The 70,682-nt window shown below is 45.1% G+C and overlaps 3 protein-coding genes and 1 non-coding gene across 10 annotated transcripts in view; 3 read left to right on the plus strand and 1 right to left on the minus strand.

Annotated features, from left to right (window-relative positions):
• Window positions 1–14,840: 14,840 nt before the first annotated feature.
• On the plus strand, window positions 14,841–21,713 carry Dusp26 (dual specificity phosphatase 26). 2 transcript variants are annotated; one of them, XM_034521014.2, is made up of 4 exons: window positions 14,841–15,626; window positions 17,103–17,398; window positions 18,351–18,565; window positions 20,877–21,713. In XM_034521014.2, the coding sequence occupies exons 2-4, from the start codon at window positions 17,178–17,180 to the stop codon at window positions 21,074–21,076; spliced, it is 636 nt and encodes a 211-aa protein (XP_034376905.1). In that variant the 5' UTR covers window positions 14,841–15,626; window positions 17,103–17,177; the 3' UTR covers window positions 21,077–21,713. The 2 variants fall into 2 exon arrangements, with proteins under 2 accessions (XP_034376905.1, XP_034376904.1); XM_034521013.2 differs by having other exon boundaries at window positions 14,902–15,217.
• An 8,022-nt stretch (window positions 21,714–29,735) lies between these two features.
• Rnf122 (ring finger protein 122) lies at window positions 29,736–51,796 on the plus strand. 5 transcript variants are annotated; one of them, XM_076913986.1, is made up of 6 exons: window positions 29,736–29,879; window positions 40,351–40,507; window positions 47,052–47,097; window positions 47,359–47,400; window positions 50,848–50,930; window positions 51,174–51,796. In XM_076913986.1, exons 2-6 carry the CDS (start codon window positions 40,398–40,400, stop codon window positions 51,286–51,288), a joined length of 396 nt encoding a protein of 131 aa, XP_076770101.1. In that variant the 5' UTR covers window positions 29,736–29,879; window positions 40,351–40,397; the 3' UTR covers window positions 51,289–51,796. The 5 variants fall into 5 exon arrangements, with proteins under 5 accessions (XP_076770101.1, XP_034375716.1, XP_034375715.1 ...); XM_034519825.2 differs by lacking the exon at window positions 29,736–29,879 and adding an exon at window positions 33,810–34,194 and having other exon boundaries at window positions 50,851–50,930; XM_034519824.2 differs by lacking the exon at window positions 29,736–29,879 and adding an exon at window positions 33,811–34,194.
• A 17,960-nt stretch (window positions 51,797–69,756) lies between these two features.
• On the minus strand, window positions 69,757–69,861 carry LOC117722098 (small nucleolar RNA U13). The gene has a single exon (XR_004608497.1). It is a non-coding gene; the product is annotated as a small nucleolar RNA U13 (small nucleolar RNA).
• A 340-nt stretch (window positions 69,862–70,201) lies between these two features.
• Tti2 (TELO2 interacting protein 2) overlaps window positions 70,202–70,682 on the plus strand; it is a 10,588-nt gene continuing 10,107 nt past the window's right edge. Inside the window, exon 1 of one of the 2 annotated variants that reach the window (XM_034520346.2) lies at window positions 70,202–70,682. This exon is cut by the window's right edge and continues 520 nt beyond it. In XM_034520346.2, the coding sequence (XP_034376237.1) occupies window positions 70,556–70,682 (127 nt within the window). In that variant the 5' untranslated portion in view covers window positions 70,202–70,555. The other variant, XM_034520347.2, reaches the window with a different exon arrangement.

Consider the following 70,682-nt stretch of genomic DNA (forward strand, 5'->3'; position numbering starts at 1 on the left):
CAGCAGGCACATAACACACATGAAGATGCAGTGGACTCTACAATACTCCCTGTATGAAAGCAACCTTCCACCAGGTGGTGGAAAGTCGGGAAAGCCTGCAGAAGACACGCTGATGATTTATTTATAGGTATTCTTTTCATATTTATTTAGTAGCCTATCTCTCCACATGATCATATTGCTCTTTCTTGATTCTTTATTTTTAGACACCTTATTCTGAGCTTTAGAAACAAGGATAGGGACTGGAGGGATGGCTCAGTGGCTAAAAGCACTTACTGCTTTTGTAGTGGGCAGTTCAGTTGCCAGTACTCAGCATCTATGAATCAGGACACCCTGCATGTCCAGCACCAGGTAATCCTTCTCCTAGCTTCCATAGGCACATACATGCACATGGACATACATACATACATACATATGTACATACATACATACATACATACACAAAAAAATGAAAATAAACCCTTTTAAAAGATAAAACCTTGAGAATTTGCTTTTGTTTTGTATGCAAGCGGGGCCAGGCAGATGACTAAGTGAGTAAAAGCACTTGTAAGCAAGCCTGACTATGTGAGTTTGATCCTTGTGAAAGGAGAAAAGTGAGACCACAGACATCCTCCAGCCTCCACTTATGCACTGTGGCACAGTTGTACATGTTACAGACACACACACACACACACACACACACACACCATCATCATCATCATCATAATTTTCAAATATTTTTATTTTATACATGTAGGTGTTTTGTCTGCATGTATGTCTCTACACCACATGCATATAATGCTCACAGAGGTCAGAAGAGATATAATATAGTCAGGCTTGCTTGCCAGAAGAGTGAGTCATATCCTCTGGAGATACCGACTATCAAGGGTTGGTAGCTGCCTTTTAGTGTTGTGAACCAAGCCCAGGTCTTCTGTAAGAGCAGCAAGTGCTTTTAATTGCTGAGTCTCCTCTCCGGCCCAAATAAACTAAAATTTGAAAATAAGTGCAAGCAGGACCTGTGAACTGATGTCTCCGAATCACCAAGCTGGAATGAATCTTTCCCATCCCAAGTTGTTTATGCAGGTAGTTGCTCACAGCAGTGGGAAAGTCTGACTAATGAGTTCTATTTTTAGAATGGCACGAAGTACTCAAATATCCCCAGCCTTGCCGGACTCAAGATGTCCTCTTCCGAGGAGGTGATGGTGTGGGAAGAACCAGTGTTGATGGGAGGATTGGGCACTTAACTTGAGCTGACTTCCAGTCAGGTCTGTGTCTTTCGTTCATTCTCCTGCCTCTTCTCATAAGTCTCTTGGACTGCCGTTTCTCTGGCCTTTTGGATGTTGTGTGGAGAAAATCAAATTGCCAATATGTCCAAATCGACTTATCTCCTGCTTTTTAGTATCCAACAGTTTTTTGTTACTATTAAAAGTATTTCCTGTACTGCTCATCGGGCAAGTCTTAGGTTTTATTATTTTTCCATCTAGTCTCATTTTTGTAGAGTTTTGGAAAGAAGTAGCATTAAAATGCTTATTTTTAATCTACTATCATTGAGCATGCCAGCTGGTTTTAAAAAAAAATAAAAAACATATGAAAGTGATTGCTACTCTAATTTTTTACACTCAATATTTATTTAAACTTACCAGCATCTTTAAACAATCTTTTTGCATGCTGCTGCTTCTTTATTCTTTTAGGTCCCTCTGAGTTATTTTTTTTTCCTTATTTAGTACTTTTTTTTTTGGAAGAGACTATTGGTAGAAAATTTCTAAGTGTCTCAGTGTCTTTAAAAAAATTATAATTTTCCTTGACTTGTAAATGACATTTTGCCTGAGTTTAGAAATTTGGGTTCCCAATTATGTTACTTCAGCACATGAAAGATATCACTTCATTGTCTTTTAGCATTGATTTTTGCTGATGAGGGTTTTTTTTTCCACTTTCCAATTTATTTATTTATTTTTTATGATGAAATCTGCTTTCTTTCTTCCTTGGCTTAACACGTTCTTCTTAGTTCTTGCAGAATTCTGCCTCCCAGATGTCAACAGAAAAAAAAAAAAATGTCATGAAGCCAGAATGCTCAGTTTATTCCTCACCACAGAGAGAGCAAACACTAACATAACTAACAGTGTGCCCAAAAAGGCAGTCAGGGCCTGACATACCGAGACTCTCAAATTTGGTTCAAGTGAATGGATGCAAGGACTTGATTAGAATCCAGAGGCCTTCATGATATAATAGTGTACATTTTGTGGAAAGGCAAAGTAAGGATATGGAAATGAGACAGTCAAAGAGACACAAGCTGTGAAGTGATGCTTTGGAGAGTGGCTGGGTCTTTGCTGAGTTCCTAAAATAAACAGTGAAGCTATGGGGAATCAAACCTTTCTGGACAAGTCTCTGGGTTGTGAAGTCATGTCATGCTACAGGAGATGGACGGTGGCATGGTAAGATGTGTCAATGCACAGGAAGCTGAGAAGAGAAATCGGCTTTAGGCTCTGTTGTTCCCAACCTGTCTTAGTCAGGGTTTCTATTCCTACACAAAACATCATGATCAAGAAGCAAGTTGGAGAGAAAAGGGTTAATTCAGCTTACACTTCCACATTGGTGTTCATCACCAAAGGAAGTCAGGACTGGAACCCAATCATGTCAGGAAGCAGGAGCTGATACAGAGGCCATGGAGGGATGTTACTTACTGGCTTGCTTCCCCTGGCTTGCTCAGCTTGCTTTCTTATAGAACCCAAGACTACCAGCCCAGGGATGGCACCACCCACAATGAGCCCGCCCACCCTTGATCACTAATTGAGAAAATGCCTTACAGCTGGATCTCATGGAGGCATTTCCTCAAGGGAGGCTCCTTTCTCTGTGACAACTCCAGCTTGTGTTAAGTTGACACACAAAACCAGCCAGTCCACTATCTGATCATTTTTTTACCTGAACCAAGGACAAACAATATTCGGGTCATTATACATCCAGATCTGAGCTATCACCGTCATTTACCAAGTTCCCAGAGCCTGGCCTGTGGGCACAAACTTGCAATGCCAACTACACAGGTGGCTGAGGCGAGTTCAAGGCTGCCTTAGCTACCAAGTAAGTTTGAGCCCAGTATGGGCAATTTCCTTAGCCCCAGGCTCAAAAGTAAGCATTTTTAAAAACCAAAGGAGAGGCTAGGGATATAGCTCGTGGTAGAGCACGTGTCTAGCATACACAAGCCCCACACTGAGGCACCTGTCTAGACCCTACTGCTGGAGTTATGTGCTTTTACACTTAACAGTCTAGAGATCACCCATCTAAACATGGAAACACAGACAAACACTGAAAGAAGAAAGATGTTTCTGGTTATGGTCCACCTCTTACACAGAAATCAAGTACACTGAAATTCAATCAAAGCCTAGGTTGGCTTGCTAATCTGAACAGCCTACAAAACCAAACGTTTTCTAGCCAAGTTACCTAATTTTCTGTCTTTATCTGCCTCTCAGATCTCCTTTGCTTTCTAGAGGTCTGCCAGAATGTGATGTCACATACTTTTCTTTTAAAATTATCTCTTCAGAAGGAGAGGACATTAGATCCAAGGCATTGCATGTTGTAGCATTCCTTGTCCAAGCCCTTGCACCACCCTGTGGAGAGTCCCACAGCCTGTGGGCATGAGCTAACTGGGCTGTTGCACCCTAGGGTTTCTTTACCTTCCAGAACTCTTACAAACCATTTAAAGAAGAAATAAAGAAAGCCATAATTCTCAAGTGAGTAAGATAGAGATTTTTTTGTTGTTGTTTGGGGTTTCTTTGTTTGTTTTTGGTTTTGGTTTTTTTGGTTTTTGAGACAGAGTTTCTTTGTGTACTTTGTGTACTGTCTACTTCTGCCTCCACCTCCCAAGTGCTGGGATTAAATAAAGCCCTTAGCCACCATCTGAGTAAGGTAAAGATTTTAAAACAGAGTCAAGGCTCACTTTTTCTTGTACTTGACTTAAGTCATCCAGTGATCTCTTTTCCATAGCAGAGAAAGCAAGAGGCCAAAATTAACCCTGGTACCAGCAGAGTGTAGGAAGCCACGCGGTTAGCGGTGATACATTCCCCAGATGTTCCGAGCCCCTCCGTGTCCCCTCCGCCCGCAAAAAGAGACACATGAGGCAATGTTCGGGTAGTTACTACAAAGAGGCTTTACTTCTTGTATAAGCAGAAGCGGAAAGATGCAAAGACCGGAAAAGGCACTGTTTAAATACACCCTAGAGTGACATGTTCACTTCTGAGTGGCTGTTCACTCATTACCCATAATATGCCCCGGGATGGGCAGTGACTTTTGGCGAGCTTTTTGCCTTTTGCACCTGCGCAGTCAGCTGTTTACTTGTGGGAGGACAGGATGCCCATGCCATCTTGGAATGGCAGAATGTATCACCGCTAACCGAGGCTTCCTACAGCAGAGACTCTTCTGGAAGATGCCACAGATTATATACATAGCATACTTAAGTTCAGGTTAAGGGGAATGATCACTAATTTTTTGTTTTTGGGTTTTTTTTTCTTTTGTATCACAAATTCAATAAATCCAATGACTATGGAGAAACTAAGAAACCAGTAGTTGATCAATAGATGAAGCTGGATGATGCTGAAGGCCTAGAGGATTCCTAGGGGCCACCTCTCTTCAGTCCACATGGGAAGGCTATACAGTCTGGGTTGTGATGTCAGGAAAAGATGACAGCAGCAGGAAGGGGGAGGGTGGTGGTGGCAGCAGGAACAAGGTAGATGCACTCACCAGGAAGACTCAAAGGCTAGCCTGTTGCAGCCCGTACTGCCCGTTCTGGTCCGAGGGTCAGTGTCTAGCGAGAGAGAGAGAGAGTGGGGATAAAGGGGAAGAGACGCGAAGAATGGAGACAAGACAGAGATTCTGATCAAGTCTCGTTTATTGAAGGGAATTCTGAGCTATTTATAGGCTTTTGCCAGGTGCCTTGTAGGCGCGTGGATACCACGTGCCTTGCAGGTGTTGATATGACGTAAGCCTTACAGGCGTCTATAGCGTGGACAGCACGTGCACCGCAATGCCTTGCAGGCGTGGATAGCACGTGCGCCTTATAAGCATGTATGGCGTAGATAGCACGTGGACAGCACGTGAACTGCAATGCCTTGCAGGCATGGCCACCACGTGCACCTTGCAGCTGGGGCCAGTAAACAGCAACACAAAATATGTGGGATATCAGAGTGTGCTTCAGCTGTTGTAGGCTATTGAAAACCAAATCTTTCGTCGGGGTATATGGTTCCAGATGGCTGCAAAGTTGATCTAGCCGCTTTCTGCTAAAGTCAGCTCCCAACACTAGCCAATAAAAACCAAAACTGTTTCCTGTGCAGCTTCCCAATGGCTGGGCTGAAGCAGGATGGTGGAGTTCACATTTAGGGTGGGTCTTCCCATTTCAATTAATGTAATCAAGAAAATTTCTCACAGACATGCCCAGGGGCTAACCTGATCTAGGCCATCTCTCACAGCTGTGCCCATGGGCTTGCTTCTTGTCAAACTGACAATCAGTATTAACCATCACATCTGCCTTTACAGTTTCACTGTGGCGCTAATTTGTTTCCTGTACTTAAAGAGTCTTGTCCATCACAGCTCTATCATGCTGCTACTTCTGAAAGAACTGGTTTCCAGAACAGGTTTTAAACTGTACAGTTGTTGTTTATAAAGATCCTGAAGAAAGGTTACTCTTACCTCCTTCTGAAAGACTGGGTATATATCCCAGGAGTCTGGTAAAACATTTGACCTTGTCTTCTCATAATAAAAGAGGAAAGCCTAGACTTGGAGGTGGTGTTTCTAGACCTGTGTGCCAGCCAGTTATTAACTCATGCTCCAAGTCAGTAAGCCACAGAAGTAGTTATCTTATTATTAAAACCAATACCATGGGTCATAGAAGCTAGAGTCAAAGAATTTCACTGCTTTGAATTTCATATTTCTGAATATTAGACACTGAGTATCTAAGTATTTCAGGCTTTGAAAAGATCTTTAATACCAGTCCCAGTAAAAATGAGTGTCCCTGACACTGGAAAGATGGGTTGTAATTTCCCACATTAGAAACGCCATTTCAAACAGGTTTCTTTTTCCTCTGCAAATTTCTCTCTCTCCTGTGTAGATTCTCTAAAGCTTTTGACACCAGCTCTCCGCTAAGAGTGAGATAAGAGCTTAAAGTCAACTATAAGGACTTTTCCTGACTGAAGGAGCTGTTTGACTTTAAGAGCAATTGATCTTTAAGGGTTTCTGTCAATGTCGGAGGGAAAGAGAACAGACTAAAGAGATAGGGACACGTGAAAGTTGAGGAACACCAGGTGCAGGGCAATGATAGTAAAATAACGGCGGTCCAGTTTGTGGTTGGGGTTTGGGGATACATAAAAGATGTGTGTGTGCCAGGACCACCCTCTGCTTGAAGAGGGGTTCTGAGAGAAAGGGTGTCTGGGAGCAGCAAAAACAAATGACTCAAAGTCAAATCATGGGTTCAAGATGGCGGCCTATGTTCTGCTCGAGACCCATTTCCGGACTGCTTTCTCTCTGCTCTGCTCTGCTCTGCTCTGCTCTCTCTGGAGATCTCCAGACAGCTCTTTTTAGTTTCTGCTCGAGACAGTTCTCCAAGCAGTTTTCTCTTGCTATTCTAAAAAATTCCCTGGACCGCTCATCTCTTGCAAGCCATACGCCCAGTCTTTATTTTTGCATGTCAACCCAGTCACTTACACTTACTCTAAGTTTCTTATTGATTGTCCTATGAATCGGCTTCCCTTGACCCAGCCCTTTGATTCTTAGGAGACAGCAAGCACTTTTTTTTTTTTTTAACATTGCAAAAGAAATCAGAGGTCAGCCTGGCTCTGTTATACACAGATGTATTGCTGTTATACACAGGTGCTAGCTTGGTGGGCCCCACCCACCCACCCCATGCCCTGAAATTACCATTTCTACAAGGCCTGAGCCTAAGCTTGCTCTGTCCCTGGCCAACCCTGAACTCAGGAATGACTGCCTTTGTAAGCATAAAAATCTTAGCTAGGAGAGATCTCCTGTGATCATCACTCCCTAAATCTCTTTATCTCCTTTCTTAATATCTTTTGGACAAGCGGGCTCACAATGCAGCTGCCTCTGTTCCTTTAGATCTGTGAAGCTCCTTGTATAGTTCACACTGCAGCCTTATATTTTGCATAGTTGAGAAACTATATATTTTTTGAACCAGTGTTTTTAGAGTTCTTTTCCACAGTCCTAAAAGCTGTCCTGAAGGCCCCATCATTTGCCATTTTGCTGAGACCTTCCCTCCCAGACTCATGCTGTCTCTCATTATCATGGAGTCACTAACGTTAACAGAGAGGATGTCCCTTGTGGGAGGAACATAAAGATATGTACATTATTATATAAACAAGTCTTAAACCCACAGCAGCCATCGACACTCATGAAGGCCTTGGTGGGGGAGGAGTGACATGGTTTCTGCCCCAGAGACAGGGGCAGCAGACTTGCCTTTGTAGAGCCCAGGGTGTAGCTCTTTGGTCAAGTGCTTGTTTTGCAAGTAGAAAAAGGCCCAGTGTGATGACATAGGCTTGTAATCACAGGCAAAGAACCCTAGGGAGGCAGAGACCGGAGGATCCCTGGGGCTCTTTGGCCACCTAACCGAGGCTATTTGGCAAGATCAAGTCCAATAAAGGGCCCCATCTCAAAAATAACCCTGAAGAATACCACCTAAGTTTGTCCCCTGGCCCTACCACATGCATGCACACAGACACACAGACACACATTCACATACACACACACACACACACACACACACACACACACACACTTTAAAAAATGAGAGATTTGTTTTGTGTTTTTTTACTTTCTCGAACTTGGGCTTGATGAAAAGATTTTGGAATATGGATTTCTTCTAACAGCTTTTTGTGCACCTGTGGAACAACTTAGAACATTGAGGGCTACACATGTTCGCTGTCGTGTGTATGTCTTATGTGCTTTCATATCGACTAGCCACAAAGTACAGTGTTTTTTTTTTTTTAAATTATCTTTCTCAAAATTATGCCATTTAAAAAGACAGGCATCCAAATTTGAGTTGCAACAAAACGTTATGGAAGCAACAGGAATCTGGCGTAAAGGAACCTCACTCAAGCGTAGGGAAGCACAGTCCCAAATGTCACTTTGCCTCTTAGATACAGGGACTCTGTCCTTCTGGCTAACAAGGCCAGTTCTACCCCTGACAAGGTTTCTGGTGTCAGGAGGAAAAAAAAAAATCAGTGGAAAAAAAAAATGTTTCTAGATCTAGATTCTCAGAAGATAAATGAAGGGCATTCTTAAATTAAGGTTTCATAAGTGACTTGAAACAAAAATTGTCCCCCCAGACTCTTCATCTGGGAAGAAATCTAAACACTTCAGCCTCCTGGGTTAGTGTGGGTTTACTTTGGAACCCATAGTTTTTCCCCAGTGAACTTATCTGTAAAAGTTGTATGAGGATAGGAAGAGGAACAGACCAGGACATACCTGTGTTACATTACTGCTGATAAAGCCAACTGCCATCAGAACTAAGGTTTGTTTTTACAATCTAATTCTAAGTCTGACTCAGTGGTTAAGAGCACTGACTGTTCTTCTTTCCCCACTGATTGACAATTATCATTGTCATCATCATCATTGTCATCATCCAGTTCCAGTTCCAGGGAATCCACACATGGCAGTTCCACACCTGTGTGGAATCCACACTTGGTGGCCTTATCATCACTTCTTAGAGGCCCGACCTCTGAATACCATGTGGAACTAAGTTTTCTCTCTCTTCTGTTAACATAAAACTTTGGGACTAGAACTGGTCTCTGAGTTGGAAAGAGGATCAAGGTTATTTTAGTCATAGCACAAGGTAAGATCTCTCATGAAGAACAATCAGGTCGCATTTGTTAAACTGGAAGCTTCATGTAAGATGGGTTCACTCTGTGTGCATCCTTGATCTGATTGAGAAGGCCGAGATACAAGTTAAGGATCTGGGCACATAACCAGGTAGGAATTTTGAAATGATGAACTCAAAGGGTCTCAGGTAATCTCTAACTTGCTGCTTTCTAGTAAGTATTGCCGGGTCATTCAGTGTGTTCTTAACATGAAAATCAAAATGATTTGGGGCTTTTACCTTCTTCTGTGTGCATCTCCTGGAATGGAAATGTTATGCTTACTACGACAGTGGGCTACGTGGATGGATGGTGAGGTTCTCAGTGGATAAACCCCCTGGAAGGAGACTGTTCAGTTTCTCATCTTTGCTGTCCTGTAGTCTTATGAAGAAGCATCTGGTCATGATCTGATAAAGGTCTTTGTGACTGTCGTGATAGCAAAGCCAGCTTTCCCTAGAGAGAGGGGAGAAAGAGAGAGACCCAAAATGAAGTGTAAATTACCTTTGTAATCTAATATTTAAGAGTCCATGCTGTTACTTCTTTGAAATTTCTTCCATTAACAAAACAAATAACTCATGTGAATTTCATGTATCTAATACGGCTTAGTTCTGACAGGGAACTAAAGATTAGACAGACAGACGGGGGAAGAGGCCATAGATAACAAAACTGGCCAATGCCCAGCTTCTTCTTCAACCTTCTTACCTGAGACAAAGGCCTGCAAGAGTTATTCTCCCAACACTAGGTTTCCCCCTTTATAGCTGGTCTAAGTTCAGGGTGGTACTGAACATGTTTATCTAAAGCTGTGGCCCAAGTCAATTTTCCTTTCCATCTTTAAGTTGGCCAACCGAAAAGGAATAGAGGGAGACCTAGCCCAGGCCACCCAAAACACTTAAAAGCCCTGGGACCTGGGGGTGGGGGTGGGAGTGGGGGTAGGGGATAGATGTATCTCCTCTCTGCTTTGCTGTGTATTTCTCTCTCTCTCTCTCTCTCTCTCTCTCTCTCTCTCTCTCTCTCTCTCTCTCTCTCTCTCTCTCTTCCCCCCCCCCAGTGGTTCTCAACCTTCCTAATGCTGCAACCCTTTAATACAGTTTCTCCTCCTGTTGTGGTAACCTCCAACTATAAAATGATTTTGTTGCTACTTCATAACTGTAATTTTGCTACTGTTATGAATCATAATGTAGATATCTGATATTTCTGACGGTCTTAGGTGACCCCTGTGAAAGGGTTGGTTCATTCCCAAAGGGGTCACAACCCACAGGTTGAGAACTGCTGCTGGCTTATTCCCTGCTGCTATTTTGCTGTGTCTGAGATATTTCCTTGTCTTTTGATTATTTAATTGGCAGAGAAAGCCAAGACCTCCAGGTGGTAAACCTCATTCAAACAAAAATAAAAAGATTCATAGTATTTTTGATTCTTACATAGAAGTGAGATATGATAGAAATCCAAAATTCAATTATATTTTATGTGTATATACACACATATTCTTTTCAAGCATGTATGACTCGTTTATTGAAACTGGTTACACATGAAGCTATAAGACAGTCTCAAGCAACTTTATAACACTGACAATTAAAACTGACTACAAAATGCAGACTAAACTTTGGGATTGTAGTTCAAAGAAATAGATAAGATTAATTTTGTAGCTCTATTCTCGCTACACTTTAGCTCTTTCTATATTTAACACATTTCCTTTCCATATTTTCCAAAATATTCATTGCACATGTTTTTTTTTTTTTTTTTCTTCATGCTGAGGTAAGTTTACTTCATAGCCTTTCACGCTGTTCTATAATCCTGGTTGATTTTTGCTAGAGACTCGGGAGTCTTTTTTTACAAATGTATGCATGCTAACAGGAGAATGCTCTTTGCACTAGTGTATTTACAAAGTTAATATCCGTGGTGGTAAGGTGTGTTCTACATTATGGAGATCAGCCGAGAGGAAAGGAATGCTCTAGAGAGACAGAAAGAGGGGGATACAAAACCAGCTTTGACTTTTAAGTGAAAGTGTTCTTTAAACCTTCGATCATTTCCAGCTTCACCCTAAAAAAGACGGGTGGGGTGCACTTAGGGCGTGGCTAGGAGAGTGGCTGGGCTGAGAACTAAAGAGACTAAGGAGGCTTCTCCATCTATGTTCTTCAGATCCCACCCTTGGGAGCCACACCTTAATGGACTAGACTGGAAACTGGAGAGTGATTGAAAACCTCAAACTTGTTTTTGTTTTGTTTTTTTTTTTAATTTATTCTTTCATACATTACATCCTGACCACATTCTCCCCTCCTTCCCCCTGCCATGCATCTCCTCCATTCCCTCAACATCCTCCCTCCTCATCCACTCCTGTTCTGTATCCCTTCAGAAGAAAATCTCCAACGTCTTAAGAGAAATTCAAAGTTTGCTGAAAGCATGACACAGCACTGCCCGACACAGTTAACTGTTGCTGTTCTGTTTTCTATTACTACAATGATTTGAGGCCAACTTTAGTTTAAAAATGGCCCTGGGTTTATTAAGTCCGTACTCAAATCCCCTTCAGCTCACGACTTTCAGAGTAGATTTATGACCAACCACAGGTTAGGAACAGTTTCTTCAACTGTAAGACAGAACTAATACCATTTAAGAGATAAAATTAGCTAGTTCATGTTAAGACACCTGTAGTCAAACAATTGCAGCAATAATTACTACTTAACATATATTTGATCATGTGCCTTCTTTGTGTGTGTGTGTGTCTGTGTGTGTGTGTGTGTGTGTGTGTGTGTGTGTGTGTGTGTGTGTGTTTATAACAGTCTACTCTTATGGAACTTCTACTATATATAATATTTAAGTATGCAGACAGGAGGATCAATTTATTCTAAGACCCTTTTAAAAATATTTTCTTTATTAATTTAACTATTCCAGTACTGGGGATTTTTTTGAACACAGAGTCTCATTGTCCAAGCTAGCATAGACTCACTATGGATGTAAGCCAAGAATGATCTTGAACTCTGTCTTAGGGTTTTACTGCTGTGAAGAGATACCATGACCAAAGCAACTCTTATAAGGGCAACATTTAATTAGCGCTGGCTTACAGGTTCAGAGGTTCAGTCCATTATCAGGAACATGGCAGCATCCAGGCAGGCATGCTGCAGGAGGAGCTGAGAGTTCTATATCTTTATTTGAAGGCTGCTACCAGAATCCCAGGCAGCTAAGATGAGTCTTAAAGCCCACACCCACAGTGACACACCTACTCCAACAAGGCCACACCTCCAAATAGTGCCACTCCCTGGGCCAAGCATATTCAAACCATGACAAACTTCTAAGCCTCTTGATTCCACTTTTCAGGTGTGTGCCTCCACTCCTGGCTGAGCCAACACCAGCCCCTACCTACCCACCCCACTTTCAATAGTCTCATTTTCACTTCTCTTCTGTTTGTAGACCCATTCATAGTGTCCACTACAAGGAACAGGGGTTTAGGCACATTAAACCTAGGTCCTTTAGTAGAAACGTATAGGAACCAAGGAAGTCAAGGAAGTCATGAATACAGCTGATCCAGAAAAGCGTTACCCTCCCCCCCCCCCCCCCCCACACACACACACATTGATTCTTCTGTCTAATACCAAACAGTAGCTTTGAGTAAGATGGTTGTAGTTTTGAACCTGTGTGCCGGCCCCAAGTATCTGTGAATGGGTTACCTAGTACAGTAAATGTCAGTCTCCTGGAGTGTTCACTGGGGATTAAACAATCTTAAAATGGGATGGGATGAACGGAGCTGATGCATGTGGAGCCCGAAGAGCTGGCAGATGACTCATGCCCTTTCTCTTCCCTAATCCTATCTTCTCCATTGTCTTTCCTTGCTAACGCCCCCACCCCACCCCATTTCCTTTCTCCTCTCCACTCTCTGTATAGTTTGGTGTTAACTCCGAGCATCACAGACTGTCTAATTAGACAACCATCAACCCATCTGGGTTGACTCATGAAAATGAGTCATGGACCAGAGACGCCAGTCCATGAAGAGCTTCTCTAGTGAGTTAGAACCTCAGGTCCCAGTTTACCCACGATGTGCTTTAAAGCATATTTCAGAGAAAAGTGCAATGCATCGTTAAAACAGAGAAATAAAAAATGGCTGGGGGGAGAGGGAGGATCAGAGGGAGCTGGGCATGGTGGTACACACCTATAATCCCAGTACTTAGAAGAATGGGACTGGAAGGTTAAGATTCAAAGGCACCCTAAGCTACAAAGCAAGAGTCTGTATCAAAACAAACAATAGCAACAAAGTTGAGAACAGCTTTATCTGCAACATTGTCTCTGCCTGCTAGCTGTTAACTTCCTATGGAGCTAAAAACAGCTGATCCTACTGAATGCTTGGATTTACGTGTGCACCGGCCAAACAGTCTACTACAAGAGCTACATCCCTAGGCCATCTTTTTTTTCAAAGGCAAGGTCTCATGTAGCTCAGGCTGATGTCAAAAATCACAATGTGACTGATCTTCTTGTCTCCACCTGCCAAACAAAGTGTTCTTTCACAACTTCTTTCATGGTAACTGTTGGAAGGTTTTCCTAGATAATCAAAATCTCAGACGTCTTAGGTCAATTATTTCAGACGATGAGGAATTTATCTCTAGCTGAAGTACCATGTGAGAAGGGGACAAGATGTGAGATGGAGGACGTTGGAATGGAAGCCTGCTTCTTTAGAGAAGAAAAGACCAGTAGATAAACTGGCTGCTGGGTCAGACAGGCAGCCTATCGAGGTGCCTGACAGTCTTCGACACTGAGGCAGTTGGTACTGTGGCTGATGATGCCTCCCTTGACCCATAGATACACTCAACTGTTCTCAGAGCTCAGATGTCCCAGCTCCCAAGTTCAACCACAGTAGACACCACCTTCACATCCTAAGACACACCTTCATACCCTGCTTCTGTTAACCTGACTCCCTCCCTCCCTCCTTTCTTCCTTCTTCCTTCTTTCCTTCCTTCCTTCCTTCCTTCCTTCCTTCCTTCCTTCCTTCCTTCCTGTCTGTAGCTGGGGTTCTGCCTGCTTCTCAACAGCACCATCTGATCATATTCATTCAGATTCCCCATCCTGGGTCTCTCCACGAACTGTGCTGGGTGGTTTTGAGTCAACTTGACACAGGCTAAAGTCATCTGAAAAGAGGGACCCTCAACTGAGAAGATGCCTCCATGAGGTCAGGCTGTAGAGAAGCCTGTAGAGCATTTTCTTAATTCATGATTGATGGGGGAAAGCCCAGCCCATTGTGGATGGTGCCATCCCTGGGCTGGTGGTTCAGGGTTCTATAAGAAAGCAGGCTGAGCAAGCCATGAGAAGCAAGCCAGTAAGCAGCACCTCTCCTTGGCATCTGCATCATCCCATCTCCAGGTTCATGTCTCCGGTTGAGTTCCTGTCCTGACTTTCTTCTATGATGAACAGTAATATGGAAGTGTAAGCTAAATGAAAACCCTTTCCTCCCCAACTTTTTTTTTTTTGTCATAATGTATCATCATAGCAATAGAAACCTTAACAAAGACAAGCAATGAAAGAGACACTTAGGAAAAACAACTGCTGACCTTGACTCTTGATTCTGACTACTTAAGATCTTGACGCTGACCATAGAGACGCAGGTGATAGCAAACACCACTAAACGACAGCATGTGAGAAAGAAATAATTCATTTCTTCGTGGGTGGGTGGCGTGTACGGCTGAAGATGCAGAAATGACTTTCTGAATGAAGCAAGGTGCATACTTCCTTGTATGGGAAGCAGGGTTGGGAGAGTCATAGCAAGAACTATATATAGTCTCGCTATCATCTTCTGAAGCTTGGCTCTATCAATACCTAGCTGGTGACCTGGGCTTAGCCTCTCTGTACTTCAGTATCTTCCCTTCACAAAATGCAGATGAAGATGCCTGTCTTATACACCTCAGATGAGTATAAAACTCCCCAAGACAGGTGAAGTGCCTAGCATATGGTAAACGCTATTAATAGCAAGGGTGTCTGAGGATTGTTCTCTGGAGTGTAGAGAAGAGTGGAGCAGGCCGTCTGTAATTCATTAATTCTGTCTGGGAAGAGCGAGCAGTGTGAAGACCCTGTCTGGAAAGTCTTGCAACAAGGCTTCGCCATTGGTCCGCGGGGCAGCAGCCCTGGCGTGCACGCGAGGCGGGGCTGCGGGCCTGCGCGGGGGCTGTAAACAGGGGCGGGCCGTGTCGCTGCGGTGTGGCGGCTCCCACCGCTGCGTGACACGGTGTCCCTGGGTGTCACCATCGCGCACACCGAGAGCAACCTGCTTCGATGTGCGTGTCATGGCTTAAAAATAGCTGCGATCCACCTGCGCGCCAGGGCGGCGGCGCAGCGGCGGGGGCCGCGAAGGAGCCATGGGCACCGGACTGCAGGAGCCCGCAGGCCACCTCGGGATCTGAGACCCTTGCGACCAGGAGGTAGAGACATGTGGGCGCGGGGACAGGAGTCGAAGCCCGGGCAGGAGCACAGGGGCATCGCCGCGCGCCTCGCTGCTCCCTGCTTCCCCGCTGCGCCAGGCTGTCTGGGTTGGCACAGGGCTAAGGCGACAGCCACGAACCTGTTACTACCGCGACAGCAGTCGTAGGGAGGGGGGCAGTGGCCAGGGCCTCTGGTGGCGGGTTAATGGGATTGGAAAAGGCCCAGGGGTGTATTCCTGCCTGAGCTGGGATCCTCTACACCAAGAGGAACAGTCCCGAGGACAGCGGCTAGCTGCTTCTGCTCTCCTGTCAGCCCGGTGCCTTTCCCCATCACTTAGGCAGCAGAATCTATTCTGAGAGAGGTTGTTGCTGGGGGAAAAGGATGGGGCTTTGAGCCCCAGGAGTTGAGGTAAGTGCTGAGGGGTGATGGGGGGGGGCGGTGTCAGTGGTAGTTCTGGATTTGGGGGCTTCTTCTAAACAAACCATTGAAAAACCTATCTGTCCCTGAACTCTCAAGTATAGACTCATCCTTTATTAGCTGTGATCCCACTGCCCCTGTCTGTGGTGTGTTCTGAGAGACTGACCCTTGGAGGAGAGAGAGCTAGGCCAGGCTGGGAGTGTATGAAGGGAATCACTGTGTGGCCATGGGCCAAGATGGCTTCTTCTTGCTGGACATTCAGTTGAGGCCCCTAAGGCTGACCGCAGCACAGAGAATGGGGGTAGGGGGAGAGGGATGCTGCAGGTTAGCTCACCTAACATACAGGACCATAGCGGAAAGTGACGATGGAGGTCTTCCATAGTTGTCTCTCTTCCCAAATGTCCTAGAGCAAGCCTCAAAGGCAGTCTCTTCCAGCTGTGAGGCTCAAAGCAGGGTCCCACCTTCCCAAGTGCCTGCTCTCCACAGGTACTCTGAGACACGCCTGCTAGGCCCCTTATGGCTGACGCTGCTCCTTGAGCTGTGCAGACCAACAGTAACGAAGATGGCAATTCTGAACCTCCCAGCTGCTCTGGGGCCTGCAGGAACCCCCAAGTCCCACCCACCAAGCCCATCCCCACACTTTCTCCCCTTGCCTTTTTCACTTCGGCCCCTCCCCCCCCCCCCCCCCCCCCAAGACACAGACACAAAGCTCCAACCCTGCTTTGACTCAGAATTCTCTCCCTAGGGATGAGGTGTAGTCAAAGGAGGGGCTCCTCCCACTCACAGGCTTGTGTGCATAGATTCAAGCCTTCCTCCCTCCATCAGCTCTTATGTTCAGCAAGTATTTTTCCCAAACTCGCTTTTCCTCTTGTGATCATTCCTCATTCTCCGCTCCCAATGCCCTTCCCCATGACAAGCTGATCTTTGAGACATGTGGGGCAGGCATGGGTTAAAGTGCTTCATCTCTGTCACCCAGGAGGCAGATCTGGCATCTGTCATGGTCCCAGCTGCTGTTACCTTCCTGAGGATCCTCTCTGGATGGCTCTACAGCCGTTTCCATCCACATCCCAGCTCCCTGTACACTCTGCCTATAACCCCAGGCGGATGAGACCCAGATTTGGGCTGACAAGTGTCCAGGCTCACCAAAGCAGCCAGTGTGTATATGTCAGTGCGTTTCTGTGTCTGTTGGCAGTGGGGGGTGGGGCAATGGAGGAGAAACCCAGCTAGCTGGGCAGCTAGCTCCTTCTTCCCGTAAACAAGGACATGTGACTCCCACCTCCTTATATGGCAGAGCCAGAGCTTAGTGGAGAGACCCACAGCAGCTTGAGAAAGGAGGCAATTGAGATCCTGGGCTAGCCTTGCCTTTTCTCAGCTAAGAACCTACTGCCCAGGACCCAGACCTATGTAGAGGAAAGGAAAGAGCTGCTCTGAACTCACTAGGTGTGCCTGATACCCTTTTGCTTCCAGCAACAGCTACCTGGTGACTGAGTCCGTCATCGCTGAAACCCGTCCACACTGGCCACAGTTTCTGCCACCTTGAAGATGTGCCCCGGTAACTGGCTCTGGACCTCCATGACGTTTATGGCTCGCTTCTCCCGAAGCAGCTCAAGGTCTCCCGTTCGTACTCGGGGAAGCCTGGAGGACATGCCCACTGTTCACCATCCCTTCCTCAACGTCTTTGAGTTGGAAAGGCTTCTCTACACAGGCAAGACAGCCTGTAACCATGCCGATGAGGTCTGGCCGGGCCTCTACCTCGGAGACCAGTAAGTAATGGGTGGCCAGGGACTGTGCCTGAGTGTGTGCATGTGTGTGTATAAGGAGAAAAGAGGAGGGTGGTAGGCAGACACGGACTTACCTTATTGATTCCAGGCTGAAGATTAAAGGGGACAGAGGAATGACAATGACTATAAAGTAAGAGCCCTAGAGCAATTAGTAAGCAAACAGAAAAGGTTCCCAGGTGTCAAGGAGAATATAAAATAATAGAGGACTGGGAATGACTGTCGGACCTATATAATCTACAGATTATCAGGGACTTACTTATTTATGTATTTTATGTATATGGGGCTTTTTTGTTTGGTTTTTGCCTGCAAGAATGTGTGCCCACCAAAAAAAGGCACTGGATTCTGTGGAACTACATGTTACAGATGGTTGTGAGCCACTAGGGGCAAACTGGGAATTGAACTCATCCAGTGCTGGTAACCACTGAGCCATCTCTCCAGACCCTGCATTCATGTATCGGTTCTGGGGACTGAATCACGGGTGCTGCATGGCTAAGCATGCATCCTACCATGAAATTACAGCCCCAGCAAAGGCATGAAATATAAGCAGGCTGCACAGAGCCCCTGATGTACGGCTCCCTCCACAGAACCGCAGGTCCGTCCGCTGAGAACTTCTCCCTGCTTGAACACCCTGGTGCCAGGAAAATCACTCTTTCTGGAAGTGTTCTAGCCTCTAGTCAGCTAGACCTCTCTCTCTTGAAAGTGCACTTCCTCACGTGAGATCAAAACCCGTTTTCCGAATCTTGAATCTTTTGATCCTAATTTAGAACCCTACAGACCAGGGGAAATTCTACTTCCCCGTGTTTTATTACAGCCATCTTCCTCTCTTCCACCTTGTTAGTAAGTACAGCGAGGTATGCAGCCAACCGCAGAACCTAGCCAAGTTTCCTGGCACTGTGGGCCTCCCTATCCCTCTTCTAACTTCTATTTAACACAGGGACATGGCCAACAACCGCCGAGAGCTCCGTCGCCTGGGCATCACCCACGTCCTCAACGCCTCCCACAACAGGTGGCGAGGCACCCCTGAGGCCTACGAGGGGCTAGGCATCCGCTACCTGGGTGTCGAGGCCCATGACTCGCCAGCCTTTGACATGAGCGTCCACTTTCAGACGGCTGCGGACTTCATCCATCGGGCACTGAGCCAGCCAGGAGGTAGGAGGGAAAGCAGAAAGGCAGAAAGAACAATGGGTGTGGCTTTTAGAAGCCCCAGGAGTTCAAGGATGGAACAACAGTTTAACAAAAAGACAGGCTGGAGAGGTGGCTCAACGGTTAAGAGCACTGACTGTTCTTCCAGAGGTCCCTAGTTCAATTCCCAGCAACCACAGGGTGGCTCACAACCATCTGTAATGGGATCGGACGCCCTCTTCTGGTGTGTCTCAAGAAAGCTTCAGTATACTCAAATATATTAAGTAAATAATACATTTAAGACAAAAGGCAATAAGGCAAAATGCACAGGACCTAGCACTAAGGAAAAAAAAAAGCATCCTCTCTGCTATTTTTTTTCAAGGTATACATTAAAAAAAGTGATGAGGGCATGCATCCTTTAGGGCCATCCATCAGGGCAAGCTGCTTCCTAGATGCTGAGGTTATGAGTGTTGGACCTTTAATACTTTTTTTTTTTTTTACATATTTCCATGTTTTCCTGTCATTCTTAACCTTAAATGTGGTTCTTAAATTTTCAGTTGTCTGGGAAAAACTGTTAGCCCTCTGTATTGCTGAGTTCTGCATCAGTGGATTCAACCAACAGCAGACTGAAAATATTTGGGGGGAAAGGATATCAGAATGTTCAGACTTTTTATTTCTTTTTTTTTTTTTTTTATCATTCCATGGATAGTATAACATGACAACTATTTACAGAGAATTTGCACTTTATTAGTGGACATGAGTAATCTAGAGATGACCCAAAGTGTATAAGAGGGCCCTGTAGGTTTTATCCAAATGCTATTTTGTTTTCTATGTGGGAATTGAGCATCTGTGCATGTTGGTAATGGAGCGGTTGTCCTGGAATCAATCCACTCAGAATATTGAGAAACAATTATATAGCCAGGTGGTGGTGGCACACGCCTTTAATCCCAGCACTTGGGAGGCAGAGGCAGGCGGATTTCTGAGTTCGAGGCCAGCCTGGTCTACAGAGTGAGTTCCAGGACAGCCAGGGCTACACAGAGAAACCCTGTCTTGAAAAACAAAACAAAAAAACAAAAAAAAAAAAAAAGAAGAAGAAGAAGAAGAAGAAACAATTATATATGTAAATAAAAATATATTCAGTAGTTGAGGGAAACAGTAAGATAGAAGGGTGGGGACGTAGGGTGTAATGTCACATGCCCATCAGTCCCAGCTACTCCAGAGACTACAGCAGCAGCAGCCCTGTTTGAACCCAAGCCTGAGCTGAGCCTGAGCAATGTATCAAGACTCAGTCTCAAATACCAAAAAAAATGAAGCAATAAAAGAGTTAAGGAGGGTCTGAGGGAATGGCTCAGTCCGTAAAACACTTACCATGTAAGGGTACTGTCTCCTAACACTGAGAAGGCAAAGACAAGGGCCTCCCAACACTTGCTGGCCAGCCTGTCTATCTAAAATAGCCTGCAAAATCAAGGTTCAATAAGAGACTCTACCTCAGTCATCACCATCACCACCACCACCACCACCACCACCACCACTATCATCATCATTATCATGAGAACAACTAAGGACGATACCCAATATTAACTTCTAGCCTCCATGTACACATTTACACCTGTACACACACATGTGCACACACACCGTGAACACATACACATACATCCACCATACACATGCACACAGAGAAGGGTGGTGGAGACCTAAAAGAGGCTAGACACAACATAGAAGGATTTCTGTTGATGCATTCTACCAGTGTCAGCTGAATCTCTGCTCTGTTCAAAGCTTCGAGTTACATCAGGAATAAGACTCTACCCCTGATCTCTGCTCAAGTTCCTAAACACTGAGCTTCAGAATATCCTCTCCTTCCATTCTTCTCAGGCCTCTCTCCTTTGCCAGGGACCCTTATTGTTTGTCTTGAAGTGATGGGAATCCAGCTCAGGGTCTTGTTCATCCTAAATGCATTCTCTCCTATTGAATATACGTGTGTGTGTGTGTGTGTGTGTGTGTGTGTGTGTGTGTGTGTATGCATGTGTGGTGTGTGCACATATACGTGCCATGCTGTATCTGCAGAAATCAGGGGACAGTTTTATGGAGTTAGGTCTCTCCTACCTTTATATGGTTTCTGGGGATAGAACTCAGGCTGTTAGGCTTGTATGGAAAATGTCTTTACCCACTGACCCATGTCACCAGCCCAGGATCTACATTCTCTACACCACTCTTCCTTGCCCAGTCCTGTCTCCGTATGCCACGGCTTATAGCCAAGTGGACTGTGCTGACCTCTCCGTAGCCTCTCCCAGGCCTCCACACAGCAGTCTCTCAGATGTCTGTGTCTTCCTCTTCACAGGGAAGATCCTGGTGCACTGTGCGGTGGGAGTGAGCAGATCTGCCACCCTGGTGCTGGCCTACCTCATGCTGTACCACCACTTCACCCTTGTGGAGGCCATCAAGAAAGTCAAGGACCACCGAGGCATCATCCCCAACCGGGGCTTCTTGAGGCAACTCCTAGCCCTGGACCGTAGGCTGCGGCAGGGTCTAGAGGCATGAGCTGAAAGGAATCAGGCCAGGTCTCTGGGTGGTTTCCTGGCTCCCAGCTTGGGAAGAGAAAACCCAGGTGGCAAGGTAGTAGAAAGGCCAGACAACCCATCCTCCCCCAGTGGCAGGAGAGTGAAGAGCCCCAAAACCACTGTGGCTCTTTGGGGATTCGGATGGAGAGCCAGGTTAGGCACTGTGGTTTGTGGGGGCTGTTGACCCGGGAAGGAAGCAGCTGGGCTGTAAGTAGAGGATGGCTCTATGATTCCGACAGCCCTGGGTTCCAGCAGGGTGTACCCAAACGACTCAGAATCGCTTCCCCTCATTGTGTTCAAGTGTCCCCTCTCTCACTTTGCAAACAAAAGGACCACTGCCCTGCAGTACCTGAGCAGTAGGGATGTCAGGGATGCAGCAACGTGGACGTGAAGGAAGGTGGTACAGGTTGCAGAAAACAACAGAGAGTCAGTCGGTGATGGAGTGGTGTGAAAGCCACAAATGCAGAGGCACTACCGCTGTGCAACACCAGGAAGTCAAGGTGTGTGAGGACTGACGTGACACCCTACGGGAGCTGCTCAGGGTCAAATGACTTGGAGTCTTTAGGTGGTCATATTCTCACTGAAAACCATGTGTCTGGAGTAAAAATAAAGAGGTGAAAAAGAAGAAAGTGTCTTGATGTCATTAACAGTTTGACCCCTCTCTTCTGGGATCCCCAGGCTCACTTTCTAGCTCCCTAACCCTCCACCGAAGTCTTATACAACACTATAAAAGACTGAGTTGTTGTTTCCAATTTATCCACAAGGAGGCAGCAGAGGACCAAAATCTTCTTGTCTGTAGCTATTTGGCAGTACTGTTCAGATGAGAGTCGTCTTTCATCTTTCAAGTATAGGTTTCTCTGTCCCCTCAGGATGATGAGACAACAGAATGTCAATCTTAAATCAAGATCAGCCCTAAGTGTCTTACTTTTAGGTGCTAACGTATTAAGAAAAAGTTGCTTTCTCTTCAAATCCTTCCAGGTTTCCCTCAGAGGAATGTAGCGTTAGTACTGTAGACAATCAAGAAGAACATGCTACCTCAACCACCGGGCAGCCACCACAACTCTAGAGGAAAGTAAATCGTGTTGTCTTTTATTCTGATAACATCTGTCAGAATGGGCAAAGAGGATAGAGGAAAGTGCAAGTAAAAAAATACAGGGGAAAAATGGGCCAGCAAGATAGATACATGCTGTAACACACGAACACATACATACACTCTCACATACACACACACACACACAGAGAGAGAGAGAGAGAGAGAGAGAGAGAGAGAGAGAGACTCTCACACACACATACACACACACAGAGAGACAGATTCACACACACATTCACATACAAACACACATTCTCTCACACACAGACACACACATACAGACTCATACACACACTCTCTCACACATACACAGACACACACATACAGACTCATACACACACTCTCTCACACATACACAGACACACACATACAGACTCACACACACATAGACTCACATACTTTCACATACTCACACACACACACTCTCACACACACAGACACAGACTCACACACACATATAGACTCATACACACACAAACACACGCATACACATACAGACTCACACATACTCACACACACTCTCTCTTACACACACATACACACACAGAGAGACTCTCACAAATGTATGCACTAAAAATTTTCAGGTCACTTATATATATGAAGTGTATAACCACTCCCAAGTGTGGAAGCTGGAATTGACTCTCACTTCTAGCAGGAAAGCGTGACTTCCAGAGTATATATGAATAAAGAACACGTTTCAAGACGACCTTCCGAGGTGGATTGATTGTATACTGTTATTAGTTAGTGTCCTAGCTCTATTTCTGTGTTTTACTGCATCTCAAGCTGGGAGGGAGCTTCACAGGTTTTGTCTCTACTGTCCAAGAGGCACAGACAGCTCTCTCACCTTCTCTGCAGTAACAAGCACTTGCTTGAGCATCTCAGCCAATGGAAACCAACCATCATCCTGCTTCAACTCACCACCTCTAAGTCCAGTACTTGTTCTGGCTACTTCCATGGGATGACCGTGGTCATTTCATAGGTAAGACTTAGCATATAGAAGGTGATGGACTCTATCTATTCCATCTTTTATCAAACTCCATCTCTCCATCTCTTGAGACAAAGAGGGAGTTCTCTGGTTTGAACCTAGCTCACATGGTTCTCTTCTGACCTGGTCCTTTCAGACCAAGAGCCATTTGTCCCCAATCATCTGCGATGGTCATTTATCCTACAGGCCTTGCCAACACTGGCAACCCTGCCCCCATACTTATAGGAAGCAGATTTCTCATCTCAATGTACGGATCCCGACTCTCCAGGGAGACCAGTGAGATGGGGGGAAAGTGGACTCATCAGCTGAGGAGTCAAAGTGTGGTCTCCTCTGTGGGCCTGTTTATCAAAGGGACAGAGAGAAACCTTCATCAGCAATGCTGGTTCTAATAAAAAAATGGATTGATTCCCTAGTAAAGCCATGAGCCAAAGGCAGGTCTGGTAGCGTACATGTGTGTAATCCCAGTACAGAGGCACTGAGACATTGAAACAGGGTATCATTACATAGAACTTGTCACAATCTATTTTTTAAATTGTCAAAAGAATTAAACATAATTAAAAATAACAGATGGGAATATGGCTTAGTGGTAGAACACTTACCTAAACATTTTTTTGCAAGAGAGCCTGTATTCAGTCCCCAACACCACAGATGATGATGACAACAACGACGACGACAATGACAACTAAAAATAACTCAAGCTCACAGAAGGATCCACTGTAACCATGATTCCAGCAGTATAGCATGCAACACAATGGCCATCTTTCTTTAAAATCTAAAATGCCCATTACTGGTAGCATGTTCCAGTGGCCACTAGCATATTTGTTCACCCTGTGGCCTGTGTTTCTTTTCATGATGAGTGACGTGAGAATTTCACTCTCACTTCTAAAAGGCGCATTTCAAGATTATCTTTCAGAATGGATTATATGTTGTTATTCATTAATTTCCTAGTTTGATTTCTGTGGCTTTGATGAAACATCTTGACAAAAGGCTACTTAGGGAGGAGGGGGCTTATTGACTTGCCATTCCTGGTCAGAGCCCACTATTTCCTGGGCAAGGCAGGAACTGAAAGCATCATGCCCACCGTCAAAAGCAGAGAGAGAGAATAAGTATAAAGATTGTTGTTTGTTTGCTCTAGTTCGCAGCCCAAACATTCTCTAATCTTTCAGGGTTCAGGGTTCAGCACAGGGAATGGTGCCTCTCATAATGGACTGGGTCTCCCTGTCAATGAAAAGACATTTACCACCCAGCCCAGACTTGTCCACAGGCCAATCTGGTCTAAACAATTCCTCATTAGTAATTTAACTTCAGCTTGTACCAAAACCCTTTTGAGAGTTCGCTATCTGATGTTTTTCTTTCTTGAAGTAATTTGGCTAATTGTCATATAATTCCTCATTAAGTCACTCTTCTGAGATGATTGTAGGTTGTGTCAAATAGGCAATAAAAACTAACCAGCACAGGGCTGGAGAGATGGCTCAGCACCTGAGGATGTATATTGTCTTAGCACATGACATGAGTTTGATTCCCATCACCCACAACAGACAATTATATGTAAGCCTAGCGCCAAAGGACCTGACATCACTCTGACCTCCTCCAGCATGGGAACACATACAGACACACATGTACCCATGATAAATATTATCTGAAAAGTAACAGTATAGTTCTTAAAGTTGCTACAGAGCAGCTGCCCCAGTGTTTAAGAACCAGCAGTTCCCTCTTACTGACTTGGTTGTACGTCTGAGGTAGCTGTGGGTTAAGGAGTCCCATATCTTTTCTAACGATTACAACTCTCTGTCTGGTTCAAAGGGGACAAGAGAAGCCCACGGCCTAATTATCATAGAACCCCATCCTCCAAACCACTTATGTGACACCTGCCATGGATGACCTGGTTCCTACCTACAAAAACACGTTCAATGACCAGTTTCTCCTTTGGCAGTTGAACGTTTGGACCTCAGACGACTGTGTTAGATGCAGCTGCTTGTGCCTTCAGCCGACTGAACCGCAGACCTCCGGAACCCTCTGATTCCAGTCTGTCTAGTCATCCACCCCTTCGTCTCCAGCCTCCTCCTTTGCAGTATTGACTCAAGCCCTTGAAGCTGCCCTCGGAGACTTAGCTGTCTCTGGGGAAGGGGAGGAATGTTTGCCCAGTCCTTCATCCCTGTAACTAATCCCAGCTGGGAGGGGCCATGGCAGCACAGTTCAAGAGTAAACTGATGCTTGGGAGCCCAAGGAGGCAGATACATCTGCAACAAGACTGGTAGCTACCTTATAATTATGCTGGTCCCCAGAGGGCTCCACATGCCTCACCCATGGGCCTCTGCTAGAAACAGGTCCAATGAGATCTGCCAGACACTCCTATAGCTATAAAACACTCCGTGTGTATTGGTTAATCTATCAAGACCGTGGTAACTTTACAGCGTTGATAAGATATTAATATAAGCCTGTAGACTCACCATGAAGACTTTCCCCCATATATCATCCACACTCAAAAAATAACAGAACCAGTAAGTATACACAGTGGGGTTCCCTCCACCCTGCCCCCTGCCATAAAGAAAAATGAAGTTGTAACATTTGTGGGAAAATGAATGGAGCTAGAAACCAACCCCCTCTGAATGAAATAAGCCAGACTGGGAAAGACCCTAGGAGAGAACTTACCACAGCTTTTCAGCTAAAGAGACATGATGTCAACTTGCCTTTTAAATAGTCACACTTATACCCATAGAAGAATGCTACACCCAGTCTTCAGCCCGCTTCCTTTCATGATGAACTCTTGGCTGCTCAAAGTACTGAGAATAAGTGGCAGCTCAGAGGTTAGCCCCAAACGGGGCACCTGTACCCACTCCTCTAAGGTCAGAGGGCATCAAGGAAGAGTGGGCAGAAAGAAGTCAGAGCCAGAAGATCGGGAAAAGGATTACAAAATGCTAGAACCAGAGCCTACTCTGCTTAGCTATTGGATACTGGCAGGTTCTGGGTTAGATGCAATCATTGTTTTCAATTATGTACCCCAGGGTGAGCCCTCAAGGCTCCAGTGGGTAGATCAGGAGGTGGCTAACACAAAGAATCATACGTGACAAAGGGACTTTAAGGAGCAAGGGGTGTTCATGGGGTGAGAGTGAGAGAAGCCAGAATGTATCATACACATGTATTGTAAGGCCCGACAGGTAGGGAGGAACTCCCTCCCTGCTCTTGGGAATTCACAGCCACCCCAATAACTGCAAAGACACCGAACTTGATGTAAAAGCAAAAGGTATATTTCAATCAACGCGTTGAGGTCGCACTTCCAGCCCGTCCTACGCAGAGGCAAGCAGTGAAGTACGACCCCCACTTAGGGAAAAGAGTTTTTATAGTAAGAACCGCAACCCAGGGAAACAAGGGGAAAATATCAAACACTATTCAATTTGTCTTGTGGTTCGTTTTGTTCCTGGTATCTAGGATGTATGGGCACACTGAGAACTCCCAACTCAAACTCTCCTGGTATCCAGGGTGCACAAGAACGCTAACTTGAACTCTCAGCTCAAACCCTATTCAATCTATCTTATGGTCAGTTTTTAGTTCCTGGTACCCATAGCACTTGGTCACGCTATCTTGAACTCTCAGCTCTGAACTCTATTCAATCTATCATCTATTTTATCTTGTGGATAGCTAGTTTCCTAGGACCCAGAATGCAGAACAAGCTGATCTGCACTCTTGACTCCATCTGTGGAAGGTTTAAAATTTTTTAACCCTTTCAGTATGAAAGTACTGAGAAAAAAAAACCTGAATAACTAATAAACACCGAATACATATGTTAAAAAAAAAAAATGCTAGCTAGGTGTGGTGTGAATGGGTGTAATACCGGTATTTTGAAGGCTGGGGCAGAAAGATCTTGAATTAAAGGCAGCTTGTGCTACATGGAGAGGCCTTGTCTCAAAAACAAAAACCAGGGGCTGGAGAGATGGCTCAGTAGTTAAGAGCATTGAGGGCTCCTCCAGAGGATCTGGGTTCAATTTCTCAGAACCCACATGTAATCTTCCAACCATTTGTAACTCCAGTTCCAGGGGATCTAATGCCCTCTTCTGACCTCCTTGGGTCCAGTCATGCACATGGTACTCAAACATATGTGCAGGCAAAACACTCATAACATAGAATAATAATGAAAATAAACAACCCGACTGATCTCTGACATGTACAGGAAAGTATCAAGGATTCTAAATGACAACCAACTCTTAAGGCAGACACACACACACACACACACACACACACACACACACACACACACATTTTTAAAAGCCATGTGTGATATCCCAATACTTGGGAGGTGAAGGCAAGAGACTGACCAAGAGTTCAAGGCCACCCTTGGCTACATAGTGAGTTCTGGGCCATCCAGGTCTATATGAAGCTCTGTCAACAAAATGGAGTCAGGAAGAAGGAAGAAAAGAAGGGAGGGATGGAGAGATGGATGGATGGAGAGAGAAAGGGATAAAAGGAGAGAGAGTGGGAGGGAGAACAAAGAAAACCAAAACCAGGGCTTGGGTGTGAGCACTGTCAGGTACCCAGTGTCGTCTATGGCTCCATCTTCTTTTTATGAATGGAATAGCCCTGAGCTTAAACCATGGGCATCACTGGCTGTCAGTTGAGTCCTAGGATTGGACTAAAATCATCAGGCCCACGTGCATGGGACTCTGCCCACTATGCCATCTTGCCTGCCCTGCATCTGGCTTCTCTGTAGTATCTCTTTGCCTCCTAGTCACTTATTTCTCCTTATTCTAAAATGAAGGGCTGGAGACGGTTGTTAGTTTACAAGTTCATCTTTAGCACAGAACTTTGTGTTTGGAAACGAATGGCAAGGACCGGAAATTCTTCAGTGGTGACGGGCACCCTCAGCACACCTGAGTTTCCAATCTCTTGTAATAAAACGACCAAAAAACCTGCATGTGTAAGACAAAACTGGAACTATTTCTGTGAACCACAGTGGGCTCGCTTACATGTTCTCCCAGTAAAATCTATTTGAAATACTAGGGTTCTGGGTTAGGGATGCAGCTTCCTGGTAACACACTTGCCTCTCGAATGTGCCTGTTCCTGGGTTCGCTCCCTGGTTCAACAAAAGGAAACAAAATCATTGACATATCATGTCTGTACATCTCTTCCCTCTTCAAAACATCCTTCATAGAAGTCTGTAAATAGACAAGAGGCCAATATCTGCATGACATGTAAGCTGAAACATTGCTTTCTTCTGAATCCCAGGTGCCATGAATATCAAACCAAACAGGTATCAGGGCTGGAGAGAGAGCATGCCAGTTAAGAGTTGCTGCTTTGCAAAGGATGCAGGTTTGGTTCCCAGTGCTCATAGCAGGTTGTTCACAAGCTCCTCCAACTCCAACTTTGGGGTATCTGGTACTCTTTTCTGTACTCCACAGGCACACATGGATACACTCTTAAACACACACAATCAAAATAATAAAAACATGTCTTGACAAGAGTAGATGTATTTACCCACAGCGTACCCTAACTCATCCGACAGCATAAACTTCCGGCGATGGAGTTTGTCCGCAGCCTTGAACTATCACTGTGCTGTAGCGAATGGGACCGTACATCTTGCAGTCAGATACGTAAGGATCATGAACTAATGTAGGTTCCAGATGGTTGTTTTCATATTGTCTTTTTTTAAAAGTGCTGCCAGCTGAGAAAAGGGAGCATAATGTTTTCAAATATGTTTTAAAACGTTTGCCAGACTTTTGGTGGAATCCTTTATAAAGCCATGTGTCTCCTGCAGACATCTGAAAAAGAAAGAAAAAGGTAGCTGGAAAGAAAAGGGGGGGGGTTGGGGGAGTCAATGACCTTGACATTCTCCTGGCTTCTTCCTTCCTGTTGTGGTACTTTTGAGGTTGTGATTATTCACCAGTGTGAACCAACCAAGCCTCTTCTGGCTTGGCAACCTGAAAGATTTTTTTGTACCAGGCAGGTATTACCGAATAGAAATGGAATGAGCCCCTGCCTGTGTGTCCAGCTTCGAGGCACTTCCTCTTATTCTGTAGGTGACAAATCTTGGGACATACCTGTCTTTATTTCTAATAAAAGGGAGGACTCCTTCTCTCTGTGGCATAAGGGTCAACTGGCTGGCACTGGGGTGGAGTGTGATGACACTCAGTGTCCCTTACCTCCTGCAGGACCCTCCTGGCCTGGATTTAGACACTCTAGAAACGAACTGTACACTCTCTCTCCAGGTTAATACTTTTATTTACCCTCTGGCTGCGTCCTCTCTAATGTAGGATTGGTCGTTGGTCTCATCTGTGATTAGAAGCTCAGGCTCTTTCAAGGTAATGGGCTGAGGCTGTGGGCTCACCTGGTTTTGACCCAGTTTGTGAGTAAACTCTAGGAGTCGGGAGGAGGGGATGGATTTAATCTCCTGTTAATAGACACGGAGAAAGTTACCTGGGCAAGGTGGAGGCTCTTGCCCTGCTGTCTGCAAAATAGCAGGCTGGCTTGTGAGCTGAGAAACCCTCCCTGCTTCCCTGGAACAGGGCTGGGCTATTCTCCAAGCTTTACTGCCGGAGAATCTCACAGTGCCAGCCACTTTCTCCCAGTTGGCTCCAGATGCTGACAGGGAATTTGCTTGGTGATTTGCCTGTCAAATCAGAGGGGAAATCCCAGGCTATAGTAAAGGCTACAAAGTGCTGCCCACAAACCAAGAAACAGCAAGGGGAGACTGGCATTAGGAGAAAATCAGGAAAGGTAGGCTAATGGGGGACTTTTAAGGATCAAGGGACCAGATATCTCATAGTTCTGGGTTAAGATATTAGACCCTAGGGGTAGGGTAGTTTATATCCCAGAGGCTGTAGGTGGATGATCTTCTTGTCATTGATTCGTTGTGTGTGTGTGTGTGTGTGTGTGTGTGTGTGTGTGTGTGTGTTTTGGTTTGTTTGTGTTTTTGGTTTGTTTTTGTTTGGAGACTGTCTTTCAATGTAGTTCCTGACTATCCTAGAACTCAGTATTTTGACCAGGCTGTCTTTTAAATCTATCGTATCCTTTGGTATGCAAAAGCTTCTTAGTCTGATTTAATCAGTATGTGTGGTTTTGCTTCTGTGGCCTTTGGAGTTTGATCTAAAGAAGCCCTTCCTCCACCAGTGTCTTAAAGTGTTTCCCTAGAGTGTTTTAGTAGTTGAGTTAGAGTTCTAGGATTTTTGTTGTGTTGTGTTGTTTTGTGGGACTTTTGTTTTGTTGTTTGTTTTTGTTTGTTTTTCTGACATGGGTTCCCACACAGTAGCCCAGGCTGGCCTGGCACTTGGCTGCAGGATTTAAAGTGTGAGCTGCCGTGCCCCGAATTGGATTTCAGGGTTACTGATGAGATCTTCGATTCACTTTGGGTTGCTTTGGGGTTTGGGGATAAGGAAAGCTAGAGACTCATCCTTCTTCTGAACCGGTTTTCCAACACCTGTTTATTGACTACCTCTTCTCCACTGCTTGCTGTTGGCACTTCTGTCAGAAGTCAGTTGACACATGAGTACAGATCAATTTCCAAGGGACCAAACTATGTAAATGTCCAAGGTTAAAGCGTTGTCATGGCAATTCCCCATCTGAGGACCTGAACTGTTGCCACATTGTCAGGACTGAGGGATAAGGGTGGCAACTTGCCTCAGGAGAACTTGCTGGGAGCTTGAAACAGCATGCATAAAAGTATAAATCATAAGCCGGGTGGTGGTGGTGGTGCACAGCTTCAATCCTATCACTCGGGATGCAGAGGCAAACAGAAAAGTTGAGGGCCAGCCTGCTCTACAGAGCGAGTTCTAAGATAGTCAAAGCTACACACAGGAACCCAGTCTGTGAAAAAGAAAAGTACATGCCGGGTGGTGGTGGCACACGCCTTTAATCCCAGCATTTAGGAGGCAGAGGCAGGCGGATTTCTGAGTTCAAGGCCAGCCTGGTCTACAGAGTGAGTTCCAGGACAGCCAGTGCTACACAGAGAAACCCTGTCTCAAAAAACAAAACAAAACAAAAAGAAAAGAACAAAAACTATACGTTATAGAACACGTGGTCCCCACTGTAACACAGTTCTTGTGAGTATGACCTAAGGTATTCACCACTCAGCTATGCTGGCTGTCTGCAGGAGCACCTCCAGAGGCACTGCGTTCTCAGTGTTTTCCCAAGGAAGCTCATTTTAGCCTGAAGGGGAATAGGTTGTGAAGGGATTTCCACCTTCCTGTCACCTTCCCCTTCAAAGGCTCTTCCTCTTTCACAGGCAGAATGGAAGTAGGATCAACACTTGATCTGGATGGTAAAAACGAATTACCAACTCTCTAGAAAATGCTATGCCCTACGGGCTATGCACACTTTGGAGTTTGTTTTTCAATCAGAATTACTTTTTTTTTTTCCCTTTGTAGTTTTAGGTCACATTGAAACAGACAGGAAGTATCAAAAGATTCCCATGTACATCTGCCTCAACTCATGTACAACGCTGCCCATTACCAATACCCCCCCCCCACTGAAATGATAGATGTGTTACAACTGTTTAATTTACACAGATATGGTGGCCCCACTCTTAATCCCAGCTAAGGAGGCAGAGGTGGGTGGATTTCTGTGAGTTCAAGGCTAGCCTGGTTTACAGAGCAAGTTCCAGGCCATCTGGAGGTAACGGCAGAAAAAGAATTGGAGGCCCATCTGGCTTACCTAGCTCTAACACACAAACGTGTGTGCACCAATTCACTTTAACACACACACATCCTCTCTCTCTCTCTCTCTCTCTCTCTCTCTCTTTCTCTCTCTTTCTCTCTCTTTCACACACACACACACACACACAAACACATACATACATCCATACACTCCCTCTCATATACCTAATATTTCATATACATGCACACATATGAACACACACATACACATAAATATTTACACACTTTCTGTTTCTCTCTCACACACAGAGAGAGGGAGACAGAGACAGAGACAGACAGAGACAGAGACAGAGAGAGAACCAGTCAAAAAAGAAGACACACTTTTTTTTTTTTTTTTCCGAGACAGGGTTTCTCTGTGTAGTCCTGGCTGTCCTGGAACTCACTCTGTAGACCAGGCTGGCCTCGAACTCAGAAATCCGCCTGCCTCTGCCTCCCAAGTGCTGGGATTAAAGGCGTGCGCTGGGCGTGTGCTGGGTGGTGGTGGCACACTTTCAATCCCAGCTCTCAGGAGGTAAAGGGAGTCAAACCTCTGTGTTTGAGGTTAGCCTGGTTACATAGTTAAACCCTGTCTCAAAAACAAAAAAAAACAAACAAATAAATAAAAGGAACAGAAATTTGATCTGTACATGGCACTCCCCCCACTGAACTGATGAACTACAATGAGCCTTCCATATTCTAGTCAAGTTACACAATTAGGGGAGGGGAGCAGGACCTGATGTTAAGGGAGGTAGCGCCTACGTGCAAACACTACAGTCGCTGTCCACAAAGGCCTTCTGGATTCGGAGACTATCTGACCATCCCTAGAGATAAGAAGACTGCATTTGTTCCAGCAGCCCTGAGATGCAGGTCAGGATATTTGATACTTTAACGACTGTACTTTGAAATGGCAACGCATTCGCTAGCATCCATTAGCTTACTTAGGGGCCAGAAACTCCAACAAATCAATAGCGTAGAGTGTCAAAGGAAGAGCAGGCCATTTTGCCTGCTGATTTGTGGGTCTCCTCACACACTGCTTCTGACCCTGGCTGTGGCTCCTTGTATCAGGGTACTTGGAGTGATATCTATGTACCTGATGGTAATACTTTCTTCTAAGTGGAAAGATAAACAAAGGCGTACATAAACGATCTGAGTGAGGTGACACAAGCCCTTAATCCTAGCACCCCCCTGGAGGCAGAGGAAGGCAGATCTCTTGAGCCAGTTAGGGCCAAATAGCTTTCCATTAACAAAATAAATAATAAACATATAAAATAAACTAGGCAATGTCATGCAAAATAAATAATACTACACAGAAAATTGAGATCTCTTTTTCTTTTTCTTCATCTCCTGTTCATTCAACACCGAAGCCAGACCCCTGCCCCGGGAACTGACAAAGCCAGCTTCCGGTTTCTAGTCACAATCTAAGAGATTAGAATCCTGGCCAGGTATGGCCTTCATCTTTAGGCCTGAAATTTTTGTTTGTAAAAGAAGGCTCTGTCCTGAAGTGAGGTGAGAACAATAACCCTTTGAAGATCGAGTTTTGAGTTTCACCCGCTTTGCCCTCTTGCCTCAGTTCCCTCCTTTCGCGGTGGGTCTGAAAATGCGCTAGCTGCCACGCATAACCAGGTTGAAAGGCAAAGGGCAAGCGGAACCAACCCCCAGAACTGGCTTCTTCGAAGCTATAGAAATTCGAGACAGGAACGGATCTGTAGGCGGAAGACAAAAGTGGCACTAATCGTCTTGTGGTTCCTCAACTATAGCCCTCCCAGCCCGGATACTGGGAGGCGGAGATCCTCGACCCCTGCGGGCGTCACCTTTCACGCCTCTGGGCGGACTAGGGACTCCCCAGGTCTGGCTAGGAGGCGGGGTAGGTGTCTACCCAGCAAAAAAAAAAAAAAAAAAGCTCCCCTGACCAGAGGGTAAACTGGCTTGTAAATAATACCCGGGGGCAAGAGAAAGGCTCCCATTGGCCGGAGGGCAGGTGACGAAAAGGGGGCGGGCTCCAGGGAGGGAGAAGTCACGGGGAGGGGGTGTGAGCGGCGCGGTGTCAGTTTTCGGAATCCCAGCGCGCACTGCTCAGCGCAGTGGGACCCAAGCCCGGCTTCTTGTCCCCGCTGCTGCCTTCTCGGCCGGACATCCCGGCTCTCTCGGCTGCCCTCCCGGCCCGGGCTCTCCGCGATTCCCCTCGGCAGGGCTCCGCTCTGAAAGACTTTGCCTCCTCCTCTGCCCTCTTTTGTTGCTCTGCAAACCGGCCTCTCTGCAGCCCTTGACTCCACTCCTCCGGGAGTTGCATCTCCGTCCCGGCGGTCTCCGTGCACAGCCCCACCAGCTCCAACACCTTGCCTCCGTTCGCTCTGGGAAGCTGACCTTGACTTCATTGATGCACCCATTCCAGTGGTGTAACGGTGAGTCCCTGGACCGGTGGGTGAGCGGAGACCGCGCAGGTCCAGGTCCTGAGCCAAGTTTCCCCGTGTCTGGGACGGCCCAGAAGGCGTCCTGGTGCCCTGAGGGGCTCTGCGCAGTGTGCAGTTAGAAAGGTCCCATTCACAATGTTGGGGATGAAGGGGGTCTGGAAGCGAGTGGAGGGCCAGGGGCGTGTGAGCCGAGCCTTTCCGGCCTTTGTGTGGCGGTCCGTCTCTTCTACCCCTTCGCCTGCCTTTGTGCACTCTCAAACTCTGTTCTTTGTTGTGGTGGTTGGAGAATTAAATCCGCGCTCGGGCTAGGATCTCCTAGAGGGAGCTCAAGTTCCGGTTCTGAAACTTTGCAGGCTATTTTAAATATGTATACAGTGCAGCGTGTGGGACAGGGCGCGGGGTGACTTTCTTTCTCTTTGTTGGTTTCCACTGGCTCCTAGGGGCCAGGGACTGGATGAAAAGAGCGTGCTTTACTGAATAGATAAAGCCTTGCAGAAAGCTGGGCCCCCAGCTCAGGGCTAGCCTGGCAAGAGCTTTGCTTTCTGGCAATAAGGCCAGACCGTGGGGTCTGCTTTCAGCCTAGGTGGTGATGGCACCTCCAAGCACAGCTACCCGCCACCAACTGCTTCCCACACCCCACCGCGCGATGATGCTAAATTAGTTCATCTGAGGCTTTTGGGCAGTTTAGCAGTTACAGGTTAGAAAGCGGGTCTGGATTTCCTGTCTAGGCTACCTGTTGGATCTTTCTGAGCCAGTCGCGTAAACCTTCGATGTTAATACCACCCACCCTTTCCTCAGGAGTACCCAGAATCTTCACCACTTTTTCTAAGCAAGTTGGACGAGGTGGAAAGCAGCTAGCTTTTTTTTTTTTTTTGGATGGCAATCTGGTTACTTGTGGAAAATCCATTCTCAAGTAGACTTCTGCAAGATCTTGGACTAATTATTTCAAGAATCTTTTGTTTTAAAAGACTCTTTTAAAGAGGCAGGGTTTGGGCCGCATGTGTATGAGCGGCCCCATCCCCCCTCCTTCCTCCTTTTGCTAGTCGGATCTAATTTCCTGAAAATGAACCAAGCTGTGTGTGATAGGCCGGTAATGGAGGGGAGGGGCGGGAATGGGGGTTGAGGCCTGACGGTGTATCCCAGCATCTGGGAAAGATTCCCTTTGGCTGGAAAGAAGTAGTTCCCAGCTCCGCTGGTCTTGGCCAGCCCCGCTCTGACGTCATTCCAGCTCGCAGCCTGCCAGCTGAGATGAGACATTCTGGTGTCAGGTCGAAGACAATGGACCAGGGATTTAGCTAGGTCTAAGCCTTCAGTAACCCCCGACCTCTCTGGGCAGCATCCTTTAGAAAGTGTTTTATCTTGCCCCACCCCCGTGGTGTTGGAACCCAGAGCTTGCGCCTATTAAACACTCAATCGATCACTGACCTGCACTACACCCTTTATCTTGCACTTATTAAAGTGACTGGCAGGTCCTGTCTCTTGACTCCAGAGGGGATGTAACCCCATTTTTGCTCCCTTGAAGGACCTCTAGAGACCCCATATCCTGGGATGAGCATTCTTTGATCTTTTAAAGAGAGAAAAAAAAAAAAACCTGCTGTCCAATTTGGACAATAAAATCCCGTAACATTTATAGAAGTCTAACATGTCACAAGAGAACATTTCACACCGCTAAACTTTGCTTCGTGCACAAAATATTCAGAATGTGTAAAGTTATTTTCAGGCTGCGTGAATGAGGTTTATATGAAACAGGTTGGATTTCATGTTTAGACTTGAGTTGTATCCTGGGGATGAATCATACTGTATACAAATATTCTCAAGTTAAAAAAAAAATAACATCCGAATCAATTCTGTTCTTGAGAGTATAGAATGAAAGGTGACCACACTATAATAGAAGCAGATCTCTTGCTTTGTTTTATGAGACACGTTTTCATTGTTAGCCATGCTGCCCTTAAGAAAACTCGTAGTTCTGCCTGCATCCTTCAGACTGCTGGGAATGATAGACATAAGCTACTATGACATCATGCCTTTGTGTGACACAACTTTTCATGGGAAAATGCAATGTTTATTCACCTCAGACAGGGATCCCACTAGAAATGACTCAGAGCTGTGTCATCAAGGCCTGCCCCAGCATGGGTGACAGTTCACAAAAGCTGGAAGACCCACAGCTGAGAAACATTGCACAGCCTGCAGGCAGCTCAGCAGGTTGGAGAGTGTATTTTCTAAAGAAGCCTCAGTTGGTCTAAACCTCTTTTATCTACCTCAGCTTGTTTCTGCTTCTTCTGGGCAGCTGGTCTGGTCTTAGAGTCATCTTTGGAGCTCAGCTTCCTTCCTGAAAGCAGATTCTCAGCTTTTGTTGTTGTTGCTTGCTTTGGTTGTGAAGGGTTTAGTGAATCTGGTGAGTTTCAGGAACTTCCTGAAGTTCTTTCAGTTTACCTTTCTGCTTAAGGAGCTTCCTCTTGCAGGATGAAATCTTAATCTCAGAGGAAACTGTTACACAACACAGGCTTGAACATTTACTCTTGAAGCTGCTTCCTTATTTATTCCATAGAAAACCAAATTCGTTGATTCAGTCCCAGAGACCCCAGGAAAAGCTTTTTAGGACATGGGGGGGAAAAGATGGAGATAAACTAATCAGGGACTGTTGGAACCAAAATGCCTACAGGGTACAAGCATATACCCTCTGCAAGAGTAGTTGCCACCACAGTTCGATTCTTTACAAAATAGAAATAAGAGGTTCTTTAGGACCCAGTAGATACCAGGGTCCTGCTTATGTAAGGTACACAGAAGAGCCATGGCAAATGTGGAGAGGATGTTGGCTCTCTTTCAGCATCAGATATTTCTGTGGCAGGACGAAGGAGGCTCCTGGCAGTAGAAGGTCCTGTTGATCCTGAAGGTACACTTTTCTGGAAGAGAGTTTCCAAGGCCCTTTGCTGGTACGGGGTGAAGGATGCTGTGGTCGGTCTTTGTACCTTTGTAGGAAGCTGCTTTGCGAAAGGCCCACAGAGATCAAATCCACAAGTGGGAGTCCGTGTTGAGAATGGTATTCTTTCTAACCCTTCTCCGGTGGAAGCCAGAAGCAAGAACCATCCTATTGAGCATAGGAACATCTAGTAGCTAATTGCTTCTTTAATTTCCCCTAATTGAAAATTCTTACTGAACAAGAACCGCTTTCACTTTCTGTTTTCCCCACATGGTCTGGGTCAATGTATAAAGCAGACCCACAACAATACCTGTTGGCTGACTGGTGATTTATTAGCTGAAGGCAGTTTCTGGGCAGTTTTCCCAAACATCAGTCTCCCTACTTTGAAGTAGGAGCTTTTGCCAAGGAGGCTAGGTTGTTTTGACAAAGCAGGGAGTTATTTGTTGACTAGCTATGTAGACAGACCAAACATTATCTCCGGGCACTGCAGAAGTTTTAGGAGGCCAAGTTGGTATCCTCAGGCCTAGGATATATATACTACTTGGCTCTATCTTTGTGCTCAGAATTATAGACTCACTTCTGCTAACCACATCGAACGTTGCTAGTGACGGTGTTTGACTCTCTTTCTTGCATCCCATTCTTTCTCTCCTTTATCCTTTTTTTTTTTTCTTGATATTTTTCGAGACAGGGTTTCTCTGTGTAGTCCTGGCTATCCTGGAACTCACTCTGTAGACCAGGCTGGCCTCGAACTCAGAAATCCGCCTGCCTCTGCCTCCTGAGTGCTGGGATCAAAGGCATGTGCCACCACCGTCCAGCTCTCTCCTTTATCCTTAATGTCAACAATGGTGCTTGTCATATAATCAACTCGGAGTGCAACATGAGGCAAATTAAGTTGATACTAGCAACAACAGGGCAACAGAAGATATTCTAAGCAAATCCATAGCAACCCTCAACCCAGACCAAGACTAGACTTCAGAAAGGGAGGGGATTCTAGGCAGAGAAGGTTATGTAGACAAAAAATGTGGAAACAGACAAGAACATACTTGGGCAAGATATATTAAAACTTACCCAGCTGGAGAAAGCTCATAGGATATTGCAGGGAAGCAGGGTGCATGTTCATATAGACTTGAAATCAGACAGGAGTTGGGAAATTACATGGTGAGTGAAGCTGGAGATGTGCCAGACATGTAGGATAATTAGAAAAACTAGAAACCGTGACGACATCAATTAAGACTGGGGTAGGTAATGTGTGTAAAACAGGGATGTGGCCGTAGAGTGGGCGTGGTCTTAGATGTTTGGATGAAGGCTTAGGTCATCAACTAATAAGGGACACAGAGGAATGACATATATACCATGAGGGACAGATACTTGGTTTTGTCCTCACTGCAACAGAATTGGAATCATCCATAAAACTTAGAACAGTGTAGCTCTTGTCTTTTAGAGGTTTCCATCTCTCAGACAGGAAAAATGGAGGTTTACTCCATGGGGCCCAAGAAGCAGAGGAAAGAGAGGTCAACATCGAAACCTACTGCTGGGAGGCTTCAAGTCCAAACCATGACACAGCATCACATGGGTTGCCGTCGCCATCGTAGCTGTTCTAATGCAGAGTTGTGGTAGCACTCAATTGTGGTAATTACTAGGTAGAACCCTGGGTCCTGATCAAAAAGTCAAGAGAGAGCCCCGCCCCTGCATTCTGGCAGGTCTTGAGAAATTAAAAAGGCTGGGAGTGCAGAATGTGGTTAGAATGTAGGATCGTGGTCTAGGAATCGCTGTTTAATGCCCTTGGCTATATTCTCTTTCCAGCTGTGTCTTATACATTCCTAGCTGTCTGGGGTGCTATAAGAAAAAGCAATTCCGCCGGGCGGTGGTGGCGCACGCCTTTAATCCCAGCACTTGGGAGGCAGAGGCAGGCGGATTTCTGAGTTCGAGGCCAGCCTGGTCTATCGAGTGAGTTCCAGGACAGCCAAAGGCTATACAGAGAAACCCTGTCTTGAAAAACCAAAAAAAAAAAAAAAAAGAAAAAGCAATTCCTTAAAGGAATTTGATTCTCTGTTTGGAGGGTTTTTTTGGGGGAGGGGGCAGGGCTATTATAGCATAATTTATGCTTCTCTTGTACCAGCCTCCTGAGTAGATACTTCCTAATATCTGGGATTATAATGTTGTGTCATCGTGCCCAGCTAAGAAAATCTGTTTCTTTTTCTGAAGACTTTCTTTGGTTTACTACCCAGAGTCTGAACATGCACCCACCTTGACACCAAGTGTGGACAAGGGAAGACGATTGCCACACTGGAGAGCCAATGAGAAGGAAAGCAGCTAGTGGCCAGCCAGTGCCTCCGAGCTGAATGTGCAGGGGAATCTCCAAGGATCTTAAACAATGAATCCAGTTCATTTTAGTGTGGTGTAGAACCAAGACTGCATGTTTCTAACAAGCTCTGGGGTGGGGGGGGGGGGATTTATCTTGAGGACAGGGACCTTGAGGCTGTGGGTAGAAAGGTGACCACTCCAGGAAGCCCGAGATTCTCTGACACCAGTCTCCATCACTACCTTCTGGAATGCCAGCCTGGACTTGTAGTGAACAATTTCTATTCTGGTTCGGGCGCAGCTTGTCTTCTGGAACAGATGGTTAGTAGTGACAGATGACCTTTGCAATTGCTCTCTGCAGTCTGTGAAGCCTATTACTTAAACCATTGTTTCTATTCCTCTTTTGCTAGTTTTCCTTAAGACTAGATGGTTGATCTAGAGCAATCCCTTCCTGAAGATCACATAGCTGGCTTAGGAGAGGTGGGCAGGGACTCAAACAATATACTTTAGCAGGAACAACTCTTTTTGCTACTGTGTTCAAGAGTACCTCCTACTTAGAGGCAGTTTTGTTACTGTTTTCTTTTTTTACTTTCTGCCCCTGCCCCAAATTCTTTGTTTTCCAAGACAGAGTTTCTCTTTGTAGTTTTGTCAAACTCTCAAGAGAACCACCTACTTCAGCCTCCTTAATGCTGGGATTAAAGGCGTGTGCCGACTACTACCTGGCTTCTAAATTCTTAATCCATTGAAGTAGTTTGCCTAACAGTGTCCATTTGATAGGTTTCCTCAGGACCATGTAGTTTGCAGTTAGTGCCGGAATCTAAGCTTCAGCTCGAGCCTGAGAGCCTGACAGTCGTGCTAACCCAATGTGCCATGGGCCATAGTAGTTAAGTGTCTAACTTTAGCATTATTTGCCTCTTGCTTTGCAGGGTGTTTCTGTGGCCTGGGACTAGTTAGTACCAATAAGTCCTGCTCAATGCCACCCATCAGTTTCCAAGACCTTCCCCTCAACATCTACATGGTCATCTTCGGCACAGGCATCTTCGTCTTCATGCTCAGCCTCATCTTCTGCTGCTACTTCATCAGGTTGGTTGCTTGGTGCTTGGTCTGGGGAGGGAGGGGGGATCAAGAAGGACACTAGGACGTAGAGGATATTGAGCAAGGCAACCCCTTACCCCCATCAACCTCAACACCCCCACACACATCAGAGCCTCGTGCTGGAGCCTCTGATGGGAGGATATGCCTTAGCCCCCACTTCTCTGGACCCCTGAGGTCTGGTGTTTCTATTTATAGCAACCTATCATGTTATCCCCAGAGCACATAGGTTGCCAGTGGTTGGCCTGCATCCCACCTCTTAGCCAACTAATTATTCTAAAGTTGTCCAGAATGACTGTTGGCTGAGCAGTAAAGCGAGTACCCTTTTATCTGCACTGTGCTTCCTGCCCTCTTGCCTCCTTCCCATACACAGTTGGGGAGAAGTAGGTAGACATCCATTCTTTTGTCCTCCTGTGAAATTGCCCATTCTCCCAATGCCGATATTAGCAAGCTTAAAGCTTGCGCTAGAGAACTTCTTGTTTGTCTTAGAAGATTTTGGTTTTAAGAGTGAAAAGATGACGCTTAGTTGCTTAGGAATCCCAAGGGAAGGACTTGATCTTGGTAGGGGTAGCTAGGCTCTGGGAACTGTGTCACCTTATGGTGAAGGACATAGGAGCGCTTATGGCTGTTTTCTACTAAAAAGCTGGGGAGATGGTTCAGTGGTTAGCTCAGGAGTGGAATTTGGATACCAGAACCGGTGTTAATGCTGGGGGAGCATGGGAGCACGAGGGAATTCCAGCCCTGGAACAGCAAGCTTTCTGGCTGATTGATAGCTGAGATAAGCTGGCTAGATTAGCAGACCTGTGAGCTCTGAGTTCAAGAGAAAGAAACTGCCTCAACGAATAAGGTAGGGAGCCACTGAGGAAGGCTGTCAGTAGCAATCCCTTAGATACAAATACCCACTTGTGTGCTTATACACATAGGATCACGAACGTGCACGCATTGTATATACATATACACATGGAGGAAAAAGTATTGGACATGCTTGATACTTAAAGCAGAGTTTTATTTTATTTTTGTTTTGTTTTGTTTTTTCGAGACAGGGTTTCTCTGTAGCCCTGGCTGTCCTGGAACTCACTCTGCAGACCAGGCTGGCCTTGAACTCAGAAATCCACCTGCCTCTGTCTCCCAAGTGCTGGGATTAAAGTGGGCCACCACTGCCCTGCTTAAAGCAGAGTTCTAATGGGGTGTTCTGTTGGTGCTGATGGTTCTGTCCCATGGGTCTGCCCTGTACATAGTTGAGTGAGTATGATGTCTCTGACCAGTAGAACAAGTTAATAAACCCTGGAATCTTGTTTTGGTTTTTGGTGTTTTGTTGGTTTATAAGTCAGAGTCTCTCTAGGTAGCCCTGGTTGTCCTGGAATTTATTCAGGCTGGCTTTGACTTTGCTGAGATCCACCTGTGTCTGCCTTCCAGGAGCTGGGATTAAAGGCAGGTGCACCACTGCCGCCCAGCTGACCCCCTTCCCTGCCATACACATTACTAAATGCCTGAAGAGGCAGGGGCTGAGGTCTAGTCTCAGAAAAGGAAGAGAAAGGAATCTGGATACCTTTATTCGAATTGCCTGCCGGGGGATCGCTTCTGCTAGGAGGCAGATTCTTGGATGTACCTGAGAAAAGCATCGGTCCCATGGCTATTGGCTGCGCTGGGGCTCTTCCAAACCTTCCCAAACCGGTCTTTAAAGCTTGAATTTCTCCACCTAAGTGTGCAGAGAAAATAGTGCTTTATTTTTCCTCCGCTATAAGTAGTGCGAAGTTCACATTTAACTACTAAGTGGGAGCAAATGTAGACTTCCCTTTTCTGTTTCATAATCCCTATAATTTCTTCCCCCTAAACTATTCTTATTCACTGAGCTTTTCCCTCAGACCCTTTATTTATTTATTTATTTATTTATTATATTTATTTATTTATTTTGGTTTTTCGAGACAGAGTTTCTCTGTATAGCCCTGGCTGTCCTGGAACTCACTTTGTAGACCAGGTTGGCCTTGAACTCAGAAATCCGCCTGCCTCTGCCTCCCAAGTGCTGGGATTAAAGGTGTGTGCCACCACTGCCCGGCTCCCTCAGACCCTTTATCAAACAATTAACTCAGTTCTCCTGATAGGTAAAGATATGCAGGTTCAAATATCACAGATTTACTTAGGGTATGGTTAATGGAAATTTATAAAAATTAACTGTATTTCTCTATTTGGTTTCTTTCTACACACACCCCCTCCCCCCAAAGATAATGAGCAAAATGAATGTTAGATGCTAACACTGGCCAACAAGTAGATGATTGAGGTTTGTTTCCTAGTTTACCACTAGTAGGCATGACTAGGTTTGGAGGTAGCCTCTGCTATGAGCTTTCTTTCTTATAGCACCTATTGTGCTAAACTATTTAGCTCTCATTTCATGCAATGACCAACCTCCCAATGTAAGGGTTATCAAATTGCATAAATGAAGACATGTCCGGACAGTCAAGGATTTGCTCAAAGTCATACCTCCAGGGAGATGCTGAGACAGGTTCATCCGACAGCTTCGCCTTTCATGTGACCTCCATGACCACCCAGTCTGTAGGGTATCAGCTACAGGAGAAAAACTGTGGCTGTTACTGACTGGTTTTGTTTTGGTTGTAGTAGAAAAAAAACCAGAAAGAGTAGCAATCCCATGATGTTAAAACCTGTCCCCACCGTGGTGTAACACAGTGCCATCTGTCCTATCTGCAGTATTCTGCTCCCTCACCTCACCTTGTGTCCCTTAGCTCGTCCAGAGCAGGCTGCCCCCTGGGTCTCATGCTTCCAAAGGTTCACCGGTATGTAGTGTATGTGTCTATAGATAGAAAGACCCAAGCACATAAGCCACTTCCTCTCCCTGCCTCTCAGTTTCCTCCTCAGCCAAAATAGCCCCATGACTGCCACTCCTGACCCGGTGAGCTCATGAGCCAAGGACGCCTCAACTGCCAGCTGCCCCTTGTTTCTCCTCTTTCCCCTCAGAGCTAACCTCTTCTTCCACAGGATGGAGGGGCCCGGTGGAATAGACAGGAAAGGAACAATTATTTTCAGGAGCTGGTTGCATTGTTTGTTCTAAAAGGGAAAAGAGGGAAGGGAGAGAGAGCCTGCTGGCAGTGGTTTGCAATGGTCTCATTGAAATCGTGGTATTTTTAGTTGCTTTGCTCAGCCAACAGCTGAGAAAGCCACCTGTCCAGAGTTCTTGGCTCTCCCATCCCCAGCTGGGACAGCCCAGCCCAGAGTCTGATTTTTGCCCGTTTTCTTTGCAACCCTTCGGCTCTCCATCTCACGACCTAATCCTTCCTGAGCTGGAATACTCATGCAGGCTAAAGAAGGAGCCGCAAGGGGTCTGGATTTCTTCTACTAAAGGGAGCGCGCAATACACAGTAGGTGAGAGGACATGGGGCACTAGGGCCCAGTGGTTATGAAGCAAATCGTGCACAGCGCAAGTATATCAATATTGTCGGGGAAGGCAATTGAACCCTTAAAAAACTGTGTGGCATTCTCCCATTTAAGCTTCTACCTCCAGACAGGTTGGAATGTAGCTCAGAAGCTTGTCTAGCAAGCATTCAGTCCTTAGCCCTTGAGGGCTGGACCGGAATGAGCTCGGAAGTACAGATCGCGACTGGGGTTATAGCTGGGTGCCTAGCATGCACGAAGTTCTCAGAATCCCGGCATCTCAGAGGTAGGGGGAAAGAAAGTCAAGGTCATCCTTGGCTACAGAGCCAGTTTGAGGCTAGCCTCTCATAAATAGGAGAGAAAATGGAAGTTTTCTTTTTCTAAAGGGAAATCACGCCCAGGTAAATGGTACTTTGGGTACACCCTTCCCTGCCCATCTTCTTTGGAAGCTGAGAAAAAGACACATGTAAAACCATTTTCAGGACTAGAGAGTTCTGCACATTAAGGATGGGGCAGTTGGGAATCTCTGGTTAGTCCAGGCAGAAAGAGCACATGGTAGAGAAAGGGGGAGGGGACCATAGCAGTGCTACCCTGGCAGGAGTCCACCTGGCTGTGACTTTCCCAGAGGCTCCAGGAACATTCAACCTTGCCAGAGCACGTGACTTCCTGTTAGGAAGGATGGAGGAGGCTGGTAGCCAGATCTTCTCTGTCCTGACCCACCTCTGAGGCATGGTTATGCCCTCTGCTTCTTCTCCACCCTGGGAAGAACGTCAGCCAAATGAAGCGTTCTGTGTTTGCAACTGAGACCAGCAACCCTGTTCATTGCAGCCGCCTAGTGAATCTGTTGTGCCATCTTAGCCAGTTCCGAAGGCAGTTATGGACATATGGATATGCTGATGACATTTTTTTTTTCTAAAATAAGTTTCTTTTTCTTTTGGGGTGATGGGGATAAAACCCATGGCTTCATGCATGGAAATTAAGTACTCTACCACTGAGCTACCCCCCCCCCCCAGCCATGAAATCTAAGTTAATCATGAAATCTAAGTTTTTGTATTATTTTTTTTTTAACTTCTATTTTTACTCAATGAAATGTAAAAGCAGTTTTTAATCTACCTACCCTGTAAGTACAGGTAGTGGACGCTCAGACCTATGTTAGAAAGGGCTGGTTGTGTAGCTCAGTGGCAAGGCATGTATGCAGGAAGTTTATTAGTTCCTTTTATCTTATTTGGTTTGTTTTGTGGTTTTGGAGGGTTTCCTCCATGGCCACTTCAGTCTCAGAAGCAGAAAGTCGTGGTGGCTGGAGCTTGTCAGCTATTCATCATTTCTTACTGGACAAGAGACAGGACAGAAAAAAACTGGGGGACAAAGCAAGAGCTCTTTCTACGACCTTCCATGAATCCACTGAAGACCAGGTCAAACCTCTCATGATGATATTGTGCCTGGAAATGCCATCGCAGACACGCCCTGGGATAGTCTTTACTTAACTAGCATTTCTTAATCCAGTGGACTTGATCATTATAGCATGTTTGAGGCACTGGGGTTAATCCCTAGCATTCAGCAACAGAAAGGTGAAAGTTCTGTGTCCAAATATTGGAGGCATGTACAATGCCTATGATCCCACAATCCTTCATGGAGATCATGGTTTGAAGTCAGACTGGGCTACATAGCAAGATCAAAAAGCTACAGGTAGACTTCATAGTAAAGATTTCCCCCACAGGGGTAAGACGACACAAAAACCAGTGTGTAATTATGGTTCTAGCCATCTGCACTCAAAGTCACTTAAAGTCAAAGGCTCAATAAAGCATGTAGTGTATCTCCAGATCAAATAAGATCTCAGAACTACAATGTAATTCATCTGATTATGGAGGTGGGGGGTGCATAGATCATGTTCTGTGGTAAAGAGGGCAAGCTCTATAGTCACATAGACTTGACTTTGAACCCAACTAACTCCCATTGTTGCGAACCGCTCTGCCCCACGTTTGGGGGCCAAAAATGTTGGGGACCGCCCTGTCAGTGTTGGAACCCGCACTGCCAAAAGCCTGGGGGCTAAATTGTTAGAGCCCGCACTGCCCCAGGCTGCACCGGTCCGTGGGTCAGGGTTCAGCAAGAGAGAGAGTGAGGATGGACGTGAGGAATAGAGACCAGACCAGAGTGTGATTCTTCAGTCTCTCCTTCTCTCCAAGTCTCTTGTTCCTAGTCCAAGTCCCAAGTCTTGAGTTCCTATTCTATGTTCTCTTCCAAGTGCCTGTCTCAAGTACAAGTGTCAAGTGTCTAATACCTAATTGCCTGTCTCAAGTGCCTAATACTTAATAATTTCTTCTGTCTGCCTCTCTCCCTTTTATATGTCTCACTTCTAAGCCATGCCTTTAAGTCATGCCTTTAAATCATGCCCTTAGGTCTTATCTCTAAATCTGATCTCTAAGTCATGACCTTAAGTCACACACCTTTAAGTCTCACACACCCAAGGGAAAATCCTGGGTATCTAAAACAAGATGTTATCAGAGTGTGCTCAGCTGTTGTAGGCTATCGTAATCAAGTCTGTTAGGGTATATGGCTCAAGATGGCTGCAAGGATGATAGCCGCCTTCTGTTGGCTCCCCACACCCCATCAGCTTTGTAAAGTTTGGGTGAATTGCTTAACTTCTTTGGGGTTCATTTTTCTCATCTATAAAATGGAAAGTTTCTCCCTGCTGGAATTGTTTGGATTCAGCAAGACAGTTTCAGTCTCCAAGAGACACATAACCTAGCCTGGATGGACTATCTATTATGTCACTGCTGTGAATAGCAACATGCTATGTTTTAGCTGTGGAGAGTGGCTTTCGGCAGGTGACAACCTAACTCCCTCTGCACATAGTAAGCAATACTGTTGATTTCCGTTGTTTAGATATTTGGAGGAAAGCAGATAAACCATTTAGGATGCCCTGCTACAGAACAGCCCAGAATATGGCTGACATCTAGTCATAGATCCATAATCCTTATCAACTCTGGGTGGCTGTGTACACCTGAGCCATGCCCCATTGGTCTCTATGAAACAAGTACCCTTCTCACCTCCAGAAAAATGTCCAAGCAGTCAGCCGACTTCACATACTGTCATTGTCCTGTTTTCCTAAAGCACCATGGTAATCCACCCTCTTCTTTCTTTCTCCACCCAGCAAACTCCGGAACCAGGCACAGAGCGAGCGATATGGCTACAAGGAGGTAAAGTGCCATCTCTGCGTTAAACTTCCTCTTTCACTATTTGCCCTGAAAAGGGAGAGCAAGCCCAAGCTCCCATAGTCTGCATTCCCTAGGCTTCTGGGATGCCCAGAAGCCTACCACTCCTGCTAGTGTCCTCAAGTTGGGTTTGCCGTTCACCTTTGGGGCAGGGGTGGGCAGAGAGGGAGAGGCACACATTATTGGGTGATCCCCCTTGGCCTCTGATTGGTACCTTTACACATCAACTGCCTCTTTGCTCCTCAGGTGGTGCTTAAAGGTGATGCTAAGAAGTTGCAGCTCTATGGGGTAAGTGTCTTGGGATACTGTTTGGAAGGATCCCGCTTAGAGCATCTTCCTCTAGCTCTTCACTTGGATCTTTTTCAAACTCTGTAGTCCCTGCTCTCTGAGAACCTATGTCCAAACAGAAGGAATTCATCCCAACAGGTTTTGTCTATAGAGTTGGATCAGGCAGAAAACAAAAGGACCATGGAATCGGCAAGGGAAGTGGGAACAGGAATCAGGCAGAATCTGTTAAGGGCGTGAATGGCTCTAGGCCATAGACAGTGTGCTGTGTAGAATCTGTAAGTGTAGTCACAGGCTCAATGCCGTAGGTATTGAATCTTATATGGGGACCTACAGGTTTTATACCATAGGCAGTGTGCTGTCAACGTCCCCTTTATTTGGTACCCATGCTCTGGTTCATGACTAAGGAAAAGGAGGTCCATTTACTCATGTATATTACATCGTCCTAACACATCAGTGACTTGTATCCCTTGTAGTGGTTCTAGCTTGCTTCTTCCCTCCATCCCCCACCCTCAATAAGGCCAGTTCCATAGGATCTCAACTTTGTTCTTTTCATTTTAATTAAAATATAATTATATCATTCCCCCTTCTGTTTTTTTCCCCTCCACCCCTTTTAATGGGCCTTGTCTTAGTTAGGGTTATTGCTGCGATAAAGCACCATGATAAAGCAAGCTGTGGGGAGGAAAAGGTTTATTCAGCTTACACTTCCACATTGCTCATTGTTCATCACTGAAGGATGTCAGGACAGGAACTCAAACAAGGCAGGAACCTACAGGCAGGCACTGATGCAGAGGCAATGGAAGGGTGCTGCTTACTGGCTTGCTCCCCATGGCTTGCTCAGCCTGCTTTCTTATAGAACCCAGGACCACCAGCCTAGGGGTGGCCCCACCCACAATGGGTAGGACCCTCCCCCATTGATCACTAATTGAGAAAATGCCTTACAGCTGCATCTCATGAAGGCTTGTCTTCAACTGAGGCTCCTTCCTCTCTGACTCCATTGTGTCTAGTTGACACAAAGCCAGCCATTACAGGGTCATTTCCTGATCACTCCCCTCAGCCTTTGAGGTTACCCAGCCCATCTCCCAAGGCTTCCATTCATAACCACAGACACTCCTAACCAGAGAGTGAGCCGTTTGTGGTTGTCTGAAAATGAATAGTATTCCAGCATCACCAAACAGGAGACTTTGTAGTCATGGTCTCATTTTACTTCCCTTTTCATGGTGCTGCTATACCTCAGGTTCTAAAAAAAAAAAAAAAAAAAAAAAAAAAGCTCGAGAGACTCCTACGCCTTCTGCAGTAGTTCAGCTGAGACCTTGGAGTCTCATAAACGGGAATACAAGTCTGGATTTAATAAATGTAACTGAGCATATATAAATATATGTGTATTAGCCAGGGTTCTTTAGAGGAATAGAACTTACAGAATAAATGAATGAATGCGTGTGTGTGTGTGTGTGTGTGTGCGCGTGTGTGTGTGTGTGCGTGTGTGTGTGTGCGTGTGTGTGTGTGCGTGTGTGCGTGTGTGTGTGTGTGTGTATGAATAATTTATTAGAATTGCTTATGGGCTGTTTTCCAGCTAGTCCAACAATGGCTGTCTACCAAAAGAAAGCCCAAGAACCCAGTAGTTGTTCAGTTCACGAGGCTGGATGTCTCAGTTGGTGTTCAATATATACTGAAATCCCAAAGAAGTAATCTCTAAAGCCAGTTAACGAGTAGACTTCTCAGTGAGAGTGAGTGTAGGCAGGCAAAGAGAGCAGACTTCCTTCTTCCATGTCTTCTCTGTGGGCTGCCAGCAGAGGTTGTAGCACAGATTAAATATGGATCTTCCTACCTCAAACCTGGATTAATAGGTTTAGATCGTCACCTCAAAGATCCAGATTAGAAGTGGTTCTTCCCACTTCAAATATCTAATTAAGAAAAATTCATCACAGCAGGGTGGTAGTGATGCATGCTTTTAATCCCAGTACTCAGAAGGCAGAGGCGGGTGCATCTCTGAGATTGAGCCCAGCATGCTCTACAGAGAGAGTTTCAAGACAGCCAGGAATACACAGAGAACCTGACTCCAAAACAAAACAACAAAAACAACAAAAGAAATAAGGAAGGACGCTCTCCCCAGGTGAGCCCAGTCATTTGGGTTTTTAGTAAATTCCAGATACAGTCAACTTGACAACCACTCTTCCCTACTGCATTTATTATTGTGTTGCTCCTTAGCCCGAGCTGTAGGCTAAAAAGGACAAAACTTTTTAAGACCAACACTGTCAATTAGCTTGTATGTTAATAGGAATGTTCTGAGTCTGTACTCTCCTACCAGAGAACTATCATCCACAGATACCTGGAGATATGGAGAACCACCTCCAGGGCATGAGAGCAGCTTAGAATGTGTATGAATGCAGCCTGCACCCACCAAGATGCCATGAACAGAACTTACCCCTCCTAAGCCAAAAGGAATTAAATTAGAATACCTGAGGAATTATTAGTGACATGAAATAATTGCGTCCGTGTCTAGGGAGTAATGTGGGGATTTGATCTTGTTGTGAGTTGTTAGATATGTGCTTGTGAGAAGACGGCAGCAACTGAATGCCACGACCACCTGGGATGGTGGTAGCATGAGGAAACAGTGCATCATGGGAGAATCGGCATGCTTATCAACAATGAACTGGGCAGCGCAAATCTGTAGTCCCAACTCTAGGGAGGTGGAGACTGGGAAATGAGAGGTTCAAGGGGCAGCCTTGGTTTTAGAGTTATATTATTGATCTTCAATATGTCCTGAAGTTGTCAAGTTGACTGTATCTGGAATTTACTAAAACCCAAATGACTGGGCTCACCTGAGAGATTTTCTTTCTCTCTTGTTGTTTTTGTTTGGGTTTCCTGTTGTTGTTGTTGTTCTGTTTTTGAGACAGGTTTCTCTATGTATCCCTGGCTCTCTCAGTTATATTTATTGAGGCCTGCTTGGACTATGTGAGAGTTTATCCTCCAAAAAAGTAAAACCAGGATGCTGAGCAGAGAGATCGTGTTTGCCCTCTGTGAAGAGCCTGTATCACTATACAGCAAACCTCGCTGCGCACTCGTTAATGTTTTTGATTGTGGTGCAGGAGATCCAATGCAGAATCTCACGGATGATGAACACAAGCTCTACCCCAGCTCACACTTTCATATTTGGAATAAAACATTTGAAGAATTGTGGCTAGTGCTTCTGGGAGCCGGGTAAAATTATTCGTATAATTTCTTCATTTGGTTGATTGCAGTTTGAGCAGCCATGTTGGCTGCCATCCCGTGAGCACAGTCTTGTAAAATATGGCTGAACTTGGTCTGACTGATGCAGAAGACTGAGCTGGAGCTTGTTTTCCTTGTCTGAGAATGAGGTAGTGGATGGATATTCAGGATGGGTGTGTGAAAAGGACCTCCAGACTCCTAGCTCACAGATCCTCCCGTCCCCTCTCTACCTCTCCATAGCAGACCTGTGCAGTTTGTCTAGAAGACTTCAAGGGGAAGGATGAACTGGGTGTGCTTCCATGCCAGCATGCCTTTCACCGCAAGTATGTGGGGAATGGGATGGGGTGGGATGGGTGGTCCTGTAGAGGAGTAACAATTAGGGAACATCTTCAAGAACCTTCTCATCCCTGCAGTGCTGTTCAACAATGACTCCCTAGGTTCAGCATACCAGAGGGGTTAGCTTGGGGCAGACACAGGGGCACTTTGTTCTCAGAAGCAGCTGGGCTCAGAGACAGCTGGCGCCATCTGGAGTGTCCCCTCGGACATAACAGGCCTCTTGTTCACAGGTGTCTGGTGAAGTGGCTAGAAGTACGTTGCGTCTGCCCCATGTGTAACAAGCCCATTGCTGGCCCCACGGAGACCTCGCAGAGCATTGGAATCCTGCTGGATGAACTGGTATAAGCGCTCCTTGCTCATGGACACTGGAGAAGACTGCTTACCTTGGGCACCTGGGTTTGTCTACACAATGAACAAGACTCACACTCACCTAAAGGCAAGGATGACAGAGCTGAGCTACCAGCACCGCTGGACCAGTACCAGACTTGTCCAGCCTCTGCCTCCCAGGGCTTCTCTCCGTTATTCATTTCCAATGCCCTCATCCAGGTAGACCACTCCATCTTGGTACTGGACTGACTATCCATCCATCTCCACCCACCTCATCTTTGCCCTGGGAAGGAGTGAACTCGGTGATTGTGAACACGGGCACTTCCCTTTGGAGAACAAGTGACTCTGACCTTGAAAGTGTGAGGTGGCTCTGCCCCACCCACAGCCTTCACTTCTGCCAGAGCCTTCCAGGGGATGGTTACCAGGGGAAAGGAAAGAAAGTTCAAGAAACCAAGATGAAAGGCTCTATATGAAGTTAAGGAAGGCAGGGACCTCAAAAAAAAAAAAAAAAAAAAAAAAGGGAAAAGTCAATGTTTACATGGGATATCGGAAACAGGCCAGCCTCATCCTGGCCGACTGCAGGGTGATGGGACCAACCCTGCCCTGTTAGGATCTGAGGTGCTATTCATTCTCCCTGGCCCTGCTTAATCTCAGAGCCTTCTAGTCATCATTGGTTTTGAAGAGACCTCTCTCTATAGGAAGGGGTCTAATCCTCAAGCCCATTTTCAGGGGCTTTTTTTTTTTTTTTTTTTTTTTTTTTAAAGAAGTAAAACAGACCTGGGGATGGGGATGGTCGGGAGGGCCCAGTAGTGCGGATGTCTGCTTCCCTCTCTGTAAATAGTATTTTTATACTTCATCTTCACCATCTCAGGCTTTACACATGCAGCCCCGCGTGATGGAGGGGATGGAGCGTCCTCTTCCCTGAGCGGGGTGGCTGAGAGTGGGAAAAGGTTATGTATTTAAAGAAAATTAAATTTAATAACATGTTTCTCTAATCAAATTTTGGCTCGTGGTTGTGGCCTGTGCCAGGGAAGGGGGACAGACCTCTTTACCTTGCCTTTTCCTGTCAGACCATCCTCGAGGTTTCTAATCGTTAACAAAACCTGAGGCCTGGACATGTATCTCAACAACAGAGTGCTTGGGTAACGTGCTCAGGGACCTGGGCTCAGTTTCTGGTAGTGAAGAAAAAAGGAGAAAAAGAGGGGATGACTTGTTGGAAGTCAGTGTGAAATAAGATCTGATGAAGCCAAGATCAACCATGGGACGTTTTAGAAATGTTGTTAAGTTGATTTCAAGCACAGCATTCACTCCGCTGACTTGAATTCTACCTGGTGGTTGATTGTCAGTGACCTGGTAACCTCAGAGCTTACCAGAGGCCTACGAAGCTGCCCTGATGCCCCATCTCTTTACTACCTCTGTGTCAGTGGCAGTCCCTCCCTGGCACACATCTAGAACTCCATGTGGTAGCAGCAGGTATGACCCTGTATGCATCCAGGTCTTCCAGCTACAAGCCTCCAGCTTAGCTTTGCCAGGTTCCCGAGGGAGGGCCTGCTGTATCAACAGTGAGGGCGGTCACAATGGGATGGTGTTGGGAACACCTTTCTTTTTTTTTTTTTCTGTTTGTTTGTTTTTTGAGACACTGTTTCTCTGTATAGCCCTGGCTGTCCTGGAACTCACTCTGTAGACCAGGCTGGCCTTGAACTCAGAAATCTGCCTGCTCTGCCTCCCACGTGCTGGGATTAAAGGCGTGTGCCACCACCGATCGGCTGAGAACACCTTTCTTAAGCATGAAGTAACTAGACCCTGGTTGCCTCCTGCTTAGTAGCACAGATGGGTGGCAGCCAAGCAGGCAGCATGCCTTGGGTACTGAGCTCAGGAAAGCTTTTTGCTGAGCATGGTTTGGTAGATATCAACTGTGCAAAAGCTATCCATCATTAAGCACCATATACCTAGAGCAGGGATTGTGCCATCTTACCCAGCCGTTGTCTTGTGAGTCTTGGACAGTACCAAGATGTACCTGGGTACCCGACTGTGGCCTCCTCTATAAGAAGGTGCCCTTACCCTTCACATAAGGTAACCCCTCCTTGCTGTTGCCAGCCTTAGAGGAAGAGATCTCTCTCCACTGAGTCACCGCTTCCTCTTCCAGCACTGTTAGTCTGTAAGTATCGAATTAAGATGTGTGACCGCTGTGCTTAGGGAGGCAAGCTCATGTTCTAGAGACGTTTACTCAGCTGACTGTCAGTGGCAGCCCGAGTGTATGCTGGGACATGATGCTCAGTCTAGAGAGTAGTAATGTGGACATTTACTGTGATTAACCAGACTGTTGGGGACCAGAGAGTGCAAACCATACTGTATGAACTAAGGTGGGGGAAAGACAGCAGGTTGGGATATGGGGAAGAAGTACTGTGTGGAAGCCAGGATTTGATAGAGTAAGCACTCTGACGTTTATTGACATAAAACTAAGAACCATCTGAGAACTAAGCTAATTATTCTCTTCTCTGGGTCCTGTATAGTCATAGGCAGCTACAATAGACCTATGACTATTCACATTAACAAAGAATGTATCCTGAATGTATCTGAAAGGGGAAAAGATCAAAGGAAGTTTTGCTGTAACCAGTACCTAGAAGCTTCAGCAAAGAAGGGTTTTGTTTTGTTCTCTCCCCCCCCACACACACACCCAAAGACATTTTTCTTGCTTCTCTGAATATACTGAATTTAGGATTAGTTTGTTAAACAAGCCATGCCGGCTAACTAATACAATCCTGGGCAGTGTAGATCCAAGTTCAGTGTCATCTTCCTTGTCCCACAGTTTTGAAAGCAGATCCTGTGATCTACACCCTAGTCATTACTAGGAACAGGGCAGGGTCTTGTAATTTATGGTCTTTGTTGTTTTATTACTTGTTTAACTTGGGGTCTTTTGTGTTTTAATTCCACAACAAATGAGTTAAATCTTAAGGAGAAGCACCACTTCAAAAATGGGTAAATGAAGTGAGAAGTTCAGAGCTCCTCTAAGGCAGAATTTGCAATTCAGTGATAGATTAGGATAATGGTGACTTTAAAAGTGTGCCACATTGGGTCATGCACGCCTTTAATCCCGACACCTGGGAGGCAGAGGCAGTTGGATCTCTGAATTTGAGGCCAGCCTGGTCTGGTCTACATAGTGAGGATAGCCAGGATGATGGGGGTTGTGGGAGGTACAGGGAGGCGGAGAGGTCACCTTTACTCTTGATAGTGCTACTCAACCAGCACTTCTCATATTCTCACTAGAGTCTTTATTCCTCAGTTTTGTCATGATTGTCCCTTATCCAAGTCCATCCTCCATTCTGTCACATTGCCCATCTCTGAGCATTGGCCTAACATCCTTCCATGTCACTGGAAGACACAGGTTCAGAGGGGCATGTGATCGAGTTGGAGACAAGAACCTTTGTTATACAAATTCATGGAACATGGGAAGCCATTTTTTATCCCACTTAATAAGCACTGGATTCCACCTGATCCAATTCAAGAAAATAGAAACCATGCCCATTTCCCTTCTGATGGGAAGACACCAAATGTCACCTTTGTGCTTTGATCCATTCTTTATGTGTCAGGTCATCAAGAAACCTTCATGTGCCTGTATAGGAATAGCTATGAGGACATCGGCACCAGAAGATCTACCGGAAGAAACTTGATGGCAACCAAGTGTTCTCAGTCATGATCCCGTCCCTACAAAGCACATTTTTCTTTATCTATGCCTATTCTCTAATATTACTAAGATACCATATTATTGTAGAATTCTCCAGATGGGCTGCTGTTACCATGAATGGGGGGCCTCTGAGTTCTAAATGTTCAGTAAGTAAGCATTGTGTCTCAAGAGGGTGCTGATCTCCTCAAAGACATGGGTATCATCTGTGATGACTAGAACATTAAAGAAACAACGCAGCATAAAGGAGCCAATAAGACCAGAAGAAATCTCTACTGGGACTCACATCCAAAATGCAATAGTTATTATAACATGCCAGGGGATTGTTTTCTTTGCTACTTTCAACATTTAAATCTCTGCTGGGTTATTTTTGACTCAGGTTTTATGTCAACAGAAAGCCAGAGATAGCTTAAGAACTTACATGGTGGGTGGGCTTATGTGGACAAGGCCCAGTGTTTGTCGCCAAAGCCCCCTACACAAACAAACAAAAAAATTTGCAAAGAGCAAGAAACTAAAGGATTGTAGTTGGAGGGATAAGGACCAAAGCACAGAGCAAAACACTGGTAGCCTTTGGCTAGCTGCTTCTGCTTAAGCCACGCCCATTTACTTTTGAGATAGTGGGTGCACATTCTCTGCATTTCTATCACTTACTCATTGTTGTGACCAGATGCTTGACAAGACTCTTCACAAAGGAAGGATTTATACTGTCCCATGGGTTGAGGAGATGCAGTCCATCCTGGTAGGGAAGGCATGGTGCTGAGAGGCTGCTTGGTGGTGGGAGTGGATGTCAACTGGCTACCATCTCTGCCGTCAGGAAGCAGAGATGAGACAGGTCCGTGCTGTAAAAGTTCAGCGCCTACCAGCTCAGTCATCTACCCATCGAGGCCCCTGTCCCCATCTAAAGGTCCTGTAACCTCTAGAAGCAGCAGTACCAGTTGGTTAATAGGTGTTCAACACATGAACCTGTAGGGAACATTTCACTTTGAAACTATAACATGTCCCTTCCAGAAATATTCAAGGACCATTGATCAGTATCCTCTATTCCATCTTTCTGTGCTTGTTAACCGGGAGCCTCCAAAGACCTTGCTACTACCACCACCTTGTCATCTGCGGCCAGGTTGGAAGGTATGGAGTTGAGTAACATGTCCAGAGCTGAATACCTCTAGTCCCCATAGCCGCCCTGTCTGGCACCAGCTCTGTATTTCTCCTGGGAAGTAAAGGCTGGCTCAACTATGTGTGGTACCTGCCATCTTCATCCTCTTATAGTGGAAAAATTGTAGAGTGAACCACGTGAGTTATTCTGGGAACAGTTTGCTACATCTACTTTATCATGTTATCTTTCCATCATCACTATGATTTTAATGCATCTCAAAGCAAGCTACAGATCATGATACATTTTTTTTGTTGTACCTTAAATACAAAAGGAAGCAAGCCAGGCGCAGTAAGATCACATTTGTAAAGCCAGCATTCTGGGAGGCTCTTGCAAGAGCATCATGATTTCAAGGCCAGTCTGAGTTACAATGTGAGTGAGACCCTGAACCAAAATTCAGAGGGCCAAGAACGAAGATACACTTGTAGGTGCTTCCCTAGCATGTCCAGTGCCCTGATCTTAACCCCCTCGTACCACAAAAATCACTCAGTAACTTGCTGATGTTGGAAAATATCTCTGACTTTGAGGTGTTTTTTTTTTTAAGAATAACTCAAATATGAAATCATTTATTTAAAGTGCTAGGAATTGAAACCAAGGCTTAACACATAACTAAGCACGTACTTTATTCATATTTTATATATAAAACTCCTCTCGTTTTATATTGAAAACTCAGTCATGGTGATAAAGAGTATGTCACCAACTCGGTTAACTTTGAATCTTGTTAAATTACATGTTGTGTGTCAGAGAGGGAGGGAGAGATCGTTAGGAATTTAAGATACCTTCCCTTGCTGCGCATATTAATGTTCCTTGCACAATCACCAATGGAGTATTCTCACTTTGGACTTGATCCACACCCTAAATTTAGCAAGCTAGAATTATCTTTTAAGCACCACTTTGAGCAACCTTTTGAAAAGAATGCGGACATATCTGTATTTCCCCATGCTTAAAACGCAATCCTTAACTTGGTCATTCAGCCAAGGAGCAGAATCTTATTACATGCTGACAATGCAGCAAAGACAAAAATCCAGAAAATCCATCCCTGGTTCATAAGAGTCAAAAGTTACACATTCAGATTGAGACACATGAGAAACAGGCTGAACCACCAGACAATGGATTGCGTGCTTTAGCTATGCACACAGAATTGAATAATGGCTGTTCATGGGCCAGGGAGTGTTACTGATTATTTAAAGTGATTTTCCATGAAATCTTTTGATAGCTAAAGCAGCACTTTTGAAATCAGTGCTTCCGAGTCAAAGCCAGGACCTCGGCCATGCTGGGCAAGCACTGTACCACTGAACTACATCCTAACCTGAAAGAAAGCATTCTTCAAAATGGGATTCAAAGACTTCTTAGATTTACATACTTTGAACATTTAAAATCTACATACCAAAAAAGTAGGGCATACATATGAAACAATTAGAAGCACTTTCCTTAAAGTTTTACTTATGAAGAGAAAACCATGAAGTGAACACAGATAAAGAAAAAACAGTTCTGTGTTAGTTTTGCTCAGCTATCATTTTCGAAGGAGAGGGACTCCCAGCCCTGTGTTGAAACCTTCTCAAAGCTGCCCTCTCTTCACTAATTCCCAGAAAGGCTGAGCCTTTGAACTTAGGCACTAAACACCCTGGTGTACTCCATGGGCCTGTCATCATGGACACACCTTTCCCACAGAAGGCCCTCTGCTGGCCACCTGTAGGCAGGTGATGACTTCACTCTAAGCCACAGGACTTGCCCTCCCTCCCTGTCACTGAGGGCAAAGGGTAGTCAGAAAGCAAAAAGAAGGGGTCTTCTTGATTATCCTGGGATCTCAAGGCGGAAATGAGCTTTGTCTGCTTGTTAGAGACAGGATCTCACTACATTTGGTCCACACTAATCTTGAATTGGTGGCCCTCCTGCCTCACTAGCAAACACAAGACAGCTGTTTCTCAGTATTTTATTTATATATCTTATTCCAACTGTATTGAAGTTCATTGAGTTGTATAGTCCCTGGGTCTGGTTTATTTCCATGTGTGATTTTTTTTTATTTGTAACATTTTGTTTTTAATAATAGAGTTTAAAATAAAAAGTATTTTATTTGTAGGTATGTGTATTATTTATGCTAGGAACTGAACTTGAGTCCTTCGAGAAGAACAGCAAGTTCTCTTAACCACTAAGCCATCTCTCTAACCCCAGAGTTCTCAGTATTTTATAAACAAAGAGTCCACTGCCAAGAATCAGTGATGCCATGTGTCTGTGTTAGAGGAAAATATGGACACTCTTCTCTCCTCATTATGAGATGCAATGGAGTAAACAAAGCTCACACTGGAACCCAAAGAATGAGTTTAAAGCCAGCCTTTCCTCAAACTAACTGGAAGTTCCCCGTCTAGTGCCTCGATATTTTTTCTTTAAAAAAAAATATATATTATCCAGGGTGTTTGTGTGTGTATGTGTGTAAAACAGTGGCTTATGTACCCCAGGTCTAGCCTTGAACTCACAGTGTATCTAGCGCTGACCTTAGATGCCTGTCCTCATGCCCATCTACTTCCTCCATCTTTTTAAGCTCAGTTTTCCCTTGTGGGAAGTCAGGGATGCCCAAGTGAGTGTGTAAGGAGAGAATAAAGTCCTAAGTGAACCTGTAGAGTTGAAGTGAGCAAGGCCCACCTAATCCCAGCTCTTCTAGACATGTGTCTGTCTGTCCTCACCCAAATCAGGTTAAGTCCTAAGCTGTGCTGGACACATATTTCCTTATCTGTAAACGGTGGTAATAGGAAATGCTCAAGAATGGGGCTAAGCATGTGCAAGCATGTACATACATGAGAGTCCCAAAGCCCTCATGGTTAGGAGTTATTTTTGCAGGTGTTAGCGAGATATGCAGCCAACAAGGAGGCTGAATAAGATATAACAGAATGGGCTGGGTGGTGGCACCATGGGTAAAGTGCTTGTCACACATATGGGAAGACCAGAATGTCAATCCTCGATACCTATGTAAATACCAGTGTGTGTGTGTGTGTGGTGTCCCACCCTACTATGTAATCCCAGTACTTGGGAGGCAAGTCAGAAAACTAGCAAAATTCATGAGTTCCAGATACAAGAGACTTGCCTCAATATATAAGACGAGGAGAGATTGATGAAGACTCTGTTAACCTCCAGCCTCCGCATGCATACACTCAAGTGCACATGGACCTATAAACATGCATTCACCCACTCACGGGGGAAAAGAAATCATAAAGCATAGCTGGGTATATAATCCCAGCAGTCAGGAGGCAGAGACAGGAGGATTGCTGCATGTTTGAGGCTAACCTGGTCTGTATACTGAGTTCCAGGCCAGCCAGGATTATGCAGTGAGACACAGTCTTAAAAGACAAAGCAATCAAACAAACAATAAAACAGCTATCTGAATGAATGAATGCAGCCATTGTTTTCCTCACTGACCCTAGCTGTGTCAAAGGGTTCCAGTCAGGATTTTCCTGACTTCAGTGAAAATAGCTGCCGTTCACTGAATATGGCATTTGTAGAGAAGTCTGATGTGGGTAAGCTTACTCTGTCAAATTTTTCAAATGCATTCATCAGCTAGCACATATTAACTGTGTGCCTTCTAGATGCAAATATTGTTCTAGTGACCAAGGCCTTCATGATTCCTAATCCCCAACTGGGTCCTGAAAGACATGGGTATTAAACAAACATGCATATCCACATGTACAACCATGGTCAGCTATGTAACGACTCTCCACTAAACTGAGCTCGGGATGGGATAATGCCTTTCTGAGCAGGAGATGTCTCAGCTAAGAACAGAGGGAGAGATGAAAGGAGATGGAGATGAGGCAGAAAAGCAGGTATAAGAAATTGGAGGCCAGCCGGGCGGTGGTGGCGCACACCTTTAATCCCAGCACTTGGGAGGCAGAGGCAGGCAGACTTCTGATTTCGAGGCCAACCTGGTCTACAGAGTGAGTTCCAGGACAGCCAGAGCTACACAGAGAAACCCTGTCTCGAAAAACAAACAAACAAACAAACAAAAGAAATGGAGGCCAAGCAGTGCTTAAAGTGGAGGAAAACAAATTCTAAGTATCTGCAGCCTAGCAATACAGGGAGAAGAAAGCGACAAGACAAAACCGAGGGTCACGGGAAAGACCATATAAGGCTGAGCAGCCATATTAATGAGTTTCAGTTATGGCAATGAGAGTAAACAGAGAGGTGGTATCAACTGAATTTTTAACAGAAGTGAAATTGTGAACACAAGTGGAAAAGAAATCTATTTGAAGGCTGCTGAAGTGGTTCAGGTAAGTGGGCTTGACACGAGACAGGGATGGTAGCCCAAAGGAGAGGGAACTGAGCTGTAGCATAATGGTAGAAGAATAATTTAGTATGATGAAGTCCTGGATTCAATCTATAGCACAGGAAAAAGAAAAGGTGGAGAAGATGGAGGAGCAAGGTTTGCAGGGGAGAGGAGGAAGAGGTGGAGGAGGAAGTGGTAGAGGAGGAGGAGGGAGAGGAAAGGGAGGAGGAGAGATTTTAAGGTATATTGTTTTGGAGGTAAAAATGAATAGAATTTCCTGATAAGTTGCATGTGGGAAGGGAAGAAATTAAATTCAGGTTGGTTTCTGATAAGTAGAAGGGGTATTTGGCAGCCATGTGAAGCTTGGTGAAGAAAAGATTTACAGGGGGAAATTCAGATTTCCGTTCAGAGATATTGAGTTCACTTCTGAGGTATGCAGAAGGGGATACCAGTAGGACTTGGTAGCAAAGTGGATGAAGACTGGCAATACTGATGGGCTAGAAGCAAGCAGTAGTCACTGATCATAGCTCTGACAACTTAGAAGCATAGAGTCATTTCAGAGGGGAAGACTGGGTGGTGAGGGGAGAGAGCAAGGCCAAGTGGCAACGAACTGTCCCATCAGTACCACATGGAAGCAGAGGGCTGTAAGAACAGCCGTGATGGAGGAGAGAAGAATGTCCTCACAAGCAGAAGGAACAGTTTAAAGAGCAAGGTCAGAGGTCAAATGTTCCTTGGTGACTAGCTGAGTGAGTGGAAGAGCACGTGCTGACATTCACCAGACTCTGGATTCAATCTTCAGTAGTTTGGGGGAAGTCATAGCTCTGTGGTAGAACACTTGTCTAGTATGTGTGATGAAGCCCTAAATCCAATCCAGAGTGATTATGTTCTTCAGGGCTCTCCAGGGAAACAGCTGTGAAGTGCAGAGTGGGGGCTAAGCTCCTACAGGGTCCCCAAATTCAAGACACATATCAAAATAGAGTCTCTGATGCTAAAGTTGTACCTCACCCAGACAAAACCAAACTGTGTGTTCATCTTTTGAAACATTGGGATTGGACAAATCAGGAAAAAACTTTCCAGCAGGTAAATTTAAATGAAGGAGGTAATAATAGTCTCACCACCTTAATCCTTACACAAGCATGGTACACTAATGTAACCTGGTGTCAGCTAGAACCAGTCAGATCTGTTATTCTTATCACAACTTGCAAGAGTAACTTTGAAAAGACCAGTTTCAGGTGGTATATGCCTGCAGTTCCAGTATTTAGGGGGTAGAGACAGGACGATCAAGAGTTCAAGGTTATCTTCCACACCACAGTAAGTTCAAAGTCAGTCTAGGATATGAGATACCTTGTCTCAAGAGAAAGATAAGTCTCATGATAAAGACTCAGAAGCCTGAAAACCTAAATTACTTTGGAAGAGCTAAGGAGATAATTCAGTAGTACAATGGTTGCCTATCATTAGCAAGGTCCTGGTAATTTCTAGCACACCACACACACACACATACATATACACACATACACACATAAACACATATCACACATACATATACACATAAATGCACACATATACATACATGCACATACACACACATACATAGGCACATACATATACACATACATATAGAAGCACACACATGCACACACGTACACCCATACACACACATACACAGTGAAATGTCAATATGGATTCATACACACACACACACACACACACACACAGTGTTATTTCCTAGATGTGTCCATAAGAATGGCTCGTGAAGCTGAAGGAAATTAACTGAAAGTCTCATAGAAACAGCAGCTCAATGCTTAGCTGTAGCCTTTAAATAGCATCCCTCTCAAAAAGTACCAGGGCTCTTTGGAGAAATGGCTGATGTAATCTTGCCATTGCTGGAAATCCAGGGAGCAGTCCAAGATTACGTGACAGGGACACAGTAGCCAAAATGAAAAGACTCCCATTGGCAATATTCTGGGCAATCTAAGTGTAACTTTTGGGAAAAACTCGTGACAGCTACAGAGTTCCTTGAGACCAGATGAGACTGGCGGGAAGAGAGGTGAGCAAAGGCTGGGTGTTGATTGAAGGCCACTGAGACACTATGCTCATACTATAAACTTCAGTAAATACAAGAGGAAGAAGTGAGCATTTTTTCCTGCCTTCCCCATGCAAGTTGTATTCAGGGTGATCAACTAACTAGCTGCAGATGTGAGGTCCTATTTAAAGAGTAGTTCCCCGTAGAAGAATGCCAAAGAACATAAAATTAGAAAATTGCCATTTCATGATCTTAATAAAATAATGAAATTAAGCAACAACCACAGGATGGTTTTGTTAAAGTCTCCAGGGTAAAGAAAGTCGGGAAATTTATAACAAATCAACCTTTCATAAGCTACACCCTAACCCAGAAAAAGGGGGTGTAGAGGAATAAATTAAATGATACGAAATGAGAGCCGTGGAGAGAGGACATATCTCAGTGGGTGCATGTGTGAGGCCTGACATTGATCCCCAGAAGCTTACACAGATAATAAGAACAAGCAGTCTGCTAAATGCAGTTCTTGGACACTTTATAGGACAACATGGTTCCTGGTTAATGCTAGATGAATATTTCAGTAAGACTTGTTATAATTTGGGCTGGAGAGATGGCTCAGTGGTTATGAGTACCATCTGCTCTTAAGAACAATTCCCAGCAACCACATGGTGGCTCACAACCATCTGTAATGAGATCTGATGCCCTCTTCTGGTGTGTCTGAAGACAGCAACAGTGTACTCATAAATAAAAATAAATAAATCTTTTTTATAAAAAAGTTAATTGGAGAAACACAAAATGGCAGGAATCCAAGAAATCCTGGAGCCTTGGGGATGAGAGACACATGAAAGATGAAATGAGCTTCTATCAAAGGGAAGAAAGCTGAGTTAGCCCGACTTCAGTATGGAGGCCCCTTGGCTAGTTTGATGGACATTTCTTGTTAGCAGCACTCTTACAATTCTCTTCTCACTTTTTTACAGGTTTTGTTTCACTGATTCTAATGTTCTTTTTGTTTGTTTGTTTGTTTGTTTGTTTGTTTTTTGAGACAGGGTTTCTCTGTGTAGCCCTGGCTGTCCTGCTGTTCTGGAACTCACTCTGTAGACCAGGCTGGGGCTCAAACTCAGAAATCCGCCTGCCTCTGCCTCCCAAGTGCTGGGATTAAAGGCGTGTGCCACCACTGCACAGCCTAATGTGCTTCTTCTACACACTTTACAAACACAAATTTTAGGGGATTAGCAATAAAGAGCTTTCAAGTACAGCACAATAGTCTGGTTGTGTGTATTGCCCAAGGATCTAGGGTGCCAGACACACACAGTTACCAAATAACAGCCAGGTACTGGAACTCTGAGAGGTTTTTTTGTTTTGGTTTGGTTTTGGTTTTTGGTTTTTTTTGCGTTTTTTTTTTTTTTGTTTGTTTGTTTTTTCAATGAAGATTAAAGCTGTGAACTGCTGTAGGTGCATGCAAAATGAAAACTTACTAGGAAGAATTCCAGGAAAAAAAAATTGAAGCAATAAGGAAAAGTGAGAAATTAAGGGAACATGAGGGAGACTCCAAACAGGCTGGGGGGTCCAAAAAGGAAGAAGTCATATCTTGCCTAGAATTTGTATAGAGTCGCAGCAGAGGCTGAGGTAATTGCTATAAGGATTGATTAGCCCTGGCTCTCCTGGGTGGAGACAATGGTAGGCTCTGCACTCCAGGCATGACATCCTGGCCCAACAAGGGAGATATCACACGCAGTTTATGCACACCCACTAAGTTAGGGGACGGAGGGTCCCCTTCTGTCCAACTTTGACTCCACTTTTGTTAGTTATTGACCTCGGCTCTCTACTCATCACTTGGCTGGTGTTACTGCCTAATGTACGTTCTTCAAAATGACTGAGCCCAAGACAGTCTTTACAATTCATGTTTGTGATCATTTGAATGAAACTGCCCCCCATAGACTCAGCAAGTGCCATTATTAGGAGGTGTGGCCTTGATGGAGGAAGTGTGTCACTGAGGGGGTGGGCTTAAATGCTCAAGCCAGGTTCCAGTGTCTCTCTCTCTCTTTCTGCTGCCCATCCACATAAAGAACTTTCAGCTACCTCTCCAGCACTAGGTCCGCTTCTGCACTACCATGCTTTATGATGATGATGGACTAAACCTCTGAACTGTAAGCCAGCTGTAATTAAACAATTTCCGTTTTAAGAGTTGCTGTGGTCATGGAGTCTCTTCAGAGCAACAGATACAGTGATTGTTTTGTCCTGTTACCAGACTAGGTATTTTTCATCAGCAACACCACATAGCAGTCCTTGAAACTAAGCTGACCCATAGACAGCCCCAAACAATTAGACAGGAACCCCAAAACTGGAGCACCCCTCCCTGGTGATAAAATTTAGAGGTACTTACAAGACAGACAGGGTGATGTGAAGAGCGGGAACAGGCTGTGGTTAAGAAGTTCTTCCAGAAAGGCACCTCCCCTTTCCCAAAGGTCCTAAGTTCAATTCCCAGAAACGACATGATGGCTCACAAAAGTCTTTAATGGGATCCGGTGCACTCTTCTGGCATGCCTCATATATGCACACAGAATACTCACACATACATAAATAAAAGTTCTTTTAAAAAGAAGGATTAAGGGAACAGAGGAATGAGAATGGGATCTATTATGTACAGTTGACATCGACGTGGGGACCTTTTGTCCTAAACTGGCCCAACTTGCAGTTAACACTATGGGTCTAGTGCCAACTCTGATTAAAAAAAAAAAAGCTGGGGCCTGGGCCTGACAGAAAGTCTAAGCTTCCTGTTTCCCTGCCCAAGAAACACATTGCAAGGTGATGATGGGAAGGAAGTGAGGAAACATGGTCTATGTATGCTTACACTGTATGTTCCTCACAGGATGCATGCTGGAAACTTGGTGGCGTGAACACTCTCAGGTTGAAATGTTGGCACAAGTGAAGGGTCCCTATTGTCAGTCTATGTAAATTTCCTCTGGTTTCCTAGAAAAATTCCCACCATCATGACCCCCACGTCAGGTGATGGCCACAGCAAAGCTGATGGATTAAACTGTTGCACAGACAGTAAGAAATCGGGGACCTAAAACTGGGGATAATGACAAATAACTCAGAGCAAGTGAGGCCGGGGGTTAATTCCGCAGTCATTGTCTTACAGTGTTTTGAAATCTGTTACAAACCAAGCTTGGGCCAAGGAGACCTTAACAGCCAGAGCAGAAACAGTTTCATTCTTCAGTCCCTGTGGTTGTTACTCTCAGTGAAACGAAGAAAGTACATTGTTCTTTTTGACTTTCTTTCATTTTCGTTTTTCCTTATGGAAGATGTTCTCACCTGAGATGGGTTCACTGTTTGTTTTAGATTTTTATTTTTGGAGACCAGTTTAATGAGAGACAGAGCCAAGCTTGGCCTTGAACTGCAGCCCATTATTCACCAACCTCTCAAGTGCCAAGATGACAAATATGTCCCACCACAGCCCAAACGTCTTGTAGCAGTTCTCGGAAGGCTGGGAAGGCTTGCTGGATGCTTAAGACTTTATTGCAAGTGACTGTAGTCTTGTTTCCTGTCAAAGGAAATATCTAACATTTAATCCCTTTATACAAGATTGAACTCATACATATTTAAGATAAATACATAAGTATCTCATATATGTGACTTGTAAGATGTGAGGTCATCCTTTCCCTGGCTTGTTTGTCTCCATCTTCTTCTCAGCTCTCCTTCTCTGACATCATCACTATCCACTATGACCCTCAAAGTCCACCTGTGCTGTAAGTCTGGGCTGCACCTTTGACCTTTACATGAATCTGCACAAACCCAGCACTGACATATTTGTAAAGCACTGTCTTATACATGAGGCCCCATATTACCTTGTGCATCATCCAAGCACCATTTAGCAAGGTTACTCAATTTTTAGCACCACATCCCTGAAGAAAAAAAATGGTCAGAGAATGTTCCGCTGAGAAGCTTGGTCTTGGTCTTGGGTTTTTGCTGTTTGAGCTGGAAGCTACTTATTTACCTTGTGGTTCAGGCTCATATTGTTATCTATAACTACTTCGTTCCCTTTCCACCGTTACATGGATTCCAGCATGTTCTACACCTATGAAGATAAATCAATTGCCCTTACCGTTTTTAAACTAAAATTTAATATACAAACCATCATATTCCATTTTAGGGTGTACAGCTCACTAAATTTTTTGCAAGACTGGGCAATCACGATCGCTAGCCACATCCACTACATTTTTAGCATCCTAAAAGAAAACTCCTTAACTGTTAGCAGCCGTCCTCCGTTCCCCCCTCCCATCTCCTAGCAACCACTGGTCTACGTTGTGCCTTGATTGGTATGCATATTCTGGGTATTTCGTGTCAGTAGAATCATATAGCGTGTGCCTTTCTTGCTGGCTTATTTACTTTGAAGGTTCCTCCATTTTGCCGTATGCATCAGACTCTCACTGACAGCTGAGGGTGTAGCTCTGAATGTGCTCTGCATGGCTAAGCTCAGCACACATTCAGTTCCCAACAGCACAGAAGAAACCAAGATCTTTCATTAATTATGGCTAAGTGCATTCCCATCATGCATTTCTATCACACTTCCTCCACTGTGCCAGCTTTGGTGATCATAACAAGATATCTGGAGTACTTACCTGATGAAGAAAAGGGGTTTGTTTCTCAGTTTTGCAGACTCTAGGGCATTGAGCCCGTGGCCCATCCATCATCCAGGGATTCCACAGCAGTGCGGTCACTTACATCATAGGCTTCTTTAGATATGAACTCTAACCCCAAAGGCCCCATGGCTTGGACTCCACTCTGGCACCACAACAATGTAGTAGAAGCTTTTTTTTTGGGGGGGGGGGGGGGAGATAAGGCCCAAAGTAAGAAGGAAAGGATTTATATCAACAGAAGTCTGTGTTCAAAGGAGACATTAGAAATCTGGTCCTAGTCATATCCCCGCCCCTCTCCTTCTGCCCCCGTGGCCCTCTCCCGGTGTGTGTGTGTGTGTGTGTGTGTGTGTGTGTGTGTGTGTGTGTGTGTCTGTGTCTGTCTGTCTGTCTGTCTGTCTGTCTGTCTGTCTGTCTGTCTGTCTCTGACTCTCTTTCTTCCCAGATGCAGCCTTTTCTGTTTTTTTTCCCCCACCACGATCTATCCCAGAGGCAGGGAACACCTGAGACCATGAGCCAAATAGTGTTTCCCTTTTTTTTTTTAAGGATAGTCCCAAGTGTTTGTCTGGGCAGTGCATGACTGGTAGGCAAGACCTGCATAGCTCACAGTTTTGACTATCTCCCAACAGGACCACCCCAGGGACCAAGCCTTCGATATGGTCCTGAGGGTAACGATCGGTCAGCTTGTAAGCTACAGCGTTTCTCTCTTTATCTGTTGAACCAATTCCACTGCCTAAGAAGATTGTGGCTGTGAACATTCATGTTGAAGTTTTTGTATCCGTACAAGAATTTAGTTCTCTCGGCTATACATCTACGAGGAGAATTGTTGAGTCCTGTTCAACTCTGTGTGATCCTGTTTAATTCTCAGAGAAACTGTCAAACTGTCCAGCAGCTGCACCACCTCATGTGGCACCAAATGAGCATTTCGTATTGTTTCTTTAAATCCTTGCCAAAAATTTTCAGTGCTTTTTTTCCTGCCCATTCTAATGAATTCGACTTCATGAGTCATTCACTTACTCATTCTTTCTTTATTTTAAGTCTCATGTGGCCCAGACTAGCCTTGAACTTCTGACCCTGCTGCCTTGACCTCACCGGTGCTAAAAGTACAGGCATGTACCCCACCCCCGATCTCATGTGCTGCTGGGGGTTCTAGTCCATTGCCTTGTGCATACTAGGCAAACACACTCCCAACTGAGATATTACTATTTAGCACAGGCTGGCCTGGATCTTCCTGCCTTAGCGTCACTCAAGTTGGTATTATAGACATGTGCCACCACACCAGATTTATTTTCTCTTAAAAATAATTAAGGGTTTCATATGATTCCAAAGTCAAAACGATAAAAGTACATATAGAGAGGTCTTGCTTCCATCCTTCATTCTGTTATTTCCTGACATGTAATTTTTTATTCATTTGTTATTTACCACCCCCATTTCTACTTTGTTAACACACAAAGAAATGCATATATCTTGCTCTCAATTTTCCCTTTTTTTCTTACAAGAGAGCATCTATCTACTCTGCCTCCCCTCTGCTCTTTCTACCTATCTATGTATCCCAGAGTTCCACGGTGTTACACAGAGATTGCTTTTTCCCCCCTCACTGCAGCTGCACCAAGCTGCATTGTGTCGACGAAACTCCTTGTAGTTGCATTGTGTGGATGGGCCATGGTCAATTCAGCCTGTCCTCTGTGTGTGGACATGGGCATTCAGGGCACATTTGTTGCCTCGACTAAATTGTGCCAGGCACTAGAAATAAAGGCATGGCTGGCTCTGCCTTTGGGAAACTCAGCGAGAGATCTCAACAATACAGAGCATTCCTCAAGTCTAAAAGGGCGTCTGGATCCACTGGACACAAAGGGCACATGTTAAGGAGAAGAAATGTCCCACACAGTACAGACACAATAACCTCTTATTGACTGGCCTTAAGCTGCTTTTGTAAGGGAAGGTTTCCCTTGGAAGTGGTTAACAGTGATTGATCAGAGTGCCACCAATTGGTCAGAGTGGGGAAAGCAAAAAAAAAAAAAAAAAAAAAAAAAAAAAAAAAAAAAAAAAAAAGCGGGGGGTGGGGGGGTGGTCCTGAGTTAGAATTCTAATCACCAGATTTCCTTAGAAAGAAAAAGATGTAAATTAATGTTGGTGCTGTTGCATAACAATGGGAGCTAACACCTGTATGAACTTTATGCTGCTCAGATACTGTTCTCAGCATTTAGGTACACTAAAAGTTGTCCCCACGGTCCTAAGATATGGGGACTATTATTATCTACATTTTTTCTCAATACAGAAATTAAGACATAGATACCCAAGAGGTCACACAGAGAAAAGAAGAAAAACTCACACAGGCATCACTGGTAGCGTAGTTGGAAATAGTGTAACACTAAGAAGTGCATGACACGGAGCTGACGGATGGCTCAGTTGTTAAGAGCACACCCTGGCTAACAAACTTCAGAAATTCAAGTTCAGAGAATTTCCCGGCTTCCGCGGGGATCAGGAGGGCAGCTGGGTACACAGCTTTGCAAGTGGACAAAGTATTCATACAACCTTTCTTAGATGTGTATGTATCACAGCTATCTGTAAGAAGCATAACTCTGTCACTCTCAGTTTTCCTCAGGAATGGAGTGTACTTTCGGTACAACCCCAGGTACCCACAACACTTTCCAATACCTAATCCTACCTGACTGTACTCAAAAATATGAAACAGAACATAACTCTGGCTTATACAAGGAACAGAACTTAGGGATCCTTCTAAGTTCACGTCAGACGGGTAATGTGCCCACGTCGTAACAAGGTTTAATGGGCGGCACACATCACGCAAGCGCGTGAACACCCAATCATCACGCTTTATGAACCAGAAAGGATCGTCGTTCCTCCTTCCTTGGGAAGTATCAAGTAAGTCTCACTAGTTTACAAAGAGGGTGACTAAACGTGCTACAGATATATTTATATTTTGCATTAAAAAATTTAGTACAATTAAAAACTATTACTTAGATTTTGCGAGAATTCTCTTGTTTCTACCCCAGCAGATGAAATCAGAAACAAAAGTAATGAGCGAACGCTCGATTATGCAAATATAGTCTTCATAGCTCCACCTTTTCCTCGTTCCTTCTCTGCCAGACTGTTGCTTTCTGGTCGTAAGTCGTAAAAAGAAGCGTTGCGGCCCCGCTAGCGGAAGTTAGTTTTGCTTTACGGCAACGATGTTGTCCAGGGCCGGAAGTTGCTGAGTACAGTTGCTGTAAGCGGAAAGCTGTAGTTGTAGGGAGCTTTGTTGGTGTCATGGATTAGTAGTTTATCTTTAAAATTAACTTTTTTTTTTTTGAGTTTTCAGAAAGACAAAGTTCGCCACATGTTAGGAGCTTGAGGCTCTGACCATAACGAGGCCCCTTCTTACACCCACTTAACCGAGTTCCACTCGATCCTTTTCGTTGTGCATGGTTTTAGTTCTGTTCGTAGGGTGACTCCCAGCACCAGACGACCTTCCCTCTGCGACTCCAGACACCTCCCCCGTTTGGTTTCTGTCCCGGCGGGGAGCCCACCCCGCCGCGTGTGACTAGGAATGAAGCTAGACAGCGCCGAAGAGAAGGGGGTCGGCCGCTCCCTGCCTGCCGAGGGGTCTCCCCCCACTCTCGAACAAGCCTTCTCCAAGATTCTGCAGGGTCTCGGCCGCCAAGAGTCATCAGGAC

The sequence above is a fragment of the Arvicanthis niloticus genome, chromosome 16, assembly GCF_011762505.2.
Source record: "Arvicanthis niloticus isolate mArvNil1 chromosome 16, mArvNil1.pat.X, whole genome shotgun sequence".
Lineage (NCBI taxonomy): Eukaryota > Metazoa > Chordata > Mammalia > Rodentia > Muridae > Arvicanthis > Arvicanthis niloticus.

Coding starts and splice junctions, on each gene's coding strand:
- Dusp26 (XM_034521014.2), top strand. CDS start 17,178: ATGTGCCCCGGTAACTGGCTCTGGACCTCCATGACGTTTATGGCTCGC. Junction 17,399..18,350: donor GGCCTCTACCTCGGAGACCA/GTAAGTAATGGG, acceptor TATTTAACACAG/GGACATGGCCAACAACCGCC. Junction 18,566..20,876: donor GGCACTGAGCCAGCCAGGAG/GTAGGAGGGAAA, acceptor TCCTCTTCACAG/GGAAGATCCTGGTGCACTGT.
- Rnf122 (XM_076913984.1), top strand. CDS start 39,676: ATGCCAGCCTGGACTTGTAGTGAACAATTTCTATTCTGGTTCGGGCGC. Junction 40,508..47,051: donor TTCTGCTGCTACTTCATCAG/GTTGGTTGCTTG, acceptor TTCTCCACCCAG/CAAACTCCGGAACCAGGCAC. Junction 50,931..51,173: donor CAGCATGCCTTTCACCGCAA/GTATGTGGGGAA, acceptor TCTTGTTCACAG/GTGTCTGGTGAAGTGGCTAG.